Source organism: Bos grunniens, chromosome 4 (genome assembly GCF_055505025.1).
Source record: "Bos grunniens cultivar Pamir isolate PY7600 chromosome 4, Bosgru_T2T1.0, whole genome shotgun sequence".
In the NCBI taxonomy this organism is placed as follows: Eukaryota; Metazoa; Chordata; class Mammalia; order Artiodactyla; family Bovidae; genus Bos; species Bos grunniens.
This window is the reverse complement of record NC_141168.1, coordinates 99930548-100002636: the sequence shown is the minus strand read 5'-3', so window position 1 is coordinate 100002636 and position 72089 is coordinate 99930548. Positions and strand designations below refer to the sequence as shown.

The 72089-nt window shown below is 37.8% G+C and overlaps 1 protein-coding gene and 1 long non-coding RNA gene across 6 annotated transcripts; one reads left to right on the top strand and one right to left on the bottom strand.

Moving 5' to 3' along the window:
- The first annotated feature begins 28699 nt into the window (after nucleotides 1-28699).
- Nucleotides 28700-56199, top strand: TMEM106B (transmembrane protein 106B). 3 transcript variants are annotated; one of them, XM_086397607.1, is made up of 8 exons: nucleotides 28700-28901; nucleotides 31203-31424; nucleotides 34503-34566; nucleotides 39807-39966; nucleotides 47784-47924; nucleotides 48182-48231; nucleotides 49307-49360; nucleotides 50106-56199. In XM_086397607.1, the coding sequence occupies exons 2-8, from the start codon at nucleotides 31205-31207 to the stop codon at nucleotides 50242-50244; spliced, it is 828 nt and encodes a 275-aa protein (XP_086253733.1). In that variant the 5' UTR covers nucleotides 28700-28901; nucleotides 31203-31204; the 3' UTR covers nucleotides 50245-56199. The 3 variants fall into 3 exon arrangements, with proteins under 3 accessions (XP_086253733.1, XP_086253734.1, XP_086253735.1); XM_086397608.1 differs by having other exon boundaries at nucleotides 28700-29043; XM_086397609.1 differs by lacking the exon at nucleotides 28700-28901 and adding an exon at nucleotides 29588-29836.
- On the bottom strand, nucleotides 55815-71881 carry LOC147374588 (uncharacterized). 3 transcript variants are annotated; one of them, XR_015162930.1, is made up of 3 exons: nucleotides 66787-71881; nucleotides 61283-61393; nucleotides 55815-60078 (listed from the first exon to the last, which is right to left on the bottom strand). It is a non-coding gene; the product is annotated as an uncharacterized LOC147374588 (long non-coding RNA). The 3 variants fall into 3 exon arrangements; XR_015162931.1 differs by having other exon boundaries at nucleotides 61309-61393; XR_015162929.1 differs by lacking the exons at nucleotides 55815-60078; nucleotides 61283-61393 and adding exons at nucleotides 63512-63662; nucleotides 65249-65312.
- Between the last annotated feature and the right edge of the window lie 208 nt (nucleotides 71882-72089).

The following is a 72089-nucleotide window of genomic DNA, read 5'->3' as shown; positions in this document are numbered from 1 at the left end:
TAGTAATAATGAAAGGCTAAATAATAATGATGAGTGCAGCTGGCTCGTTTTCTCTATCTCAGGCTTTAGCACCATCTAACTGGATAAAATATATATGGTTCAAATTATAGTAAAGTATTTTTCCTCCCTTGATGTTCCTTTATGCACTCAACAACTATTTACATGCTGCGATTCATGGGGTCGCAAAGAGTCGGACACGATTCAGCGACTGATCTGATCTGTGATATTTCTGGCAACGGTGTCTGAGATAAAATTATTTTTTTAAACGTCGTGATAAAAATTAATTTTAGGTCCCTTGCCTTTTGGACTTATAAAAGATAAGTACCTTCTGACTTCAACTTGTGAAAAAAACTTTTAAAAGGTGAATAAAACACTCTGCCAATGACAAATGCTGCTACAGCAGCTGACCTTCAACTCCCTAAGAAGAGAGTTCACGGTGAGTATCAAGAAGGAGGCATGCCATGCTCTGGGAAAACTGGCAGAACAGATGTTCAGATAGTTAGATAATTTCAGGAACTGATTTTATTAACCCAATCCTTGAATCTTCTCATATCTAGAAAAGTACTAAATCCCTTCATGGTGACATCAGCTCCTTGTCACTAGCAGAAAACCTTGGCAAAGATAAATGCTTGATTGCATGACCAAAATCACATATATATTGACCTTTCTCCCACCCCTACCTCTTCAGTGCAGTCTCTCAGAGCCATCTGAGATGCTGTCTTGCAGGCTGCAGTCCTCATTTTGCCCCAGATAAAACTTGACTTGCAACTCTCACATTGTGCATTTTTTTAAGCTGACAACTCTAACAAAAGAAGAACATCCATATCCCTTAAAATATATGAATAAAATCTTAATTAAAACATTAATTTTGAAAACAGACAGATTTATTCTTACAAGGTTACATTTTTCACTTTGGAAAAACACACTGTCTATCCATTTGCCACACCCAAGAGAGGTCTAGGCTATGTTGTTGTTAGCAATTTCATAGCTCTATAAATCACTTCATGGCAAATAGATGGGGAAACAGTGGAAACAGTGGCTGACTTTATTTTTGGGGGCTCCAAAATCACTGCAGATGGTGATTGAAGCCATGAAATTAAAAGACGCTTACTCCCTGGAAGGAAAGTTTTGACCAACATAGACAGCATATTAAAAAGCAGAGACATTACTTTGTCAACAAAGGTCTGTCTAGTCAAGGCTACGATTTTTCCAGTGGTCATGTATAGATATGAGAGTTGGACTATAAAAAAAGCTGAGTGCTGAAGAATTGATGCTTTTGAACTGTGGTGTTGCAAAGACTCTTGAGAGTCCCTTGGACTGCAAGGAGACCCAGTCAGTCCATCCTAAAGGAGATCAGTCCTGGGTGTTCATTGGAAGGACTGATGTTGAAGCTGAAACTCCAATATTTTGGCCACCTGATGTGAAGAACTGACTCATTGGAAAAGACCCTGATACTGGGAAAGATTGAAGGCAGGAGGAGAAGGGGACAACAGAGGATGAGATGGTTGGATGGCATCACTGACTCAATGGAAATGAGTTTCGGTGAACTCCGGCAGTTGGTGATGGACAGGGAGGCCTGGCGTGTGTGGTTCATGGGGTTGCAAAGAGTAGGACATGACTGAAGGACTGAACTGATAACCACCACAGTGATCAAAAATTCTTTCCTGAGGTAATTTGTGAAAATGAAATTAATTTTTATTTTTGTGAAAAAAATATCAATTGGGAAGTTGTTGTGAATGTATTGTATTTCTCATCTATGTTCTATGTGAGGTTCCCATGTGGAAAAAGGATCAGTGGAAGTTTACAATGATTTGTGTCAAGAAGAAAAGGTCACTTTCACTGTAAAAATTATACAATTAAATATGCCAACAATTATTATCAACCATATCATCTGTTGGCACATGGGTCTTAATAGTTAAGAAGAAATCCCTCAGCAGTTTTTTTTTTTTAATTGTATTTTATTTTTAAACTTTACAAATCATATTAGTTTTGCCAAATATCAAAATGAATCCACCACAGGTATACATGTGCTTAAGACCACTGTTAAGCCCCCTGTTTTCAGACACTGTAGACAAAAATGTTGAGGTTCAACCATCTGTATTACTATGCTTAAAATTACTCATATAAAATCTACATTATCAGTATAAAATAGTTTACAGTGAATATTTAAGAAGCTATTCTTTGGCATTACACAAAAACATATGTATATTTCTGCTCTTTCCAACCTGGATTCTTCTCTTCAAAATCAGAATTCTGTATCCCACCCCACTCCTCTCTTTTGAAGAAACCACTTAACTACCCAAAGAACATGGATATCCCTAAAAATAAAAAAAAAAGAGGTGCAACACATGCTCACATTCTCTCTAAAAAGAAAAACACATTGTACCTGGAAATATAAAACTGGCATTATGTAGTTTATGAAAAAGATAAGAAAGATGTCAACCTTTAAAAAATATAACTATTAAAGACAATTAAACTTTGAAGACTTGGAGTAAGAATTAGAAAAATTTACAAAACAAACAGGAAACATAAGCACAGAGACTTAACAGCATACCCACCATAATTAGAGAACAAAAGAAATGAACCAAAGCTTGATTTAAAAGAAGGTGATGTCTTTTCATACATCAGGATAAATTTTATGGCAATTTCTCAGTGAAAAAGGAATATGGAAATCCACTGTCTGTTACACATAATTATGTTCCCAGTTGACTGAATAGTAAAGTTCATATAGTTATCATCCAATAGTGAGTTCAGTCATTCTAGACAAGCACATAATAATTTAGAGTCCTAATAAAGGAATTATTGCAGCCGTATTTGTAAAAATGACCTCTACATAATTATTCTAGTCAAGTTCTAGTGCCAGGATAGGAAAAGCAAAATAAGTAGAATGTTCTCATAGATGCTGTCTTTAACAGAGCTTATTTTTGGGTGTTCTACTTATTGCATATACATGCCTGATCTCTTGTGAAACACATCCTATAACAATGTCAAGGTTAGAAGTGAGGCTCTGTAATTTTCCATTAGTTATCAGGTACTAGATTCAAGCAGCAGATTGTGTCTTCCAACTGGTTTATTTAGCTGGTGCCAAAGCCTGTTCAAATGTTCCCTGTTTGCTGTTTAGTTTTGTATTTGTGACTCAAAGTATTGCCGCCAAGTATTCTATGAACTCTCCAAAATAATTCAATGAAAACAGGTTGGCAAATGTCATAGGAATGATTATATTAGGGGAAAAGGTCAAATACATCTGTCGGGGAGTTTGGGCAGGGGGAAGTACTTCCATGTAGATCATTAATTCTTAATATAAGGAGAATAATAAAAGTAAGGCACTGATGATATACTAAGTGTTTAACATTAGCTGGAAAATAATGATTAAGCAGTAAAAACATATAAAACTTCAATTGCAAGGTGATGACTACATTAGAAGCAGAGCAGGAATGAAATCAAAGTGACAGGAAGAACACGACAGGAAGAACACGACAGGAAAGGCAGAAGACCAATGACTGACTGCAGACTCCTGGCAGTGTTGACACTTGAATTCCCTTGCAGAAGGCACCAGTATTCTGTTAAATAGCCATCCTATCAAATACTCAAGCCCACACATCTGAGGTCAGACACGGAGGGGCTAAGCTGCTCAAATGTGACTAGATGAACAAAAGGGCACACTGGAGTGGAATTAATGAGCCAATTCTGCAGGACACAGTTCTCATTTCTTTTTTCCAGTATCTGACAACCTTCCCTAACTCTTTCTCTAGTTTAAAGTGCAAATGGCATTTCACTATTATTATCTGATAACAGCTCTTCAAAGCTACTGTCAACTTTGCCTCTTTGGTTGAGAGTATTCAATCTGTATCTATTGTCCATTTCAAAATTCTGAATAGTATTCACTATTTAATTTTAATTATTTAACATGATTTATTATTAATAATCAATACATATAATTAATTGTGCCTATCTTCACTCTCCTCCTGGTCTTTGACCAGAAAAACCTTAAAAATAAAGCATAAAATAATTATTTAATAGCAAATATTGAAAAAAATTTAAGATATATAATACACAATGATTTCCATGACACAATACATGTATTGAATTTTAAAATTTTATCCAAATTATTTATGATCAAATCAGGCTAGATATACTGGAGAAAATACATCTATTCAAATACAATCAAAGCATCAACTCATTTATTGCTCAGTTTCATTATTTTAATTTACTTTTCTTAAAAGTAATTTCTTTCAAATGTACTGTATGCAATGCTAACATTTATTTCAAAACCAGTATATCGTTCCTCCATTTCATGGAACAGCATTATAGAGATAGTGCAATGAATGAAAAAGAAACACAGACACATGAAGGAACTTTAAAGTTTATACAGGTACTAAAGATCAGAAGAGGTAATAAGTTCAAAATCCAGGAAAACAGGTAAGGAAATAAAGCAGCAAAAAGACTGGGCAACACAGGCCAGACAAAGGCACACCCTCTATACAACAGGAATTTAGAGCCCAACTAAATATTAATAAGAGTAACAAGATACAAACATCAAACAGAGCTCCAAAGTAATGAATTGAATATGACCTTATTATCTCATGGGAAAAAAGTATGGAATATTAAGCTTCTGCAATGAAAAGTCAAGACAAACAGAAACCTCCAGGATGGAAGACGAAGTAAGATAAAGAGAAAGAAAAGTACATCTAAGGTATAAATTTGAAATTTTTTTATTGAAGTATAATTTTCATATAATACAAGAGATCTACAGTGTTCAGTTCAAAGAGTTTGGGCAATTGCATGCAACACTGTTTTGTCAAAACTAAAATAAAAGAACATTTATATAATCCCAGAAAGTTTCCTTATGCCACTTTTGTCCATTTCTACCTCTACCCGAGACAATCACTTTCTGACCTCTATAATCATATATTAGCTTTGCCGTTTCTTGAAATTCATGTAAACAGAATTACATTGTATACATTTTTAAAAATCTAGATTATTTTGGCTGGGACTGGGATCTGGGAGCCAGGCTGGCACAGGGTGGCGCAGAGATCAAGCCTTTGGAGTGGGAGCACTGACCCCAAGCCCCTAGACTGCAGGAGAACTAACCCTAGTTAGTATCAAAAAGTGAGAACTCACATAAGGGAAGCTTACTAAATACAAGACCTGGGATCACCCAACCATCAACAGTACCCTGTGCAGGAAGCCTCATCTTAACAAAAAACAAAAATACAAACCCAATTATCAACAGACAGAATTACCACCTCACTCAGCCTTGCCCATCAGAGGAAAAACAAACAAACAAACAAACAAAAACTCAGCACAAATCTCACCCTATATGAAGATTAAACAAACCACAGGACCAACATTAGGAGGGCAGAAATCAAAAGGAAGAAAGAATTCAACCTGAAGACTGGGAAAAGGAGACCTCAAACACAATAAGTTAAAAAAAAAATAATGAAAAGGCAGAGAAATACCACACAAATAAAGGAACAAACTAGAAACACAGAAGTCCAAATAAATGAAGAGGAAATAGGAAAACTACCTGAAAAAGAATTCAGAATAATGATAGTAAAGATGATCAAAAACCTTGAAAATAAAATGGAGAAAACGCAAGTATCAATTAACAAAGACTAGAAGAATTAAGGAATAAACATACAGAGACAAACAGCACAATTACTGAAATTAAAAAATACTCTAGAAGGAATCAATAGCAGAATATCTGAAGCAAAAGAACAAAACAGTGAGCTAGAAGAAAAAATGGGGGAAATAACATCTGAAGAATAGAATAAAGTAAAAAGAATGAAAAGAACTGAGGATAGTCTCAGAGACCACTGGGACAATATCAAATGCACAAACATTCGAATTATAGGGGTCCCAGAAGAAGAGAAAAAGAAAGGGTATGAGAAAATTTTTGAAGAGATTATAGTTGAAAATTTCCCCAACATGGAAAAGGAAATAAGTCAATCAAATCCAGAGGCACAAAGAGTCCCATATAGGATAAACCCAAGGAGAAACACAGCAAGACACATACTAATCAAACTAATAAAGACTAAACACAAAGAAAGAATACTAAAAGCAGCAAGGGAGAAGCAACAAGTAACATACAAGGGAAACTCCATATGCTTAACAGCTGATCTTTCAGCAGAAACTCTGCAGACCAGAAGGGAATGGCAGGATATACTTAAAGTATTGAAAGGAAAAAATCTGCAACTAAGATTACAGTACTTGGCAAGGATCTCATTTAAAATTGATGGAGAAATAAAAAGCTTTTCAGACAAGCAAAAGTTAAGACAACTCAGAACCATCAAACCAGCTTTACAACAAATGTTATAGGGACTTACATAGTCAAGAAATACAAGAGAAGAAGAAGATCTACCCCAAACAATTGAGAAAAATCAACCCCAAACAATTAAGAAAATGGCAATAGGAACATATATATCAATAATTACTTTAAATGTAAATGGATTAAATCATCCAACAAAAGACACAGACTGGCTGAATGGATACAAAACCAAGATCCATTTACATGCTGTCTACAAGAAACCCACTTTAGACCTAAAAACACATATAGACTGAAAGTGAGAGGATGGAAAAATATATTCCATGCAAATGGGAAGCAAAAGAAATCTGGAGTAGCAATCCTTATATCAAGCCAAAGAGACCTTAAAATAAAGAAAATTTCAAGAGATAAGGAAAGACACTACATAATGATCAATCCAAGAGGAAGACATAACAATTGTAAGTATCTATGCACCCAACACAGGAGCACCTCAATACATAAGACAATCACTAACAGACATAAAAGGAGAAATTGACAGTAACACAATAATAGTAAAAGATGATAACACCCCACTCACACCACTGGACAGATAATCAAAACAGAAAATGAATAAGGAAACACAAGTCTTAAATGATACATTAGATGAGGTGGATTTCATTGATATCTTCAGGACATTCCATCCAAATGCAGAAGAATACACCTTCTCCTCAAGTGCACATGGAGCACTGTCCAGGATAGACCACATCTTCAGTCACAAATCAAACCTCAGTCAATTTAGGAAAACTGAAATCATATCAACCATCTTCTGTGACTACAACACTATGAGACTAGATATCAACAACAAGAAAAAAAAAAACGGTAAGAAACACAAGGATATACAGATTAAACAACATGTTTCAAAATAACTAAGCTTACTGAAGAAATCAAAAGGGAAATAAAAAAATTTCTAGAAACAGATGACAATGAAAACGCACAACTCAAAACCTATGTGATGCAGCAAAAGCAGTTCTAAGAGGGAAGTTTATAGCAATATAATCCTACCTCAAGAAATAAGAAAAACATCAAATAGACAACCTAACTTTACATCTAAAACAACTGGAAAAAGAACAAAAAAAACCCCAAAATTAGTAGAAGGAAAGAAAAGATCTGAGGAGAAACAAATGAAAAAGAAATGAAAGAAACAATAGTAAAGATAAATAAAACAAAAAGCTAGTTCTTTGAAAAGGTAAACAATATTGACAAGCCTTTAGCCGGACTCATCCAGAAAAAAGAGAAGAATCAAATCAACAAAATTAGAAATCAAAAAGGAGAGGTTACAACAGACAATGCAGAAATACAAAGGATTATAAGAGACTATTATGAACAACTTTCACTTTTCACTTTCATGCACTGGAGAAGGAAATGGCAACCCACTCCAGTGTTCTTGCCTGGAGAATCCCAGGGGCGGCGGAGCCTGGTCGACTGCCGTCTATGGGGTCGCACAGAGTTGGACACGACTGAAGCGATTTAGCGGCAACAGCAGCAGCATTATGAATAACTATATGGCAATAAAATGGATAACCTGGAAGAAATGGACAGATTCTTAGAAAAATTCAATCTGCCAAGTCTGAACCAGGAAGAACAGAAATTATGAACAACCCAATTACAAGCACTGAAATCGAAGCTGTGATCAAAAATCTCCCAAAAAACAAAAGCCCAGGACCAGACGGCTTCACGGGAGAATTCTATCAAACATTTAGAGAATAGCTAATGCCTATCCTTCTAAAACTCCTTCAAAAAATTGCAGAGGAAGGAACACTTCCAAACTCATACTATGAGACCACCATCACCCTGATACCAAAACCAGACAAAAACAACACAATAAAAGAAAACTACAGGCCAATATCACTGATGAATATAAAAGCAAAAATCCTCAACAAAATTTTAGCAAACAGAATTCAGCAACACATCAAAAAGCTCATACACCATGATCAACTTGGGTTTATTCCAGGAATGAAAGGATTCTTCAATATACACAATCAATCAATGTGATACAACATATTAACAAATTGAAAGATAAAAACCATATGATCATCTCAATAGATGCAGAAAAGGCCTTTGACAAAATTCAGCACCCATTTATGATTAAAACTCTTCAGAAAGTGGTCATAGAAGGAACCTATCTCAACATAGTAATGGCCATATATGATAAGGCTACAGGAAACATCATTCTCAATGGTGAAAAACTGAAAGCGTTCCCCCTAAGATCAGGAACAAGACAGGGGTGTCCACTTTCACCACTGTTATTCAACATAGTTCTGTAAGTCCTAGCTATAGCAATCAGAAAAGAAAAAGAAATAAAAGGCATCCAGATCAGAAAACAAGAAGTAAAGTGCTCACAGTTTGCAGATGACATGAAATTGTACATAGAAAACCCTAAGATAGTATCAGAAAATTACTAGAACTAATCAGTGAATTTAGCAAAGCTGTAGGATACAAAATCAATACACAGAAATCACTTGCATTTCTAAATACTAACTGAAAAATCAGAAACAGGAATTAAGGAATCAATCCCACTCACCATTGCAACAAAAAGAATTAAATATCTAGGAATTAACTTACCTAAGGAGACAAAAGAACTGTACGCAGAAAATTATAAGACACTGCTGAAAGAAATCAAAGATGACATAAAGAGATGGAGAGATAGTCCATGTCCCCGGGTAGGAAGAATCAATATTATGAAAATGACTATACTACCAAACACAATCTACAGATTCAATGCAATCCCTATTAAATTACCGATGGCATTTTTCACAGAACTAAAACAAAAAATTTCACAATTCATTTGGAAACACAAAAGACCCCGAATAGCCAAAGCAGTCTTGAGAAAGAAGAATGGAGCTGGAGGAATCAACCTTCCCAACTTCAGATTATGCTACAAAGCTACAGTCATCAAGACAGTATGGTACTGGCACAAAAACAGAAATATAGACCAATGGAACAAGACAGAAAGCCCAGAAATAAACCCATGTACCTATGGGTACCTTATTTTTGACAAAGGCAGCAAGAATATACAATGGGGGCAAAGACAGCCTCTTTAATAAATGCTGCTGGGAAAGCTAGACAGCTACATGCAAAAGAATGAAATTAGAACACTTCCTAACACCATACAAAAAGATAAACTCAAAATTGATTAAAGACCTAAATGTAAGACCAGAAACTATAAAACTCTTAGAGGAAAACATAGACAGAACAATCGATGACATAAATCAAAGCAAGATCCTCTATGACCCACCTCCTAGAGTAATGTAAATAAAAACAAAAGTAAACAAGTGGGACCTGATTAAACTTAAAAGCTTTTGCACAGCAAAGGACACCATAAGCAATGTGACAAGACAACCTTCAGAGTGAGAGAAAATAATAGCAAGTGAAACAACTGACAAAGGATTAATTTCCAAAATATACAAGCATCTCATACAACTCAATACCGGAAAAACAAACAACCCAATCACAAGGTGGGAAACGACCTAAACAGACATTTCTCCAAAGAAGACACACAGATGATGAACAAGCACATGGAAAGATGCTTAACATCGCTCATTATTAGAGAAATGCAAGTTAAAACTACAATGAGATATCACCTCACACAGGTCACATGGCTATCATCAAAAACTAAAAACAACAGATGCTGGAGAGGGTGTGGAGAAAAGGGAATGTTCTTGCACTGTTGCAAGGGAATGTAAATTGATACAGCCACTATGGAAGATGGTATGGAGACTCCTTAAAAAACTAGCAATAAATGCTGGAGAGGGTGTGGAGAAAAGGGAACCCTCTTACACTGTTGGTGGGAATGCAAACTAGTACAGCCACTATGGAGAACAGTGTGGAGATTCCTTAAAAAACTGGAAATAGAACTGCCTTATGATCCAGCAATCCCACCGCTGGGCATACACACTGAGGAAACCAGAAGGGAAAGAGACAGGTGTACCCCAGTGTTCATCGCAGCACGGATGATAGCCATGTGACCTGTGAGGTGATATCTCATTGTAGTTTTAACTTGCATTTCTCTAATAATGAGCGATGTTAAGCATCTTTATGATTTCTTTCCTTCTACTAATTTTGGGGGTGTTTTGTTCTTCCTCTTCCAGTTGTTTTAGGAGTAAAGTTAGGTTGTCTATTCGATGTTTTTCTTATTTCTTGAGGTAGGATTGTATTGCTATAAATGTCCCTCTTAGGACTCCTTTTGTTGCATCCCAAAAGTTTTGAGTTTTCAAAACAGTGTTTTCACTGTCATCTGTTTCTAGAAATTTTTTGATTTCCCTTTTGATTTATTCAGTATCCTGTTGGTTATGTATAAACCTGTTATTTAATCTCCATGTGTTTGTATCACTTACAGTTTTTTTTTTTTTCTTGTAGTTGATATAAGGCACTTAGAGGGCTCCATTGCCTGGGGTCCTTCTCTGTTGTTCAGCGAGTCAGGCACATAGAGGGGCCCTCTTGGCTGGGGTCCTACTCTGTAGATCAGCCCATCAGGCATTTAAAGGGGCACCCTGGGTGGGGTCCTACTCCGTAGTTCAGTGCATCAGGCATTTGATGGACCAGCCTCTCTATTGTTCAGCTGCTGATGCTGGCATGTGGGGAGAGAGAGGCTATGGGACTGGCTCCACCCCCTACGATGACCCAGAAGTATCACCTTGCTTCCCTGGCTGCCCAGCTTTCCTCCACAGGCATTTCCCATCACAGTCTCCCTCCTCACCTCCCCTCAACCCGTCTCTCCACAGTCAACAGCAGCCCTCACCCTGGGATTGCTTCACAATCCCCAAACTCCAGCTCCCAGATGCTGTGCCTTCTAGCTGATTCGTGTCCCTGTGCCAGGTATGTACGGCTGCAGCAAGGACTGTCTTGATTCTCATTCCATTTAGGCTGCCACAGATCAGCTGTTTCACTCTCAGCCTTAAACATTTCTCCTCTGATTCAGACAATTGCCCCACTGTGGGGCTCGGACCCCTGTTTCAGTTCCCCCACCTGCCAAAGGCAGGTCCAGTCCTACTAACACTCCTGTTTCCCCCCCTAGTTCCTTCCTCCTACTGAGTTTTGCGTGGTTCTGGTCAGGTATTTAGGAGAAGGCAATGGCACCCCACTCCAGTACTCTTGCCTGGAAAATCCCATGGACGGAGGAGCCTGATAGGCTGCAGTCCCTGGGGTCGCTAAGAGTCGGACACGACTGAGCGACTTCACTTTCACTTTTCACTGTCCTGCATTGGAGAAGGAAATGGCAACCCACTCCAGTGTTCTTGCCTGGAGAATCCCAGGGACGGGGGAGCCTGGTGGGCTGCTGTCTATGGGGTCGCACAGAGTTGGACACGACTGAAGCGACTGAGCTGAGCTGAGCTGAGCTTGTCAGGTATTCTTGTCTGCTCTCAGCTCGTTTTCTGAGTCTGAAGGTGTATTCCTGATGTATCCATGGAGAGAGACGTACTCCACGTCCACCTACTCCTCCACCACCTTGTTCTATCTTAGTCAGTAGTCTTTTAAAGGCATGTGTAGCTTTAGAAAAAGAAAATTTCTCTCTATATTTATTTATATATCAAAACTTTCATCTGATGTCATTTCACATTAGCCTAAAGAACTTCTGGAATTTCTGCTGGAAATGTTCTGGAGATGAATTTGCTCAGCTTTTGTCTGTCTGAAAAAAGCTTTGCTTTGTCTGAAATATTTGGGGCTTTTTTTGCTAGACATAAAATTTTAATTGATAAATGTTTTTTATAGTCTTCAGTTCAGTTCAGTTGCTCAGTCGTGTCCAACTCTTTGCGACCCCATGAATCGCAGCACACCAGGCCTCCCTGTCCATTACCAACTCCTGGAGCTCACTCAGACTCAGGTTCATTGAGTCAGTGATGCCATCCAGCCATCTCATCCTCTGTCGTTCCCTTCTCCTCCTGCCCCCAATCCCTCCCAGCATCAGAGTCTTTTCCAATGAGTCAACTCTTGGCATGAGATGGCCAAAGTACTGGAGCTTCAGCTTTAGCATCATTCCTTCCAAAGAAATCCAAGGGTTCATCTCCTTCAGAATGGACTGGTTGGATCTCCTTGCAGTCCAAGGGACTCTCAAGAGTCTTCTCCAACACCACAGTTCAAAAGCATCAATTCTTCGGTGCTCAACTTTCTTCACAGTCCAACTCTCACATCCATACATGACCACAGGAAAAACCATAGCCTTGACTAGATGGACCTTTGTTGGCAAAGTAATGTCTCTGCTTTTCAATATGCTATCTAGGTTGGTCATAACTTTCTTTCCAAGAAGTAAGCGTCTTTTAATTTCATGGCTGCAGTCACCATCTTAAGACACTTCAAAAATTCCACTTCATTTCCATACCCTATGGCATCTGTTCTTTTTGACATAAAAAAATCACTCAGGATGGGGAACACGGGTATACCTGTGGCGGATTCATTTCGACATTTGGCAAAACTAATACAATATTGTAAAATTTAAAAATAAAATAAAATTTAAAAAAATTAAAAAAAAATCACTAATGATTTTTTAAAACATTTTTTTCCCTGCATGTATTGTGTATCATTTTTCTGTGGCTGGTTTAAAGATGTTTTTTTTTGCTATGATCTCTTAAGTTTGCTTTTCTTTCAATTTATGTTTTTTAGGACTCACTGAGCTTTCTGGATTGACATCTTCATTTGTTTTGGAGATTTCTTAGTTTTTCGCTCTTTAAATACTTCTTCTGTCCTCTTTTTTCTTCTCCTTGAATTCTAAGCTACATGTATGCTAGACCATTTAATACTGTCCTGCAAATGTCAGACACTTCCATCTGTCCCCCTCCACCCCATTTTTTTTTTTTTTTGCTTTTTATATTTGTATAATTTCTATTGAACTGTCTCAAATCTATGAATTCTTTTTCTGCTGTATCCAGTTTGCTAATAATCCTACAAAGTGGACTTTTTATGCCTGATATTTTATCTATTTTATTTCTATCATTTTCATTTGCTTTTTTAAACAGTTCCCTTTGCTTCATCATAATATCCTATCTATTCATTCATGTTGTTCACTTTTCCTACATATTCTAACACTTATTATAGTGATTTTAAAGTCCCTTTCCCTTTCAGATAATTACAACATGTGGGCCATTTCTGTGTTTGCCTCTCTTAACTATTTTCTCTTTTGACCACGGCTCACATTTTCTTGTGCCTTCACATATTTCACAAATTTTGTTATGTGCTAGATATTATATAAAACAGAACAATAAGTAATATTTACCCTAAAAAGTATCTTACCACATTTTTTTTACTAGGCTTCTTGTTTGGAAGCCTGCATAAACTGAATCTTTAAATTTGCTGAGTCTGGGCTTTTTGAAATTAATTAGATTCAGCTCACTATGTCCTTTAAAAGTGCTTGGGTGTTAAGCACTGGCAAAACTCTAGAGATTACTTTGTACCTGACAGCCCATCCACTGAATTGTTAACTCTTGGCTCAGAAGCTTAGCTTCCAGTATGTCTGTGGGTTGTTCTCTTTACTACCCGGTCTTGCCTGCCTTTTGCTGCCTGAGCTGAACTTCCTCCATCTTGCTGCCTGCCCCTAATCTTCAGAGCATTGCTGCAGTGCATTTGAAGACAGCCTGGCATCCTTAAAGGGATTTTTCCCAGTAATCCTGCCTTACTCATGGCCTTTCACATATTACTTTTGAGTATTTAGTTCAGGCCTTGGGAAAGAGTTAGAGGGTGGGCACAGACTCCCTTGATGATTGAAGTGCCATGAGATTATAATCTATTATATCACTGCAGCCTACACACAGCCATTAAACATTTGGCTGGTCTCCCTTTACTCCTGTTTTTAGTGCACTCATGTAGTAATCTTTTACTACTTTGTAATTTTTTTAAATAAACTGGCTTTTATTTTTGGCTGCACGAGGCCTTTGATGCTGCACAGGCTTTTCTCTAGCTTTAGTGAGCAGGGGCTACTCTTCAGTGCAGAGCTCAGACTTCTCGTGGTGGCTTCTCTTGCTGTGAAGCATGGACTCTAGGAGCTCGGACTCGAGTAATTGCAGCATGTGGGCTTGGTAGTTGCAGCTCATGGGCTCCAGAGCACAAGTCAGGAGTTGTGGCACATGGGCTCAGTTGCCCCGAGGCATGTGGGATCCTCCTGAACCAGGGTTTAAATCCATGTGCCCTGCATTTACAGGCAGAGTCTCAACCACTGGACCACCAGGGAAGTCCTACTTTGTAACTTGACTGGATTCTGTATTTCTATTTTAGAACACTTTCAAAACACTGCCTCAAGAGTTCTCTTTTCAGCAGGAGTGAGGATCACTAGTAAAAGTGAAATACTTCCTTCTTTCTCTCCTAACCACTTAACTGTACTTGTTCATGTAGTTTAAAGTACTTGATCCCCTTGTGACTGTTATTATCTGACCATGTTTCTCATTCCGAGTCTCTGACTCTGGTTACATTTCCTTCTCTACTTGTGCATTGCTGGACTTCCAATATGTTGAGAACAATTCAGATCTTGGTTTTCTAGATTTTTTTTTTTTTTTTTTGGCTGTGCTGGGTCTTCATTGCTGTGTGGGCTTTTCTCTAGTTGCAGCAAGAGGGGGTTATTCTTCATTGCATTGTGAGGGCTTCTCATTGAAGTGGCTTCTTCTGTTGCGGAGCACAGGCTCTAGGGAGCATGGGCTTCAGTAGCTGAGGCATACAGGCTCAGTAGTCGTGCTCCTGGGCTCTAAAGCACAGACTCAATAGGTGTGGTGCTCAGGCTTAATTGTTCCACTGCATGTGGGATCTTCCCAGATCAGGACTGGCAGGCTGATCCTCTACCACTGAGCCACCAGGGAAGCTATAGACCTTGGTTTACTATTAAGCTATATTCTTAGCTTAGTTTCCACCACAGATGTATCACTGCTCACACATTTTGCCTGAATCATTAATTTGCATTTGTTGGCTCTTTGCTCAGGGTTCTCACACTGTATAAGGATAGCCTTGTCCTGAAAGCTCTTGTTTCTTTAATACTAACCATATTGTCTTAGCCTGGAATGGGAAAGTTCTACTTCCAAGCTGGGCTGACCTTTTGGATTTGGTCAGTTGCCCAACTAAACACATAAAACTTGCCTATCATTCTCTGACTTCACTGATCTCTATAGTTACCAACTCTGAACAGGAAAAAAAAAAAAATCTGTCAGTTTCATTTCCTGCTGTTCAGTTGAACTCCAACCTGAATAGTCTAATTGTCTCCCAAGTCACTTAGCAAATTTGTTGTCTCACATGAGATTGCTCTGATTATTTAATGATTAATCTTAAAATACAAACACAGGAGGTATTAATTATGATATATTATTCCCCTGGAAAGATTTTATTATTCTCCTATAAAGATCTGAATCCCAAATAATCTTCAACTTGCAAAACATATAGGGATGTATTTTGAGTATAGTGTGTGTGTGCTAAGTCACTTCAGTCATGTCCAACTCTTTGCAACCCTACAGATTGAAGCCTGCCAGTCTCCTCTGTCCATGGGATTCTCCAGGAAAGAATATTGGAGTGGGTTGCCATGCCTTCCTCCAGGGGATGTTCCTCACCCAGGAATCGAACCCATGTCTTCTGAGGCTACTGCACTACAGGAGGATTCTTTATATCTCTGAGTCACCAGGGAAGCCCTTGAGTATGTGGTTCCACCTATTCCTTGACTACTAGTGTCCATTACTAAGCTAATGACCGTGTTGATCTACCAGCCATCTCATCAATCCCATTCCACTAGTTCCTCAAAGAACAAAATATATAAAACAAATAATGAAATTTCAAATTGTGCATCCTTGTCTCTTGGCTACACCATTTAGGTCATTTATGCTTAAAAATGTTCTTTCCAATTTCACATTTAACTTCTTCCACAGTCTCATAGGAAATATTCAGTGATAGTCAAATCTTTCTTAGTCTATTTTCCAATTATTTATAGCCATCCACCTTCTCTTTCTTAAAACTTATTTGGCAAAACTAATATAATATTGTAAAGTTTAAAAATAAAATAAAATTTTTTAAAAATTCAGAAAACTAAGGTCATGGCATCTGGTCCCATCACTTCATGGCAAATAGATGGGGAAACAGTGGAAACAGTGACACACTTCATTTGGGGGGGCTCCAAAATCACTACAGATGGTGACTGCAGCCATGAAATTAAAAGACACTGGCTCCTTAGAAGAAAAGTTATGACCAATCTAGATAGCATATTAAAAAACAAAGACATTCCTTTGCCAACAAGTGTCTGTCTAGTCAAACCTGTGGTTTTTCCAGTAGTCATGTATGGATGTGAGAGTTGGACTATAAAGAAAGCTGAGCACCGAAGAATTGATGCTTTCGAGCTGTGGTGTTGGAGAAGACTCTTGAGAGTTCCTTGGACTGCAAAGAGATCCTACCAGTCCATCCTAAAGGAAATCAGTCCTGAATATTCATTGGAAGGACTGATGCTAAAGTTGAATCTCCAATACTTTGGCCACCTGATGCGAAGAATTGAGTCTTTTGAAAAGACCCTAATGCTAGGAAAGATTGAAGGCAGGAGGAGAAGGAGACAAGAGGATGAGATGGTTGGATGGCATCACCGACTCAATGGACATGAGTTTGAATAAACTCTGGGAGTTGGTGATGGACAGGGAGGCCTGGTATGCTGCAGTCCATGGGTTCACAAAGAGTTGGACATGACTGAAGGACTAAACTGAACCTTCTCTGTCCCCCAGGCATCATTACTTTTGTCCTGGGTCCTTCTCACACTTCTTATTTGGTCTCTCAGCCCCCAATATTCATCCCATCCATCCCCATGCATTTTCAGCAATAACTACTGAAAGATCTTTTAAAAATGCACATATGACCATAATTATTAGCATAAAGTCATAACCCCTTAATGCACAGGATCCTTCAATGACTATTTTCTCAGTTTTCAGCCTAATTTCATTTTTGCCTTCATAGGTATACTATGCTCCACTTATACAGATTTCATAGTTAAAATATCATTCTCTTTCACAGACTGTGCCCATGTTCTTATCTTGCCTGCAACTCCATTTCCAGCTTTACTCAACTAGCTCCTCCTCAGGCATCTCCTCCTTCACAAAGTCTTTATTAATCTTAAGTTTGAGTCAAACACCATCTCTTCATTCATCCTATGCAAATCCTTATCATAGGACTTATCACATTATATTGTAATTGTTGATTTACTTAACTCTCTTACCTAATTGGCTTTAGGTAATGTTGATAAATTCAAATTTATCAAAATTAACTTCTGTTCTTTGAAAGACAAAGTTAAAAGAATGAGACTGAAGGGAAAATTTTCTGCACATCATATATCTGATAGATGCTTGTATCCAGAATATATTTTTAAAACCCTCCCAAAACTCAATAAAAAGAAAACAAAATAATAAGAAAAACTGGGCAAAGTCTTGAACAGACACTTCATCAAACAGTCTATGAGAATGGCAAATACGGATTTGAAAAAACGTTTAACATCAGTCACTATTAGGGAAATGCTGATTAAAACCACAGGAGGAAGCCACTACTCATCTATTTAATGGCTAAAATTAAAAAGAATGACCATACCAAGCTTTTTCCCCCATGTGGGTCCATTTATACATTCAGGATTAGGTGTAAAACCATAGAGACAATATAGATTGTGCTACAGGACCCTGACCCACATCCATGGTCCTTATAAGAGAAAACTCCTCAACAATAAAAAGGGATGGACTGTGCATACTTACTAGATGGATGAATCAAGTAGACGAATGAAAAAAAGCCAGACAAAGAAGAGTACATAATGTGTGATTTCATTAATGTAAAATTCTAGAAGATGCAAGCTAATCTATAATGACAAAGTTTATCAGTGGAAGAGTGGCAAGAATGAGGTTACAAAGGGACACAAAGCAATTTTTGTGGGTGTGAATATGTTCATTATTTCTATCACAGTTTTGGTTTTACAAGTATATTCATATGTCCAAATTTCTCAAATTGTGTACTTTAAACATGTATAGCTAATGGTATGCCAATGTATGCTAATGGTAGCCAATATACCACAGGAAAATTTTAATGAAATTAAAAAAAAAAAAATCTACACATTCCTTACTTCTCCAAGGAATCACCATCAATCTTTATTCCCGGATACTAGTAGATAGCATTCTTTTATGCCTACTTCTATCATTCATATACCTTATCATATTTCATTGTTTTCCTTGATTTACCTTTCTACTTCACTAGATTTTAAGCAATATAAAGGGGGATATTATTTTTGAGAGTGATTTCTTAGAGATAAGACACACCCTCTCTGAAAGCACACATTGGTTCTGTTCAAAGTAGAACAGTGACTGGAATGGACATTGCCCTCTACTGATACCTGTTGACTGGAGAAAAATGCACAACCTAAAAGTTGCAAGTTATGTGTTTACTTGGGGATCTTACTGAGGCTTATTGCCTGGGAAACAGCCATAGCTCTGAGAAATAGCTCTGAGCTATTCAGATAGTTGTGAGGAACTGCTCCAAGGAGGTAAAAGAGGAGCCAGGATATACAGAAGTTTTTGCTGGGAAAAAAAATGTAGTCATACATCAAAAGATTACTGCTAATCACAAAATACAGACATCTCAAGTTAATGATTTTTATGCTTCTCTTTGTATGAGAAGATCCAAGAGTCTGGGCTCACTGCAATTATTTCCTAGATATGCATCTTAACTACCTAGGGCCAATACCCTGTTTTTCTCCATCCTGAATGCCCCTCAGAGGCAGCTACACTGGTTAATGGCTTGATGGTGGGGCAACATTCTGTTTACCAAAATGGCAGGCAATAATTTTTGTCCATATGCCAAAGGTCTATGTCTATATACTAATATTTGTTGTTAAAAACCATCATTATGAATTATTAATGACTGAAATTCGAAGACTAATCTGAGAAGAACTGAACATATTCACAGTGATACTTAATACTTTTGAAAAGTTGAAATCAGAAGGTTTAATACATATACTTTAACACACACCATGTAGATATGCCAGCTTCCATTTGGCTCTTCTGTCTTAAATCTAAAACTAACCTGATACTCCTATGTATATCTGTCACTCAGGGGAAACTTCATTAGGGGTTTCATGTTGGGAAACATAAAAGATAATAATGCTAATAGGCTAGGCTGTATCCAACTGCCATAATTTAGGAGTTGGAGTATGGAAGAGCTTTTGAAAGCAAAACAGTGTTTAGGAATGAGAAATGGGATGTTTCCTGCCATATCAGTAAAGAAAGATTATCACAGTCATCAACGATTACACCACAGTCTATGGTGAGCTGATGAGCTCTAAGGGAACTCAGGAGAAAAGAATTCCTGAATTTGAAAACACAGGATACTGGCCCCAGATAGCTAAGGTGCATATCAAAGGAATGATTTCAATGAGCCCAGACTCTTGAGTCTTCCCATACAAAGAAACACACTAAATGTCTAAACTTGACATATCTAGTTTTCTTTAAATAACAATAATCTTTTGAAGTTCAGACTACCTGCCCTTTGTTACAAAACCCCTATTTATCTTGGCCTCTCTCCGCCTACCTCTTGGGAGCAGTTTTCTCAGGGTTACTTGAAATGCTGACTCCTGAGCTTGAAGTCCTAAAAATTCCCACCAAATAAAGCATAACTCTCAACTTTTAGGTTGTGAATATATTTTCTAGTCAACAGTAACAGAGAACAAATATAATGAAAATCAAAATAAAGTTTGGGGATAGCACAAAAGTCTAAATAGGCATTAAGGTGAGAGGTAAATGGGGGTGGGATGAATTGGGAGATTGGGATAGACAAATATATACTATGGATACTATATATAAAATAGATATCTAATGAAAACATACTGTATAGCACAGGGAACTCTACTTAATGACCTGTGGTGACCTGAGTGGGAAGAAAGTCCAAAAGGGAGGGGATACCTGTATATGTATGGCTGGTTCATTTTGCTGTACAGTAGAAACTAACATAACAATGTAAAGCAACTATACTCCAATAAAAATTAATAGAAAAAAAAAAAGAGATGAGAGGCAAGTGGTATTCTTTTCTTCCTTAAACTAAAAATTTCTAGTTATATAATAAAAAAAAAGCAAAAACTAAGAACTCTATTGGTATTTTGTGTTACTGCATGGAACTCTTGTTACTAAAAGAATACATCCTAGACTTCCCTGGTGGTCCAGTGGTTAAGAATCCTCCTGCCAATGCAGGGGACATGAATTTGATCCCTGGTCCAGGAAGATCCCACATGCTTCGCCCCCATGCCTTGCAGTGACTAGGCCCATGTGCCATAACCACTGAGTCTGTGCACTGACAGCCCGTGCTCCATGACAAGAGAAGCCACTGCAATGAGAAGCCCGAGCACCACAAGCCCTGCTCACCGCAGCTAGTGAAGTCCGCACACAACCACAAAGACCCAGCAAAGCCAAAAATAAATAAATAAATAAAATAAAAGAACATGCTTATTTACTTACAAATAGGTAAAATATATTATGTATATAAATATAAATTTATTTATAAACTTACAAAATAAATAAACTAATAGCCTCATATAGCTATTGAGCACCTGAAATGTGGCTACTCTGAATTGAAATGCATCAATTTTTAACTTCATATGAAACATAGTATTTAAAATATCTTATTAATTTTTTATCTTTATATTTTGTTGAAATAATAATGACTTAGACATACTGACTGATCATTAAGATTAATTTCACCCATTTCTTTTTACTTTTTCTAAGACGGCTACTAGAAAATTTTAAATTACATACATGGCTTGCATTTGTTGCTCAATTGTATTTTTGTTGAACAGAACTGTTTATAGAGAATAAACACTTTCATCCAACACCTGAACTGATAACTGGCATTTCACAGGAAGAATTTTCATACCTACACGTTAGTCCTTTTACATTGTAGTCATTCCATTTCAATAAAGGAACAAAAGAAGAAAGGATTTCAAATTTTTAATATAAATGTCACTACACTCTACAAAAGGTGGGAGGACACTGCTGTATTTGAGAACAAACATAAGGGGCCATTTGGGTCATAAAAAAAGAAAAGTCTCAAGGCTAGTCTTAAAACAGACATTAAGGTAAAGGTACAGCCAAACTGGCTTCTATAAGAGGAATTTTCTATTTTCACTGCAATATCTTGAGAAAAGGAGAGTCTGGGCCCCTGGACTGACAGGAAAGCATTTGGGAAAAATCTTGCTGGAGAATTAGAATGGGCTCCTGGGTAACTGATGGACTGGGCTCAGGCACAAGGAGGATCACTACAAAATGACTTGTGGCAGAAAATGAACTTTGAACTTTAATAAAAACCAGTGTTGGATACAGTTTTAAGTTGTTTGCTTTTTGTATGCTTAAACCACTTTAGCTGTTACACATACAGCTTTCTGTTTATGATGACTTGTGGTCTAACAGAAAGGAACCATGTTTAAATGCATGGCAAAAGGATGCAGAGAATGCGATGAAGAATCCAGAAGGAGTGATACGACACCACAAAGTGATCAAGACTTCAGCCAGGAGCAGAGCATGGAAAATAATGACAGTCAACTTTCAGCAAAATGTTGTAAGCCTTCCTTCACAGATATTTTTAGAAAAACTGGGGAGTATATGCCCCAGGCAGGCGGAGAAGGGGCCAGAGGATGAGATGGCTGGATGGCATCACTGACTCAATGGACATGAGCTTGAGTAAACTCCAGGAGATGGTGAAGGACAGGGAAGCTTTCCAGTCCATGGGGTTGCAAAGAGTCGAATACAACAACAACAACAACAACACACAACAACAACAACACATGTCTCTAAAAGAGGGTTCATGGTGTTTTATTTGTCTACTAATGGAAAGGGTGACTCTGGAAGACTGAAGAACCAGGGGGACACAATGAATAATTTATACATATGAAATCTCTATTCAGGTATTTCCAGTTTCTCATCTACTTTCACTTCCTATTTTAGATTTAATATTTAATGAAAAAGAACAATTCATTTAATTACAAGCTCTAACTAGATTTTTAAAACACCACTTTGAGCTTGGGGGATACTAGGTGTCAAAGTGGTAAGATCTCAATATTTAGAAGCTCCCTTAAGACTTTAAAGTTTTAATTAATTTGATTCTTACTAATTCACTCTTAGTTTAAATTTATTATATTTTGAATATTATTTCTATGATTAGGGTATTCATAAAACATGTAACATTTCCTTATGACCAGGCTATTTTAAAATGACAATGCATAAAACAATGAGTCTACTTAGATATTAGTACCACGGTGATCACCGAGGCAAATTTGAAGAACACAAAGCCAGAATCCAGGGTGCCCAAGCTATGTCTCACTTATAAATAAAAACTAAAACTTACCCCTCTTTAAGGTTAAACTGCAATTTAAAGTATGGCAATACTGAAAGTAGAAAAACTGTAAAGAAAAAAAAGAAGAAAGAAAGAAAGATGAATCTTTTCAGGGTATTTTGAAAAGAAATGTAGGGTCACCTAATGCTGATATGCCACAGTGGAATCCTGTCTCTGTAGCTAATTCATAACTACTATTTCCTGAAGCCCCTTTTGAAAATTAGAACAAATAATGGCTAGCAAATATAGCACCACTGTTGTAATGACTGAGGTCTAAATAGAGCCATCTTTATCTAACTGGGTTTTATAATCTATTTTCTTGCCACATTAATCCTTAATGATTTTTACAGCAAGGGTTTTTAATCTGGCCCACATGGCCAGATATCAGGGAAATCTGTGACTCCCTTGAGAATGTACACAAAATGTTTTTGTTTCTTTTCTCCCACCTTGGGAGAGTAGTTTCATATCATATTTCATATTACTAAAGAGATTTATGAAAATAATTTAACAAGCACTGATTTGGAATGTCTTTTAAGTGAACTCTAGGTGATTTCCCTGGTAGTGCAGTGACTAAGAATCCACATTCCCAGTGCAGGGGGCCCAGGTTCAACCCCGGGTCAGGGAACTAGATCCCACATGCCACAATGAAATGATCCCGCATGCCGCAACGAAGATCAAAGATCTTGTGTGCCACAACTAACACACAGCAAGTCAAAGAAACAAATAAACTTTGATTTGATGAATCCTGTTATTTCTTAAAGAAAACCTATTGTGGGGATTGTGGTTAGCACTTGGCATTTTCATGAGGCCCTTGGTTCGATCCATGGTCAGGAAACTAAGATCTTACAAGCTGTACGTGTGGCAAAAACAAAGAAACAAAAACAGAAGAAAATTATCATCTCATATGTAAGTATTAGACTAAGATTTGAAAATACAGAGTAGCAAAGAGTAGTAAAACTATCTATTGGGGAAGAATATCTGAAAAAAATTTATGAGCATATTTAAGATCCTACCTCTATCAGTTCTGTTCAGTCGCTCAGTCATGTCTGACTCTTTGCGACCCCATGGACTGCAGCACGCCAGGCCTCCCTGTCCATCACCAACTCCCAGAGTTTATTCAAACTCACGTCCATTGAGTCGGTGATGCCATCCAAACATCTCATCCTCTGTCGTCCCCTTCTTCTCCCACTTTCAATCCTTCCCAGCATCAGGGTCTTTTCCAATGAGTCAGTTCTTTGCATCACGTGGCCAAAGTATTGGAGTTTCAGCTTCAACATCAGTCCTTCCAATGACTATTCAGGACTAATTTCCTTTAGGATGGACTGGTTGGATCTCCTTGCAGTGCAAGGGCCTCTCAAGAGTCTTCTCCAATACCATAGTTCAAAAGCATCAATTCTTCAGTACTCAGCTTTCTTTATAGTCCAACAAATCTAAAAAAAAATTATTCTTGTTGCTGCTTTCAGCATTCTATTCCATGAAAACCCAGAGCAGTTTCATTCCCTTCACATTCTCTGCTATGAAGTTTAAGAATTACTTTTTATATTAGCATATATTTTTCAGTCTTCATGTATTTTAATCCTTTTTTCCAGACAAAATTCATCTTTAAAATTAAATACAGACACCTCTGCTATGGTGGATAATACTTTAGCCTTTGAAACCAGAATATTTGAGTTCCAGTTCTGCTATTTGCTAGTTCTGTGGCCATGAATAAGTCATAATACTGCAAATCCTCTACTTCCTATGTTTTAAAAAAAGATGTGGGATAATAATAGAACCTATTACATTTAAATGAGGTGATATAAAGAATGCCTGGTACAATAAATTCATTCATTCAGCACAGCTTTCTCAAACTCTTAAAATTATTCTCATTAGAAATTATTACTAAGATCCTGTAAAAAACTCAGGTAATTCAAGTCACTAACTAGTTTTAATTATTCTTACTGTTTTCCAGCTTTACTGACATATAATTGACGTATAACATTGTGTAAGCTTAAGGAGTACAACACGTTGATTTGATACTCTTATATATTGCAAAATGATGCCACCATAGCCTTCATTATCTAAGACCTGCATCATGTCACATAATTACCATTTCTTTTTGCAGTTAGAACATTTACTATCTAGTTTTTCAAGTGTATGATACTGTATTGTTAATTATAGTCACTATGCTATACATTAGAGTCCCCAGAACTTATTAATCTTGTAACTGGAAGTTTGTACAATATTTCCTTTTTCTCCCACTCCTTTTTTAACCACAATCCTAGCTTGTTTTTATGAGGTCAGCTTTGTAAAATTCCATGTATAAACTGTATCATATGGTATTTCTTTCTCTGCTTGACTTTCTTCACTTAGTACTGCTACTGCTAAGTCACTTCAGTCGTGTCCGACTCTGTGCGACCCCATAGACGGCAGCCCACCAGGCTCCCCCGTCCCTGGGATTCTCCAGGCAAGAACACTGGAGTGGGTTGCCATTTCCTTCTCCAGTGCATGAAAGTGAAAAGTGAAAGTGAAGTAGCTCAGTCGTGTCCGACTCTTAGCGACTCCATGGACTGCGGCCTACTAGGCTCCTCCGTCCATGGGATTTTCCAGACAAGAGTACTGGAGTGGGTTGTCATTGCCTTCTCTGTCACTTAGTACAATGCCTTCAAATTCTATCTATGTTGCCACAAACAACTGGATGTCCTTTTTTCACACTGGCAAATAACATTTCTATGTGTTTGTGTATGTGTGTATGTATATACATATGTATATATACATATATATCAATATATACGCACATCTTGTTTATTGATTCATCTACTGACTGTGGTGTTGAAGAAGACTCTTGAGAGTCCCTTGGACTGCAAGGAGATCCAACCAGTCCATCCTAAAGGAGATCAGTCCTGAATGTTCATTGAAAGGACTGATGTTGAAGCTGCAGTTCCAATACTTTGGCCACCTAATGCGAAGAGCTGACTCATTGGAAAAGACCACGATGCTGGGAAAGATTGAAGGCAGGAGGAGAGGGGACAACAGAGGATGAGATGGTAGGATGGCATCATCGACTCGATGGACATGGGTTTGGGTGGACTCCAGGAGTTGGTGATGGACAGGGAGGCCTGGCGTGCTGCGGTTCATGGGCTCACAAAGAGTCAGACACGACTGAGCGACTGAACTGAACTGACTCTTACTTTGTTTCAATATTTTGGCTACTGTGAACCATGCAACAATGAACATGGAAGTGCAGATATCTCAAGACCTCATGTTCATCTCCTTCAGATATATACTATGATAATGCGATTGCTGGGTCATACGGTACTTCTAGTTTTAACTTTTTAAGGAAACTCCATAATGTTTTTCACAGTGGCTGAACTAAGTTACACTCCCGTGAACAGTTGATAGAATAATGACTAAGTATTGCCTTGAGAATTTAAAATAATACCTTTTAACTGAAAAGCAATATATGTTAAAGAAACATTTGCTAATTCAAAAATGAGGGAATTCCCTGGTGGTCCAGAGATTAAGACTCTGCTTCCAATGCAAGGAGGGTCCATTCAATCCCTGGACAGGAAACTAAGATCCCATGTGCCATACAGCACAGCCAATCAAAATAAATAAGCAGATGTCTCACTTCCCCAAATTAAAAAAAAAAAAAAAAGCATAGCCTCAAACTACAAATGACTGCTTACTTTGTATAGTTCTTTCCATTTATACCCATATGTTCTAATGGGAACAGACTGTACAGCCTTTATAATATTTCATAATCTATTGCATATTGCTTTTATTTAGTGGTATATTATCATCACTTTTCATGTAATAAAACATTTAAAACATAATTTTTACAAATTTTATAAGATCTAATTGCATGGCTATTCTATATTTAGGTAACCCTTTAATTCTGTAAGTGTAGAGTCATACAGGTAGGCCATTACAATAGATTTGCAAGTTATTTTTTTTTTTCTCCATGATTTTTATTTCTTTTAGCCATAATATTTATTTTGAAATTTCAAACAATGTTAGTGAAAGATGCTCACCCCTCTCCTCACCTTTGGAAGGCCTGGGCTAAATATGAAGGCTTAAATAATTTAATCAATGCTTCCAAGGGAAGATATGGGCTAAAAGGGGAGGTGAGGAATGATTTAACTAACCTCACGTTGTTGGACATTTAGGTTAAGTGAGGGTTTCCCAGGTGGTGCTCGTGGTAAAGAACCCATCTGCCAATACCAGGTTGGATCTCTGGGTCGGTAAGATACCCTGGAGAAGGGAATAACAACCCACTCCAGCATTCTTGGTCTTCCCTACTAGCTCAGCTGGTAAAGAATCCGCCTGCAATGCAGGAGACCCCGCCTTGATTCCTGAGTGGGGAAGATCCCAAGAAGGGATAGGCTAACCACTCCAGTATTCTTGGGCTTCCCTGGTGACTCAGCTGGTAAAGAATCTGCCTGCAATGAGGGAAACCCGAGTTTTATCCCTGGGTTGGGAAGATCCCCTGGGGAAGGGAAAGGATACCCACTCCAGTATACTGGCCTGGAGAATTCCATACTGCATAGTCCACAGGGTCGCAGAGTTGGACACAACTGAACAACTGTCACTTTGAGGGCTTCCCTCCTAGCTCAGTCGGTAAAGAATCTGCCTGCAATACAGGAGACCTGGATTCGATTACTGGGTTAGAAAGATCCCCTGGAGAAGGAAATGGCAACCCACTCCAGTATTTTTGCCTGGAGAATCCCGTGGGCAGAGGAGCCTGGAGGACATGGGGTCCTCAGAAAGGACATGGACATACAGTCCATGGGGTCGCAAAAAGCCCGACACGGCTGAAGCGACTTAGCATGCATGCACTTTGTACTGAAATCTTATTAGAGTTCTCCTCGAAAGTAAAAGTTGCTCAGCCGTTTCCGATACTTTGCAACCCCATGGACTGAGGCCATAATCTGGAGTGGGTAGCTGTTCCTTCTCCATGGATCTTCCTAACCCAGAGATCGAACCCAGGTCTCCTGCATTGCAGGCTGATTCTTTACCAGCTGAGCCACAATGGAAGACCTTAGGTTTAGGATAAATTCCAAAAGGTGGGTCTGTGGGGCTAAAGGTTGTGAAAATTTAGTTTTAATACTCTTGCTACATATTGTCTAACTGCTTGCCAGGTTATTTATATCTTTACCAACATTATGTGAGCAGGCTCATTATCTTACACGTGTAAATAGGAATTTAAGATATTAAATTGTATGTTTTTTATTTGCATTTCTTACTTTTACGTATCTACATATTCTATTGGCTACCTATCCTGTCAGAACACAAAAATACAATAAATTACTATCACTTACTTCCTTGGTTATGAGGTACCTTGTGACCGTGATTATAAAAGTAGCTTTCATTCATTAAACGTGAAGTTCTCTGCAGGCAATGAGTCCAGTCCGCGGTTGACAGGCATTGCCAATACCTCATTTAACTCTCAAAACAACTCTGTATAGTTATTCTCATTTTTCACATGAGATAACCTACCCTTTGAGATATTGGGGAGAGTAGCCCCAAGTCACAGGGATGAGTTGAAACACGGGGATTTGGGCGGGGATCTCACACTCTTTGTAACTAAGCACTTATGGGGAGGAAGGAGACATAAGGTACAAAAACAAAACCATATCCGGTTCCCACCCACTTACTATTCCTTTCTATAATTAAGAGGTTCTAAATTAAAACAGATGTGACTTCTCAGCTACCAGACACCCGTCTACCAACCGATTTATGTCACTCCCAGCGTCGCGAGTGTCAGGGACCACTTGAAGAGCTTGGACGAGCGGCTGTTTCAGCTCAGGGAGCTGTCACCGTCTTTCCCCTTTGCAAAGGGAAACAGCCTGATGGGGGAAAACGGAGGGAGTACTACTATTTTCAAATCTTCCAGGGCCAGAGCGGTCAAATTTTACCACTAGTTCTTGGGACACGAAGGAAATGAAACTGGGAGACGGCACACAAAAACCGCCGCAGACATTAAGAGCTTTAAGACGGAGGAAGGACGCAGGCTTAGTGCGCGCTTCCGGGCCACAGCACGCGCGCGCGCGCACACACACACACACACACACTGCCCCCACCACCACCACCACCACCACAGCCCCACCAGGAGCGCTCTGCGCAGGCGCGGGCGCAGGTTGCAGCGACAGCGACGGGCCTCAGCTGATGCCGTGGTGGTGCTGCCCCACCCCCACCCCGACCCCGCGGGGACCCAGCGCTGCAGACCCGTCGCTCCCGCCCCAGCACCCGGGACTGCGGACTCCGTGACCCTGCCCTCGGGCCTGTCCGAGCCGGAGTTGCTCGGGACTGCACAGCACCCCGCGTGCCGGTGAGCGACCCGGGACGCGCAGCCCCCAGGTCCCCTTCACCAGCGGGGGCCGAGCGGGCGCCCCGGAAAGAGCCGAGCCGGAGGAGGAGGTGGCGGAGGGGAGGCTGCGGGGCAGAGAGACGCTCCGGGCCGGGCGATGGAGGTGTGTCAGCTCCTCTTCCCCCGGCCCAGCCTTCTGCCAGGGGACTCCGGGCTTCGGTGCAAGCCCGGCGCACGGGGAAGATACCAGGCCCCCACGCCTTGAGCGGCCGGTAGCCCTTAGTTCTGCTCTTTTTCAGTATTCTTGTCCGACTGCCTGTATTTCATCTTTAACCTTTCCAGAGTCGGCAGGCTTACGAAAGGCGCCGACTTTTTTCGTTTAGAAGCTCACGACCTATTTAAATCGGATGGAGTCCTGTACTTTTTCTCCCCCCTTCCATAATGAGCCTAAGATTCGTGTTGCTGTTAAGTAAATGAAGGGATTTTGATTAAAAAAAAAAAATATATATATATATATATATATATATATATTGAGCACAGGGGCCTAGCACCTCTTTATAAGTCTCCAAGAATAAAAGTGGTTAAACTTAGCAGCTCTTTGAGGAAAATCCAGTAGGGAGGGCAGGAATGGGCAGTACCTGACAAAGCCTGGCACTTGTCCATTAACCTTGATGAAACAAACACCAGTCCCACGCCGACTCTAAGGCAGCTGTTACATAAGGATAGAAAACAGACTCCGACTGAGAGCCTCTTGTTGTTTTATTTTTTTGCCTTCTGTGCCTTTTCCCTTTAAGTCATTACAGTGGGAGGTACCCTATACCTCTGTTGTGTTAACTGAGATCCTAAAAGGGTGCGTTTGGCGCCCTGATCCCCGGTCATCTAGTATTCCACATAAGCCCAAGGTCAGAGTGTGTGGGGTCAGTGATGTTAATTCTCCCCTGAACCACCTGTGACTGGCAAGTATTGGTTTGGCTTGCAGTAAATGTCTTTGAGCAAAATCCAGAGAAATATATGCGTTTTTAGAGGTCATAAGTTACTTATGTTTTTGAACTTAATGGGCAGCGTGTACATAGATTTTTTTAAATATTGAAAACAAGCATTTTATTCATCATTCTGAAATTTTAAGTTTGTCCACTAGTTAGGTAATTTTTTATCCTGCTGTTTACCCTGTGTTCGAGTGACCCCAATACATGGATCGCATACAAATTTTAAAAAGTAGAATTTTATTCATAGAATAAGATAAGTTGAATTATTTTGAGGGTCAGTTTTTCTTATTAAAAGCAATGAGCATTTTTAAAGACATATCTTTTTATATGAATGCCTTTAATAATCTGTTTTAGGAAATGATAAAAAATATATGGTCACATTTTGAAACAGAAGTGGATTGTTTTTCAATTGTGCTTTATCCTTTTGTTAATTTGTGCCGAGAATATCAACAGATTAAAATACATGGCTTAAAAAAAATTTTATTTTAATCCTAAAACTTGTGTGACTTCAACTGGTCTTACTGCATTACTTACCTGTGGATGTTCTTTTGATATAGGTACTAGCACTTCCTATTTTTATTTGTCTTTAAATTTTATTTAATTTCCCATCTGCGTTTTTGATACTCTTACCCTAAAAACTTGAAATTAATGTTCTAAATTTTGCTGCTTTGTCTTGGTGAATTATAGTCAATATTTTAGAATATTAATTTATTAATTTTAACTTTCACCAACTGTTGAATGAAAGAAAAAATCTGGAGGTTTGTTTTTTGTATTTTTTTGTTGTTGCAAATGTTTAAAGCTAGAAGTGTGAGTGTGAGAAAGATTGTGGATTTTGTCTATCACATAAGGGCATGAATTTTAAAAGGTTGAAAAATACTACTTTGACATTACCTAGTGAGACCTAGCTGTAATCTGCCCAAAGCAACTTTTGCTTTGCTGCTGTTTTAAAGGTAGAACGTGTTTTTGTTTTATTCTAAGAAAAGTGAAGCACATGTGTTTCTTTTCAGAGAACTCTTAAGAGTTCTCACTTAAGAACTACACTCTTAAGTGTAGACTTCTGTCAAATTTTAATGTTGTTTGAAAGCCCTTTCTCATCACAAGTTTGATATGATATCATTTCATAATATTTTGTTAGAAAAGTACTTTTGGACTCTAGTCAATGGCTGTTTTATTTAAGACATTATTTTGATTGAATATAATTCCAACCCAAATAGTAGTTTGAATACTCCCTTGAGGGTTATTTTAATTAATTTGATGAGTATAAATATCCTGTAATGTTTTTAAGTATACTTTCTTTTAACTGAAGTTTACTGTAAGATTTTTGTCTTTTTCTTAGACATGGGAAAGTCTTTTTCTCATTTGCCTTTACATTCAAATAAAGAAGATGGTTATGATGGCATGACATCAACTGAAAATATAAGGAATGGATTGGTTAATGGTGAAGTCCATAATGAAGACGGAAGAAGTGGCGATGTCTCTCAGTTTCCATATGTGGAATTTACGGGAAGAGACAGTGTCACTTGCCCCACTTGTCAAGGAACAGGAAGAATTCCTAGGGGTATGTGTTACTGCACTGTTTCTCCATTAAAGAATAATTACAGGAACTTTCACAATTACTTTGAAACTCATGGGTCTAAGCACAACCATTTATGTTTTAAAAGACAGAATTAAAGGTAAAACTTCCTATCAGTTATCTTCTGTCAAAAGGACACAAACATAAAGATTTTAATTAGGGATCCTAAAGCAATAATGAAAAGCACCCTTCTACCTCCAATATTTTTTTCTTTCCCACCTGAAATTATAGCAGATATGCAGCGTGTCTTGACTGTAAACTTTTAGTCCTATTTGGTATCAGTAGAGATCAGGTCACGGTTGCTTTGCTGTAGTGGGTGTTAGGTTAAGTAATGTGGTGACCGAATATTTTTAATTTGTTGTTTAAAGAATAATAATAAGCTGGTCATGCGCTAATTAGTTCTTTTTTAAAGGAACTACATGAAGAGGGATGATACATGAAGATGAGCCATATAGGAAAAAAAATCAATTTGTGCCTTGTCATAGGGGAAGTTGATAGGGAGTAATCCCCATGTGCTGTTTGTAGGTTACTTTAGTAGCAGTGGAAGTAAGGAGAAATAATGTAAGAAACCTTGTACTGTTCTCATTTACTTCTTGATTGAAGTCAATATTTGACCCTGGAGAGATGCTGAGGGAAGGCCAGAATGACAATACCTTTGCAGAGGTAGTAGCTATTTGAGAATTAAAGGATTATTGTAGTTTAAGGTATTAGTGCACCAGACTGGGGGCCTGGGGAGGGCTGAAGTCTCATTTTTGCAATCTAGATATATTTTTGAAGTATAGCCAGTAGGTTTTTGGCTGTCTGGATGTGTATTGTGGATAGTAAGGTGAAGGATGATCTTGAAGATATTTTTGTCTGAGCAGCTGGAGGAATGGAGTAGCCACTTATTAATATAGAGAAAAGGTTTGAGTATATGTGTCAGGGGAGAGAGCAGGAGTTCAGTTTTAGATATATAAAACTGGAGATGCACTTTTGACATCTGAGTGGATATGTTCAGTAGGAAGTTAGTTATACTAATGGCTGGGAATTCAAATGCAAGGCCTAGCATGAAGTCATATTGGTGTAGAGATGATACTTAAAGCTGAATTGAATGAGAGCACCAAGGTTGTCAGTGTAAATAGAAAACAGAAGAGACTTTAGCACTGAACCTTGGAGCATTGCAACATTTTGAGGTCAGTGACATGAGAAAGAATTAGCAAAGGACACTAAAAATAGCAGCTAGAGCAGAAACAGGAAATCCCTTTGTCCATGGTATCCTTGAAGGTAAATGAGAAAAATGTACTCCTTGGTGGAGGAGAAGTCCATCAACTATGTTAGGTACTGCTGATTAGATAATGTGAGGACTTAGAACTGACCTTGGGATTTGGTAATTTAGAGGCCAGAGACCTTTTAAAAGAGCAATTTTGGTAGCAAAGGAATGCATAACGTGTGTAGACTGGGATCAGGAGTGCATAGGAGGCGCAAAGTTATATAGTCGGAAAATAGCTTTTCTTTGAGTTTTGCTGTACAGGAGAGGAGAGAAAAGTGATAGCTAGAGGGGACTATAAGGTCAGGAGAAGAATTTTTTGAAGATGGAATGGATAATGTGTTTGCTGATGAGACTGATCCATAGAACACTGATAATGCAGGTGGCAAGGAATATTACAGTGCACAAGCACAACAGGTTCCTCCAGAGGAGCATAGCCAGTTTACTCCTAGCAGGAGGAGGGGAGGTAGAGTGCATGGATGCACAAGCGGGTGGGTGCGTGGATGTGGTGGTAGGAGCTTGGTGGGAATCCTTGTGTCTTTGCCGCATCGTGAACTGAGCGTAAGGACAGGGGAGAAGATATTGGAGGTTTGAAGAGAAAGCTGAAGTTATGAAATTGTAGTTTGGGAGAGTCAGGTTGAGAGTATGAACTCGGGAAATATAGTGTAAGTGTTGGCATTATTAAAGGCCACTTGAAATTAGTGATCTAAAATGAGACTGTTCTTCTCTATCTACTTTTAGCTGTGTAGATACAGACATAGTAGCTAAAGGGTTATTTTTAATCAGTAGCCATTTAAACAGATGAATAGCACCAAATAAGATATGCACACACACACACATACACAGATATATATTTATATGTGAATATGGTAGGGGAAGTATGGATGAGGGGAGACTTGTGGAGGGGGCAGGGAGGTATAACAAAAGTATTATGGAAAGCTTTAAAAGAGAATTTGACTATGGGGCTTTGATAGTTAATATGAAGAACCAAGTTTTCATAAGATTGGAAAATTGGCATTTAGAGGTCCATTTATTCATTAAGTTAAAGTGTTAGCCTCTCAGTCATGTTTGATGCTTTGGTGACCCCTGCCAGACTGGTGTAGCCTGCCAGACTCCTCCGTTCATGGAATTCTCCAGGAAAGAATATTGGAGTGGGTAGCCATTCCCTTCTCCACGGGATAATCCCAAATCAGGGATCGAACCCAGGTCTCCTGCACTAAAGGCACATCCTTTACCATCTGATCCACCAACCCAAGAAAGAAATATTGAATTTTGAAGTAACTTAATATAGAGAGGGGTGTGACCTGAAAGAGTCCTTCCTGGAAGGCTATATATACGTTTGGGGTCTTGAAGCCTGAGAGTTAATATATGTCAGTTTTGGTTTTCAAGGGGAATACTTTAAGAACCTTCCTAGTTATAGGGTTTCAGTACACAGTGGTAACAGTATGCTGCTTCTGCTCTCATTCAGATAACCCAATTGAAATCTTAATGGAAAACTGGGTTAAGGAAAGCCTGGTAAATTCAGATCTGAAAGCCTGGACTTGGTGATTTTTTTTTTCCCCCACTGGAAGAAAGAATTACTCTTTCTCATTCTTCATAGTATTTTGAATAGCTAGAAATTCAGATATGAAAAAAACACAGTGTCTGCTTTGGAACTCAGCTACTACTGGATGATTTTTGAAGATTTTGAGAGAATTTAATAAAGGAATGAGATGAGAGCCAGATGGTATTGTGTTCTTTCCAAACCAGACTTTGATGAGGAGTCATTATACTTTTAATTAATCATGTTAATACATTTCTAAATCTAATTCTTTTAGGACAAGAAAACCAACTGGTGGCATTGATTCCATACAGTGATCAGAGATTAAGGCCAAGAAGAACGTAAGTAATCATAAGAAAATGGCAATTAAAAAAAATTTTTTTGCTTTTCAAATATGTATAAATAGGTATTTTAGTTAAAACTATTAAAAGGAAAAATAGTATCAGGTTAAGTTATGCCATCATATCCATTATGTCATTAGAAAATAAAAATGATTCCTGATTGCATAAGTTCTTAAAGCAGTGTAGTATCGAAATCTTAAATCTGTTAAAACAGGTAGACCTGAAAGAGCAATTAGGTCTCAGTTACACAGAGACAACATTTTCATCAAAAATGGGTGTTAAGGTATTCCCACTAACTTCAGAATAAATATGGTTATTCATACCATGATGACATAAGGACCCAAAAGTGCTTGGCAGCTTTGCGGAAGTTGTGATGAAACGCAGAAGGAGAGTTTCTAAGAGCCCTTGGACAAAGTAAATACTTTATCCCAAGAGAAGAGGCCCCCACTCAGAAGACTTCCAGTGAATTTCCTCTGAGAATATTCTGTTAACATAGAAAATCTAAAAACTCTTTAACTTGGAGAGAATGCACAAAAGTCGACAGAGATACACAGAAGGGCCTTGAGAAAATCTAAAGGAACTGGGCCATCCTAAGTCCTCAAAGACCTTAAGGAAACTCAACAAAAACTCCTACAAAAAGGAAGATACAACCTAAAGAAAAAAATTACTGACAGTAGAATCCAGGTTGTATAGAACAAGAGTAGTGATAAAAGAAGAGGTTCAGAAACCATACAGATAGTCCCAAAACTATAGAAGTGGATATACGTAGAGACCATCTAATACTTTGTGTAACAGAGCATGGAGTCCTTGAACAGTGAAGCTATGAAAGCAATCCTGGCCCATCCTCACCACATAATATGGCAACTTCTCTTAAAAGTACAAAAATGTATCTAAATACGAGCAGTAAAAAAAAACAAAACAGATTACCATCAAGCATCATATGAAAGTTCAGTTCAGTTCAGTCGCTCAGTAGTGTCTGACTCTTTGCGACTCCATGAACCACAGCATGCCGTGCCTCCCTGTCCATGACCAACTCCCGGCGACTACCCACACCCATGTCCATCAAGTCGGTGATGCCATCCAACCATCTCATCCTCTGTTGTACCCTTCTCCTCCTGCCTTCAATCTTTCCCAACATCAGGGTCTTTTCAAATCAGTCAGCTCTTCGCATCAGGTGGCTGAAATACTAGAGTTTCAGCTTCATCATTAGTCCTTCCAATGAACACCCAGGACCAATTTCCCTTAGGATGGACTGGTTGGATCTCCTTGCAGTCCAAGGGACTCTCAAGAGTCCTCAACATCACAGTTCAAAAGCATAAGTTCTTTTGTGCTCAGCCCTCTTTGTAGTCCAACTCTCACATCCATATATGACCACTGGAAAAACCATAGCCTTGACTAGACAGACCTTTGTTGACAAAGTAATGTCTCTGCTTTTCAATATGCTGTCTAGGTTGATCAGAACTTTCCTTCCAAGGAGTAAGCATCTTTCAATTTTATGGCTGCAGTCACTGTCTGCAGTGATTTTGGAGCCCAAAAAAATAAAATCAGCCACTGTTTCCACTGTTTCCCCATCTATTTGCCATGAAGTGATGGGACCAGATGCCATGATCTTCGTTTTCTGAATGTTGAGCTTTAAGCCAACTTTTTCACTCTCCTCTTTCACTTTCATCAAGAGGCTCTTTAGTTCTTCTTCACTTTCTGCCATACAGTTGGTGTCATCTGCATATCTGAGGTTATTGATATTTCCCCCAGCAGTCTTGATGCCAGCTTGTGCTTCATCCAGCCCAGTGTTTCGCATGATGTACTCTGATGTAAGTTAAATAAGCAGGATGACAATATACAGCCTTGACATACTCCTTTTCCTATTTGGAACCAATCTGTTGTTCCATGTCCAGTTCTAACTGTTGCTTCCTGACCTGCATACAGGTAGTAAAACTTATAAAAGAAGAACTGATCAAAATACTAGCAAATGATAAAGCATTATCAGAAGCAGATGAGAACTTTAACTTAATACTTCCGTGTTCTGAAAGAGATTAAAGAAACTATAGAAGCTATGACAGTAAAACAGAAAAGTCAAAAGTTGAGGAGCTCAGAAATACAGTGACTAAACAATAGAAGGATATGAAAAGAGAGTCTACAGGTCCCTGGAAAGAATTAGAGAAAAATAATTTTGAGATGAAGACAAGCAGAAAGAACACAGTACAAAGAAATACCTTGGAAAGTGCACTTAGAAGACAGAGCAGATACAAAGGATGAAGTGAAAACATTCACTCGTGCACACACACAAACAAAAATTAATGAAAAGTACTTGAGAGAAAATGGTACAGAACACAAGCCAAGGAGATCGAGCATAAATGTAACTGGAGCTCTTGAAGAAAATCAAAGGAGGCAAACTGAAGAAAGAGAAAACGTTTAACTCAAGATCACTTCCTTGAAATAAACAAGACATAAATCTACACACTGAAAAGACATACCATAATTTTGGAAATAACCAATCTTAGTGAAATTACTGGACTTCAAAGGTAATAACAAAAAACTCAACAGCCCCTTTGAATGCCCAAGCAAAGGATTGATTAAATTATAAGGGATAGAAAATCAGATTGGCATGTTCCTTCTTGACCACAATGCTTTAAACACATAAGCAGTAAAACAGCATGCCAAGTCTTCATGGAAAGAAAAACGCAACTAGGATTTATAAACAGTCTGACTCTTTATTATATAATTTCTAGACAGTTAAGAATGTCCAAGAAATTAGAGTTAATTTCTTAATAACCTAGAGTGGACCAGCTTTCCTAACTGTTTTAGAATCCAGTAATAGAAGAATTTGGCAATAAGGAGTTCATGATCTGAGCCACAGTCAGCTCCCAGTCTTGTTTTTGCTGACTGTATAGAGCTTCTCCATCTTTGGCTGCAAAGAATATAATCAATCTGATTTCAGTGTTGACCATCTGGTGACCATGTGTAGAGTCTTCTCTTGTGTTGTTCGAAGAGGGTGTTTGCTATGACCAGTGTGTTCTCTTGGCAAAACTCTGTTAGCCTTTGCCCTGCTTCATTCCGTATCCCAAGGCCAAATTTGCCTGTTACTCCAGGTGTTTCTTGACTTCCTACTTTTGCATTCCAGTCCCCTATAATGAAAAGGACATCTTATTTGGGTGTTAGTTCTAAAAGGTCTTATAGGTCTTCATAGAACCATTCAACTTCAGCTTCTTCAGTGTTACTGGTTGGGGCATAGACTTGGATTACTGTGATATTTGCAGATGGTGATTGCAGCCATGAAATTAAAAGACGCTTACTCCTTGGAAGGAAAGTTATGACCAACCTAGATAGCATATTCAAAAGCAGAGACATTACTTTGCCAACAATGGTCCGTTAGTCAAGGCTATGGTTTTTCCAGTGGTCATGTATGGATGTGAGAATTGGACTGTGAAGAAAGCTGAGCACGGAAGAATTGATGCTTTTGAACTGTGGTGTTGGAGAAGACTCTTGAGAGTCCCTTGGACTGCTAGGAGATCCAACCAGTTCATTCTAAAAGAGATCGGTCCCGAGTGTTCTTTGGAAGGAATGATGCTAAAGCTGAAACTCCAGTACTTTGGCCACCTCATGCGAAGAGTTGACTCACTGGAAAAGAGTCTGATGCTGGGAGGGATTGGGGGCAGGAGGAGAAGGGGATGACAGAGGATGAGATGGCTGGATGGCATCACCAACGCGATGGACGTGAGTTTGAGGTGAACTCCGGGAGTTGGTGATGGACAGGGAGGCCTGATGTGCTGCAATTCATGGGGTCGCAAAGAGTCGGACACGACTGAGTGACTGAATTGAACTGAACTGAATAGAAGAATAGATTCATAAATTTGGATAAAATGTAAAAAGTTAATAAAAGTGTAGGTTAACTTTTAAAAGATAAAAGCAAAAACAAGATGCAGATCAAGTCAGGATACAAATAGCAAACTAAGAAGTGGTATTTGCAAATATTATTAGAGGTCCAATATCCTTACTCTAGAGTTTCACAGTTTGAGAAGAAAAAGGCTAACCATACAAAAAGTAAGATCTGTGAACAGCCAGTTTACAAGGAAGAAAAGCAAGTATCTTTTAAACATATGAAAAGATGTTAAATCTCACTCATAGGAGAAATGCAAATTAGAACAATACTGAGGTACCATTTCTTGTGTATCAGATGATCAGAAGTCCAAAATTTTGACCGTGTTATTTTGTTGGCAATACTGTGTGAAAAGAAGCGCACTTGTGCCTTACTACTGAAGGGGAAATTTGGCCTTATCTGTCAAAATTACATACACATTTACCTTTTGGCTCAGGAATTCTACTTTGAAAAGTTTATTCTAAGGATTACTGTCAAATACAGCATTTGCACGCATTATTCACTGTGCTAGTATTTATTTTACCAAAAACTAGAAATAATGTAAGTGGCCACTAGAAAGGGACTAGTAGAAGAAGTTACACTATATCTATATGATAAAATGGAACGAGGAAGAACTGTATTTTACTATAGCATGATATCCAAAGCACATTTCTTTTGAAACTACATACATGCATGCACACAGAGAGAGAGACAATAGAATGATAAACTATAGACCAACAAAATTGATTACCTTCAGAGTTTGGGACCGAACTTTGAAGAGGAAGCAGGTAAGCAAATTAAATATCTGTGTGTACATGGATATATTTCTGTTGTTTAGACTTTAGATCATGTCCTTCTTTTTTTAATATCACTTAAAAGATTGTATCAAAAGTAAAAAAAAAAAAAAAAACCAGTTCCTACAGATTGAAACAAACTGAAACAATTGATTCTAACTATATATCCAGTTGATAAAATAACCACAGATTTTCACACACATGTGAAAATTCTACTTCAGTAAATTCATCAGGGAGTCTTGAAATATATACTTTTATAAAGCTCCGCAGTTTGATTCTAATGAGCAGCCTGCTTTGGGCATCACCACAGTAAATGTTCTATCTATAATAAGCCTGAAATTTGAGTCTCCAAAAAGATAAATATGTCTTTTAAGAAGAATATTTTAATGCTTAATAGATTCAAACCTACTCTATTCAATACTTTTATAATGTAAAAAGATGGTTAAAAAGAAAAAAATCATACATCTTTTCGTGCTGGTATAATAGGGAAAAAATTGAAAATGAAAATGTCTTCTCTGAATGTTTCATTATGTAATTTTTGATGCATCTATGTTTAAATATCTCACTTTCCTTTTTTTTTTTTTTTCCAGCAAACTGTATGTGATGGCTTCTGTGTTTGTCTGTCTGCTCCTTTCTGGACTGGCTGTGTTTTTCCTTTTCCCTCGTTCTATTGACGTGAAATACATTGGCGTCAAATCAGCATACGTTAGTTATGATGTTCAAAAACGCACAATATATTTAAATATCACGGTAAGAACATGTTTATATTAATATTTGACTTCATTCCTTTATTTTTAAAAAATTTTTATTTTGAGGTATTTGCTTTATTGTGCTTGTTTCTGCCATACATCAACATGAAGACATCATTGCTTTATCATGTTAAGCAACACCTTTGTCCTTATTGAGAGAACATGAAAGGTAACACTTTAATACTTAGTTTTCTTTCTTTCTGTCTGATGTATTGACTTTTTCTATCATCTTTGATTCTGCTGAAAATGGCAAATTCTGTGTATTCAGAATCCTTATCATTTGAAGATGCCTTTGAGAGGGTAAAATAAAATAATTACTGGGAGAAAAGTTTTTACAATCTGTTTACTTTTCAACATTAGACCCTCAGTTGCTCCTAGCAAGATGTTAATATAGTTGATTGAATAGATGTTATACATGTAACATTTTCATGTCCTTGTGTTTTGTGAAACACAATTTTTGCCATCTTTAACAGACCATTCCTTTGTTTTCAAAGGTAGTGAACAAGTGATTGACTTCTCTTGTAAATTAGTATGTGTGAAACTCTTTGTTTCTCAGGAAAATAATTTTTAGGATTCCGCAGCCTTCCCACACCTGAAACAAGCAAACAAAAACCTCAGAGAAGGTCTTGTATGTGTTCTACATTTATGTAAGCATGGTTTGCAAATCACTGTATTATTAGTAAGGAAGATACATTGCTTCTGGCTTTAAGGTACATCTGTGTGGCAGCGATTTGTTTGGAAGGGTAATATTGGACCTCATTCGTTTTCCTTGAAGAGTTGATTGGTGTGCTAGAGGTTGAGGTAGATGCGCCTGTGGTGCTGGAGGGGGGTTGAGAGACATAGGGACTGAAAAGGAAATGTGTGTTGGGTAGAATTACTCCTTAGTTACAGGAAGAAAAGAATTCACATGGATTCATTTATTCTTCTTCTTTTTAAAAAAGAAACTTGAATTAGCTATACCCTGTCAACTATTTCCATACCATTTACTTTATATTCACAACTATGTATGTAGCATTTGCACTATATTAGATATTAGAAGTAATTTAGAGATGTTATGTGGAGGATGTGCATAAGTTATATGCAAATATACACCGTTTTATATCAGTGACTTGAGCATCTGTAGATTTTGGTGTGATGGAACCTTGAGTGGATGGGATAGTTGGTCCTGAAACCAATCCCCCATGGATACCAAGAGATGACTAAACATACATGTGCTAACTCTGTATATAAGCATTTCCACGCATATATTTACACATAATACATTTTAAAATGGAATTATGTATAAAGGGTACACACATATACGTGAGTGTATATACATACACGTTTTCACTTAATTGATCTCACTGCATTTTCCCATATTATGTGGTTGCATGTAGTCTTTTACATGGCCATATTACAATTTTTACTCAACCTTCTTAATAGTTGCTTAGTTTTGATATTACAAATATTTATTCCAAAAACATCTTTGTGCTTAAACTTTGTGCTTCCATTTCCGGTTATTTTTTAAGGATAAATTCCTGAAAGTAAATTTGCAGTTAAAGACCATAAGTTTAAGGCCTTTGATAATAAATCATCATTATTCAAAAGCCTATGACTGCAGTCCCTTGCCTTATAAATTAAATGGATTCTCAGTTTTCAGCAGTAAAATTTTTTATTTTTCATACTAAACTTTTTTGTCCTGTCTTATTTTTTGTTGTCTCTCTTGATGTTTATCTTTGTGTTACCTTTTTAGCTACTAATTTATCTTTCTGTAATTCTACAAGTATTTTTGTTTCCAGCCTGTTTTGCATCATCTTTGTGTTATCTTTTTAGCTACCAATTTATCTTTCTGTAATTCTTAAAAGTATTTTTGTTTCCAGCCTGTTTGCATTTTTTTTTTAATTTTAAAAGATAGGCCTTTATTGTTTTAGAAACAGCTAAAAATTAGAAATATGTAGCATCTGCTGCACTATAATTTTCATGATCTGGAGAATGAGAGAGGTCATTTTTTACTAAACCCCCATGACAGGTACAGTCCTCTGAAGACCTTTTAACTTCTGGGAAATAGAAAACTTCTCTATGAGGAATCTACATGTTTCAACCTGCCTCCCTTTACCCAAGCTCCAAAATGACTAACATTCACGGCACCACAGAATACCTTACACGTTTTTTTTCCCCTCAAACCATCTACCCATGCTGATCAGTTCTAAAAGGTACTGATGTCACATGATGCAGTTTCTTCTCTGTGCGGAATATTAACTCAGAGCAAATGGGAAGACAACACAAAATGAGCTGACTACCATGGTGTGGGCTGCCTATGAATTTAAAAAAATATTTTAATATTCTAATGAAAAGTATGGACACCTCATCAGAAAAAATGTGTACCAATATTAAATAGAACTCCAAAATTTTCCTGGATCCCATTCCTTGGTCTATATCAGAGGGTCCATTGACCTTAAATTTGCAATTTTTTACTGTAGTGTCTAGAAATAAATGGAGAAGGACATGGCAGCCCACTCCAGTATTCTTGCCTGGAGAATCCCAGGGACAGAGGAGCTTGGTGGGCTGACGTCTATGGGGTGGCACAGAGTCAGACATGACTGAAGTGACTTAGCAGCAGCAGCAACTAGAAATAAAATGATATTGGTATTAAGACCCAAGTAGGTGAAAATGTTGTATATTTAGAGAAAGGTTATTTCTACTATTTTATAGAATTTTAAAACATTTCTCTACATTTAACAAAATGAATGCATAAATGTGATCATGAAATTACTGGTTGCTAGCACATTCTTTTTTTTGTCATCATTTTTATACTAAGACCATTTTCTGTCTTGTCACTTATCCCATGTTGCCTCATTCCATATCTTTCTCCATATTCATATTAACTTATAAACTCATATGTTCAGTTTTTCTTAAATCATTATTTAGTTCTAAAAATAATATTTTGTACATACTTTTATGCATCTTGGTTTTCTCAGTTGTTAATACTTTGCAGGAATCACTCCTGATTTTCTGCTTAGAGTTCATTCATTCTTTTTAATGGCTGCATATTATTCCATGTAATGACATAATATTATTTTTCAAGCATTCTACTTTATGTTGGACATTCACTTTATTTTCAAGATTTGTGTTTTGTTTTGTTTTTTGCCACTACAAATAACACTGTCATTAACATCCTAATGTTTTTATTTCTGTGGAATAATTGCTCAGAAGTAGAATTGCTAGGTCAGAGGATAATGCATAATTTAAATTTCAATGAATATTGCTGTAATCCTTCATGTATTTTCCAGGAATGCAAAAATACACCCTTTGGCCCATATCCCTGCCAGAAATAGAATCTGTCATTTTCTATAACTTTTACTAGTTTAATGGATATAAAGCAATATTCCACCTTTATTTAAATCAGCTTTTCTCTGACCATAAATTAATTTGACAAATAGTGTTGGCCATTTATATTTGTACTCTGCTGATTTCTTTACTCATATCCTTTGCTCTAATTTTTTTTTTAACAGGAGGCTTTATGTCTTTTTTTCCACTTTGTAAGGCCTCGTAGTATAGGTGACAACCATTACTATCTGCCTTACAAATACTTCTTCAAGATTTATTAGTTAATGTTTTGTGATTTTATTTATGATTTATTTTGTTAGCACTATTTTAGATGTTTTGTTATTTCCTGATTTAACAGTTTTTCTTTTCATTGACTGTTTTCTAAAGTAATTTGAAACAGTTCTTTAAGTTAGAATTGCAGTTCAGCCCAGCTGTTAATTAAGTGTGGAAATGATGCAACTGTATTTCTTTTCATCAAGTCTTGAAACTGTTCCAATTCCTCTTAAAAGTGACCTGTTGGAAACCTCTACTCATGTATGAGATAAAATACCAATTAAAAAAAAAATAGTTTAAAGTTTTGCTTAACATTTTAAAAGGTTGTCTTTGTATTCAGTAGAATCAGAAATAACTTAGCCTGTGAAGACATTTACATATTAACATTTAGAAAAATTTGGATGGAACTTTAGAGTTACTTTTATTGAAAAATAAAAAAGTAATTTTCCTTGGAGACATGGGCACTGCAGCAGTAGCCCTGAGAGGCACAGAATGTTGGCATAAGTCCTCTTGGAGGAGGTAGCCATTAGCCCCACCATAGAGCCTGCATGTGGAGTCATTTAGTTGTGTCTGACTCTTTGTGACCCCACAGACTGTAGACTGCCAGGCTTCTCTGTCCATGGGATTTCCCAGGCAAGAATACTGGAGTGGGTTGCCATTCCCTTTTCCAGGGGTTCTTCCCCACTCTGGGATTAAACTTGGGTCTCCAGCACTGCAGGCAGATTCTTTACCATCTGAGCCACCAGCCCTACCATAGAGCCTGCAGACTCCAGGACTGGGTGCTCAGGCCAAACAACTAACAGGAAGGGAGCACAGCCCCACCCATCAGCAGGAAATTAGATTAAATATTTAGTGAGCAAGGCCCTGCCCACCTGAGCAAGACCTAGCTTTCCCCACAGCCAGTCCTTCCCATCAGGATGCTTGCACAAGGCTCTTATTCTCATCCATCAGAGAACAGACAGAAGAAGCAAGAACTACAGTCCCATGGCCTCCAGAATGAAAACCAGAATCACAGAAAACTAACCAAAATGATCACATGGATCATATTCTTGTGTAAATCAATGAAGCTATGAGCCATGCTGTGCAGGGCCACCCAAGGTGAATGGGTCATGGTGGAAATCTCTGATAAAACGTAGTCCACTGGAGAAGGGAATGGCAAACCACTTCAATGTTCTTGCCTTGAGAAACCCATGAAGAGTATGAAAAGACAAAAAGATATGACACCAGAAGATGAGCTCCCCTGATTGATGTGTCCAACATGCTACTGGGAAAGAGTATAGAAATAGTTCCAGAAAGAATGAGGAGGCAGAGCCAAAGCAGAAATAACATCCAGTTGGTGATGTGTCTGCTGGTGAAAGTAAAGTCCAATGCTGTAAAGATCAATATTGCATAGGAACCTGGAATGTTAGGTCCATAAATGAAGGTAAATTGGAAGTAGTCAGGCAGTAGATGGCAAGAGTGAACATCGATATTTTAGGAATCAGTGAACAAAAATGGAAATGGGCAAATTTAATTCAGATGACCATTATATCTACTACTGTGGGCAAGAATCCCTTAGAAGAAATGGAGTAGCCGTCATAGTTAACAAGAGAGTCCAAAATGCCGTACTTTACGGGTGCAGTCTCAAAAACCACAGAATGGTCTCTGTTCATTTCCAAGGCAAACCATTCAACATCACAGTAATTCAAGTCTGTGTCCCAAAACACTAATGCTGAAGAAGCTGAAGTTGAACGGTTCTACAAAGACCTGTAAGACTTAGAACAAACACCAAAACCAGATGTCCTTTTCATCATAGGGGATTGGAATGCAAAAGCAGAAAGTTAAGAGATACCTGGAGTAATAGGCAAGTTTGGCCTTGGAATACAAAATGAAGCAGGGCAAAAGCTAACCAAGTTTTGCCAAGAGAATGCACTGGTCATAGCAAATACCTCTTCCAACAATGCAAGAGATGACTTTACATGTGGACATCACCAGATGGCCAGTACGAAAATCAGATTGATTATATTCTTTGCAGCCAAAGATGGAGAAGCTCTATACAGTCCGCAAAAACAAGACCTGGAAGTGACTGTGGCTGGGATCATGAGCTCCTTATTGTAAAATTCAGACTCAAGAAAGGAGGGAAAACCACTAGGCCATTCAGATATGAACTAAATAAAATTCCTTACATTTATACAGTGGAAGTTACAAATAGATTCAAGGGATTAGATCTGATAGAGTACCTGAAGAACTATGAATAGAGGTTCATAACACTGTATAGGAGGCAGTGACCAAAACCATTCTCCAAAAAGATGAAAGAAGGCAAAATGGTTGTCTGAGGGGGTCTTACAAATAGGTGAGACAAGAAGAGAAGCATGTAAAGTTTAAAAATAAAATAAAATTAAAAAAAAAAAAAAAGAAAGGGAAGGATATACCCAACTGAATACTGAGTTCCAGAGAATAGCACAGAGAGATAAGAAAACCTTAAGTGAACAATGCAAAGAAATAGAAGAAAACATGGAATGGGAAAGACTAGAGATTTCTTCAAGAAAATTGAAGATACCAAGGGAACATTTCATACAAATATGGGCACAATAAACAACAGAAATGGCAGGGACCTAACAAAAGCAGAAGAGATTAAGAGGTAGCAGGAATACATAGCAGAACTATACAAAAAGGTCTTAATAAACTGGATGACCAATATGTTGTGGTTATCCAAATGTACAATCTGGATTTAGAAAAGGCAGAGGAACAAGAGGTCAAATTGCAGACATCCACTGGATCATAGAAAATGCAAGGAAATTCCAGAAAAACGTCTACTTTTGCATCATTGACCACTCTAAAGCCTTTGTGTAGATCACAACAGACTGTGGTAAATTCTTAAAGAAATGGGAATACCAGACCACTTTACCTGCCTGATGAGAAACCTGTATGAAGGTGAAGAAGCAACAGTTAGAACTGGACATGGAACAATGGACTGGTTCAGAATGGGGAAAGGAGTACATCAAGGCTGTATATTGTCACCCTGCTTATTTAACTTACATGCAGAGTACAGCATATGAAATGCTGAGCTGGATAAATCCCAAGCTGGAATCAAGGTTGCCAGGAGAAATATCAAAAACCTCAGATGTTATCAGACTTTTGGCGGAAAGCAGAGGACTTAAAAGAACTTCTTGATGAAGGTGAAAGAGGAGAGTGAAAAAGCTCACTTAAAACTCAACATTCAAAAAACTAAAGATCATGGCATCTGGTCCCATCACTTCCTGGCAAATAGATGGGGGAATAAATGGAAAAGATAGCAGATTTTATTTTCCTGGGCTCCAAAATCACTGCAGACAGTGACTGCAGCCATGAAATTAAAAGACACTTGTTCCCTTGGAAGAAAAGCTATGACAGACCTAGATAGCATGTTAAAAAGCAGGCACATCATTTTGCCAACAAAAGTCTGAAACCAATACAATATTGTAAAGTTAAAAAATAAAATTTAAAAAAATAATAATTACAAAAAAAAAAAAAAACTATGGTTTTTCCAGTAGTCATGTATGGATGTGAGAGTTGGACCATAAAGAAGGCTGAGCACCGAAGAATTAATGCTTTCAAACTGTGGTGCTATAGAAGACTCTTGAGAGTCCCTTGAACAGCAAAGAGATCAAACCAGTCAGTCCTAAAGGTAATCAACTGAGAATATTCATTGGAAGGACTAATGCTGAAGCTCCAGTACTTTGGTCACCTGATGCCAAGAGCTGACTCATTGGAAAAAACCCTGATTCTGGAAAAGGTTGATGGCAAGAGGAAAAAGGGCCACAGAGGATAAGATGGTAAATGGCATCACTGACTCAATAGACATGAGTTTGAGCAAACTCTGGAAGATAGTGAAGGACAGGGAAGCCTGGCATACTGCAGTCTATGGGGTTGCAATTAGTTGGACCGAACTTAGCAACTGAACAACAACTTTTATTGAATTTTTGCTAAGGCCACAAGTACATTTTATAACATTGATTTTTCTATGTTCTGGTACTATACATTTCCTGAGCCTACTCTTTAAAAGTATATGTTCATTGTATGTGTTTTATATACATAGCACTCATGCAAAACCCAAATAATTGGTTCAATGTTCTTTGATGTTTTGGGGGACAATTTACTTCCTCCTGGTAAATGAAGCATAGCCACAGCTGGAGTCATTTTCTCTCTTTATTTTGAATACTTCTTTATTATGCCTATTCTAAAATAACTTGCACATTTTCTACCTCCTTTCTTTTTCAGAATACACTAAATATAACGAACAATAACTATTATTCTGTTGAAGTTGAAAACATCACTGCACAAGTTCAGTTTTCAAAAACAGTTATTGGAAAGGCACGCTTAAACAACATAACCAGTATCGGTCCACTGGATATGAAACAAGTAAGCTTCGTTCAGAAAATACTTTGGAGGAGTTAAATACATCTCAACTTTGTATATAATATTAACTTTCAGGAGATGGGGGTTTTCCTAAAAAATTAGACTTTGAAATGTATCCCATACATATGTAAAAGAAAGTCATAGAATCAAACCCATAAAAAGAGAGATTTCCAAACTCTTTTAAGTTATGAAATGTGTCTGAAATATTTGATATTTTGATACTATTCTCTGTTGGTTTATTTTCATTTTTTGCCTTTCAGATTGATTATACAGTACCTACTGTCATAGCAGAGGAAATGAGTTATATGTTGTAAGTTCTGATTTTTAATTATTTTCTCTCATTAAATTATAAAGAATAAGTGTGTGTATGTGTGAATATATAGGGTTTTCCTGATAGCTCAGTTGGTAAAGAATCCGCCTGCAATGCAGGAGGCCCCAATTCGATTCCTGGGTCGAGAAGATTCACTGAAGAAGGGATAGGCTACCCACGCCAGTATTCTTGGGCTTTCCTTGTGACTCAGCTGGTAAAGAATCCGCCTGCAATGTGGGAGACCTGGGTTCAATCCTTGGGTTGGGAAGATCCCCTGGAGAAGGGAAAGGCTACCCACTCCAGTTTCTGGCCTTGAGAATTCCATATACAGTCCATGGGGTTATGGGGTCACAAAGAGTCGTATATACATGTGTGAATATATATATTTAATAAATATATATGTTTAATTTTCCATCATTTTAGCAGAGACAAGACTACATTTTTAGAATATTCCTTCTGGCCTTTGATCATCTCTGTTCTCTCTTTTCAAAATGTGTAACATTAATGTACATATACCTGTACATAGTTTTTTTTTCACAATTAGGATTATGCATACCATGTCACTTTTTATTTACTATGTTATAAAAATCATATTCTCATATTTTGTTATTTTTTTGTTTTTGTATAGGAGGACTACAAATGCTAAATGACATTTAATATTCTATTCGGGTTTGAAGTTGTGAAACTTGTAAATTAGATCTAAATGATTATTAACTCTTGTTAAGTAAAAAACTGTGATAATTTTTTAATCCTCTTTTGATATCAGCCTGATACAGAATTTCTGAGTAGATAATAATCTGGTTACTAAAATTTCAAAAGGTGAAAAAAAAATAGAAGTAGTTAGTAGACAACTCTACAGCTGCTGTAGTATGAAAGCATAGAATAAGAAGCCATGAAAATATTAATCATTTGAGATATAGAAAATGCTCCACCATTTAATGGCTATTTATTATATCTTCTTAATAGTATTTCTATTGGCTTTAACATAGGAAGAGGAATTGTAATTAAACTATTTTGTTAATAAATTTCTAATGTCATAGTTTGTGTGTATTTACATTGCTTTTTTCTTTAACAGTGATTTCTGTACACTGTTAACCATCAAGGTACATAACATAGTGCTCATGATGCAGTAAGTATGATTTTTTTTTGAAGTAATTTCTTTGTTTCAACTTTAGATGTGTAACATTAGCTTAGAGTATACACATCTTTATAAATGCTGTCTCATTTGTGTTTTTAAGCCTTACATAAGTGCAGTGAGGTGAAGAAAATAGTTTCCCACTTTACACATGAGGAAATGGGAGCTCAGAGAAGCAGGAAGGACCACATGTCTGCTAAATAGTGAATCTGGACCTTCCAAGAACTCAGGAAAACAGTAGAAATTGATACAGAGAGAAGGATGAGCTCAACAGCCAATTCCTTGCTCCCTGTGGTAAAGGCAGTAACAGTAGTGAAGAGAAATAATGTTATTGGTTTGCAAGCTGGGTGTTTCCCTAAGCCATGAAAACATTGTAGGTTATAGGTTGGGTCTTTAGGCCATTAGCTAACACCTAATTAACCCTTTTTCTCTGATGAGAGAACTGTGTGATTATTTTTAAGAGTGCAATGAACTAAATATATTTTTAGCCAAAGATAGGTGTTTTGAAAAAAATGACATTTTTTTTGCATATAATTATTTGGATAGGGCTTGCTCAGCCAGCATTCCTGTTGTCTGCTGGCGAAATACTCCCTAAGAGACCCATGTCTACAACATTAAGTTATCATTAATCAAATAACCTCTCCCTGAAAAGAATTTTGATATATAAAGTGTTCCCACTTTAGAAAGTTTTTTTTATATATAACTATTCAGTGCTTCTCTCCATTTATTTTATTTTCAGAGTTACTGTAACGACAACTTACTTTGGACATTCCGAACAGATATCCCAGGAAAGGTACCAGTATGTTGATTGTGGAAGAAACACCACGTATCATTTGGGGCAATCTGAATATCTAAATGTACTTCAGCCACAACAGTGAAAACTCAGAGATGCACCTAGAGAAAAAAAATACCTATTGATATTTTCCAAACTTTGAAGGATGAGGTACTTCGTGATAGGAGATCTTAAATTGAACAACCTAAAGTTTACACTTCTGTTTTAAGAGTACATCTAAGAATATGTGGACTTGTAGTTTATTACAATTCTCCACTCTGTGTTTGTGATGTTTATACCAGGATCTTTTATTTGAACCTAAATTTACTGATTGATGTTCTTCACTCCTTTCCCAAAGGGGAAAACTAAGACTTCTCCTTCAGGATAACAGATACTTATTTAAAATTCACAGCTCTAATCACTACTGAAAACATAATTTTGGTGATGAACATAATTTGAGAAACTTTATTTCTGAATGTTTTTATAGAAAATTACAGAGGGCCTATTACTGATGAAGACATTTAAAGAATACCTTTTCTTTTTTCCTGTTTTATAAACTCCCATTGCTACTTGGTAGTATTTAACCTATATGCTATTTTAGCTTTTAGCTAAATATTTTTACTTTTTCATTTTGAAATCCCACTCATTTGCATGGTTTTGTCAGTGTTATTTCAAGCTAGTGTTTGCATAACACTTATAAACCAAAATAATGTTTGCAGAATTCTGTACCTGAAAAATTTTAAAAACCCCTATATAATATGTTTCACATGTCTTTCCATGTTATAGTTGTGTGAAACTTTTGTGTAATATTCAAATATAACCATTTAATGTACAGTATTGTAAATAAATTATGCATGGATTCTAAATAGTTGTAATAAATGTTAAAGTGGTACAGATTTAAAATCTAGTAAGTTGCTCATAAAAATTAAAAAAACAGGAAAATGAAATTCAGAAACCTCTAGAATGTGAATATGTTTCCAAATACATATTTGATCAGGTATAACATAGATTTGAAATAAAATATTTTGGTGATCCACTTTTTTTTAATGTTGCTTTTCATACTAAAGAATTATGAAGATACTTTTCACAACTGTTAGGTACTCAGATCATCAATTTTATGAATGTTTTAATGAGGTGAAATTATTACTTTGGTAAAATTATCCAGGAAATCCTGTTATAAATTATGGTGGCTATAGCAAAATAAAACCTATACTTTTTTTTAATTTAATTACTTTGCACGTCGTGGATATCAGGCCTCTAGGAGTTACATTTTTTAAGTTTTCTACTTTTGGTTTGGATTTTGTTTAAAGTTGTTCTGAAGTGTAAATTATTGACTTACTTTACTATTTTATGTTTTTAATACCATTTTGCATTTGGGCTTTTGGCCTTATCACTTCCCAAGTTCAAAGTACCTTTGAAATACATGATACTGAGCATAGGGGCTGACTATTGATACCAAAAACAGTCATTGGCTTGAGATTAATTTCCTTCAGTTCCTTAGTGATAAATCAGGTTACCCCTCTCTCTACCTGAAAAGTGCCTAACATAGGTCTGAAACATTCTTATTTATAAGTCTGATTCTCTCAACTATAAAACGTGAGCTTTATTTAATTATAAGTAATTAGAGCTAATGAAGCCCTTCTTTCTGCCTTTAAACCTACTCAGGTTTCCCCTTAGCTTTCATATCCTTTTTTTCTAAGTTTTCCTCAATGAACCATTTTAATGATGAAATGTACTAACTTCTTTTTTCGTTTTTAACTACTTAGTCTCCTGTTAATCCACTGCTAACTCATCTATCCTTACTATTAAACTAAAATCACCCCTTTAAATTAATTATGGATTTTGTGGTCCAACCCAATCTTTAATATTTTTTCTGCCATGTTTTTTGATCACCCTTTGTCTCTTTGAAATTGCACACTTCACTACTGTGTGGGTTCTAACTGTATTTTTCACATTGTTCTCATTTCATTTTTCTCACTCTACTATCTTCTGATGTTTTAATGAGTAGTATCCAGACCCTCTTCTGCTTCAAAATTTTTACTTCTTTGTCTTCAACAGTCACCTCCATTAGTGCATCCGGATCTGTTCCTACATCCCTGACCAGTAACCTATCTAGTTTCTCATTTAGTTAATGAGTTAGACATCCCTGGTAGCTCAGACAGTAAAGAATCTGCCTGCAGTGCAGGAGACCAGATTCGATCCCTGGGTCGGGAAGATCCCCTGAAGAACGGAATGGCAACACACCCCAGTATTTTTGCCTGGAAAATTCCATGCACAGAGGAGCCTGGCGGGCTGTAGTCCATGGGGTTATAAAAAGTTGAACATGACTGAATGACTAACAGCTTTTAGAGATAATAGCATTTAAGTGACTGTGTAAAAGCAAAAAATGTTAAAAAAAAATACCGTATTTTGTTTCATCCCATTTCTTCAAAATCATCCTTTCAGATATGCCTTCTTCAAAAATCAATCCTAATTTATTTTCCTACTTTGTATCTTTTAACCTTGGAAAACTGTACAGTGTAAACTAAGTGGACTTTTCTTCTGATGCGTAGCTCTAATATCCTTGTAAAGTGGACACAGAGCATCTGCCGAAGAGTCAGGAAAGTTAGAGAACATTTGCTTTTACTGACTTAGTTCTGAATATTTATTCATTCTTTAAATTAAAAATTCCTTATTATTCCCGCTTTCTTTGGCATTCAAGTCAGAAAGAAACTGAAATTTAAAATAAGTTAAAAAAAGAAAGTAGTAGAGAAATCAAGATCACTTGTGACTATTTTCACAGAGGGTTAAGTAACTGCCAGAGAACCCTAGAGCCAAGTAGGCTGTAAATTAATACAATTACAAAAGCACATTCCGATGATGCAGACTTATAGCCATTAAAATAAAAATCTGGAAGGAACAGATGAGGCTTTAACCTTTCTTAGGTCATTGTCCAATGCAGTTTCTTACGTGGTAATAGGATTTTTAAAAAACTATTTTTAGATCTTATTCAACAAACATGGTAAAGATGTTAATTTTTTTCTCTCTGATATTTCCAAGTATAACTTCCTTGCACCTATAATAGACTGGTCCTTCTAACCAAGCCTACATGTTTTGATATTACATTTATAGAGCACCATGCCCTTTGCAGAACTCTTGTTTTGTTATATCATTTGTCAGAATCCTGTGAGTCAGAAAAGGAGGGTGGTAGGAGCTCCATCTTTTAGAAAATGAAAAAGAGGCATGGAGAAGTTGAGGGTCTTGCTGAATATTTAATAAATACTTTAACTGATGCCAGACCGAATTTTTCTGTCTGCCATTTCTGTGCTTGGTCAATGAAATCACCCACTGGAAAGCCCTGTTGACTCAGGTTAGTACAAGTAAAAATCAGAGAAAGTGTTCACATGGGTAACACAATGACAGTACAGTTAATACTAATGAACTAAGATTTTGGATATCTTGAAATTAGTACCTGAAATATTTTCAAGGGAAATGAACACTTGTAAGATATTTTGGAGCATAATCTATAACTTAATATTTTTAAGTAGCTTAATTTTCTGTTAAATCTGTGATTATTCCAATAAAGATAATAGATAGACTAATTATAAAGAAGCGATTAATGGATTTGAGATTTGAAATAATAGTTTGAAAATATTAGACACCAGATAAACTGCTTGCAATTTCTAAATAGCTATCTTTACTGTACATGTAACATGTAAAGGACCATAGTTTTATTTGTGTGCATTTTTTCTATGCTTTTTTGTTTGTTTAGGCAAATGACATAATTATTTTCTCAAAGAATTCATGAATTATTATTACTCAAAGAATTATTTTCTCAAAGAAAATAAAATTCACTTTGGATCTTCTGACTCGTAGTTTAGGAATAACACAGTGTGGTGTTCAAATAGATAGGAAGTGATTGCCAAAACAAAATGAAAGTGACTTACAAACTTCAAACGTCAGCCTGATGAATCTTTGTGGTTCTTAGCCTTATCATTATTGCAATATAATTCTGGATGTTTAATTGGAGTACGTGTCCCCAACTTTCCCTCATGCCATTTGACTTTCTTTTTTAATTTTAAAATAATTCTTTGTATATTGCTATGTCTTATTTAAGAAAATGATTTGTTAGATATTTGACCCCAAAGTAAGTCACTTCTCAGTATAGCTAATGTTTACTGATTACTTTCTGTGTCACATACTGGACTGTACTAACTTTTCTCATTATCCCTCGGCAGAGTCCTGTAAGGTAGTGACTGTCATTACCCCTCCCCCATTTTATCTCCGAGGAAATCTGGGTTTTAGAGAGGTTAAGAAATATACATAAGCTTTAAAGTGGCAGATTAGAGATTCACACAGGTCGGTTTTACTCAAGCATCATTGTTCTTACAGTAAGCATATTTTCTTTCCAGCCTTTGAAAATGTTTTATTCATAAAAATGTATTGGATGTTGCACATAATATGTAGGACTGAGGCTTTTGATAGTATTTTTAAGAATACTATTAAGATACTTTATTATTTTATAAATCTTTAGTATAAAGTGTTTATCTTTAATTATTAATGCTTATCTGTTAGGGTTTCTTTATAAAAGATATAAAATTTTAAATTAACAAGTACATATGTCTTCCTTGATTGGGCTTCCCAGTTGGTACTAGTGAGATTGTAAGCCAAAGGTTACTCACCATTCTGTGATTTTTTAGTTCATAACATCTGAAAACAGTAACTACTTGGCTCAAATACATCTAAGAATTAATTTCATTTCTTTCTCTTTTTTTGTAATATCAGGTTTTAAATGAGATGTTAAACTATTTTAAGGAAAAAATATGTTTGAGGTGGGATAAAAAGACTGTTAAACATTATTTCTTTAAAAAAATTATTTTTACATGAAAACTAGATATATTTGTGATGTGTTCAATCAAAAAATTCACTACTGTATCCCAGATCTACATATTTCAAAGTAAAAATGTTCACTTGTCAGCTGAAATTTCTGATTAGAACTAATATTTGTATATTTTTGTGCTTAGAATTTAAATTTCACAGTGGATTTTTTTTTTTAAGTTGACCTTTAATTAGGATGAAAGCAAGTGATATATTTATATACTATAGGGATAAAAATGGTAATTTTCATTTTTAAAAAACTACCAGTGTGATTCTGTTTTTAGTTCCTTTTACTCATGTTTAGCATAGGCTTTTAAGTTTAAAAATACACTGTGGTCTGTATTGACCCAAAAAGTATTCCATAAATTAAACAAATATATGGCAAGTTTTTCATAGCTAAATCTAATTCTTCTAGAAGGAAGTTATTGCCTTCTATTTAATTACATTAATTGAAATGTGTTTAAGAGAAATGTTTTCAGCATATTTTGTATACTAAAAAACAAAAGGGGTTAGTATTGGGCCAATGGCCAAGAGGTAATGTTACTACCTTGTAGACTGTTACAGTTCAAATTGTCCCACTCCCCCCAGAATTTTAGAAACTAGAAATCTGGGAGATACTATGTCAGCTGTAGTCAGTTGACTCTTAAATGCTGTAAGCTGTATTCATCTTTTGTTACTGTGTGAGATGGGAAAAATGCCACATTGCAAAAGATGCATAATTTCATTGTATAATGATTTATTTTAGGCATATAATATCAGGAAGCTTTGTCTTGTGTGTTTTGTCTTGTATTTCCTCATAGAACTAAAGTAAGTAAGATTTGGGGAAATGATTTTAAAATGCTTTCTGACTTGACATGCTTGGTCAGAAATTGTTGGCATCGGTGGGTAGGTTCTAACCAGTGATTTTAATTGTGCAATAAATAATAATAGAGTGTGAGACTATGTTTGGGCACTTACTATTTGTTTATATTAGGTATTAGCCTCCATTGTAATATACTTACTAAATTTCCAAGTTGAACAGTTCTGTAGTTAATAACTATTGTTGCTGTACCTGTAACAAAACATACTTACGACAGTAAAATGAATAGAAGTGCCCCCAAATACTATTTTTTAATTCACTTGTAACTGTTCCTCTTGTAATTGTGTATGACAAAATCAAATTTGTAAAAATTTTAGCATGAAAAATAAAATTTGTATCAGTCAAGTGTCTTGGTTATGCTTTTGAAATTGATTTTTTTCATCTGCTTCGCTTCTAATTTGTTGCCTGTCTAGTCTAGTAATATCTCTGAAATCTGTCTCGTAGTTGAAATCTCTGTTGCTATTAGTCCCTAGTTTTTTTACTGAATAAAGCCCTAGTCCCAACTGTGGTGTTGGGAATCTTTTTTTAATCTGGCCACAACCTACAATTCACAGTCTTTATTTCCTGTCATTGCCCCTCCCTTATGTCCCAGGCAAATTGAGATATATCCCATTCCTTGGAAACATTCCTTTCCTCTGTCCACACTTCACTCATTCTTTTTCCCTAGAGCGTTTTAACCATTTCTTTAGTCTCCCAAACTTATCTTCCAACACCCAGCTCAGGTATCCTACCCTGCTCTGCTGCTTTCCTCTGAACTTACTGAAATATTTGGCGACATTTTTCCATTTGTGTTCTTTTAAAAGAATTGCCTAATCACAAAGAATATTTGTTATTTTGTTTTTGAACTCTTTTTGTTTTGAACTGAACTTAAAACGTGTTTTAAACTTTTAATCATTACTCAAATGCATTTTGCTAGCTTAGAATTAGTGTTTTTAAAGGTTTTAAAAATCTTGTATCAAGTTGCATGATCTGCAGTTAGATGAAATGTGATCTGTAGTATCTTGGTGAAAAAAAGATTTATTATGTGCATGTGCATTTCCTAGCCAATTTCTCAAGAAGAACAAATTCATGAGGTGTTTTTTTGTTGGTTTTTTTTTTTTTCCCTGATAGATGTCTGTTTTTTGCTCAGTGACTTTCAGAATTATTTTTTTAGGTTCAGTTCAGTTCAGTCGCTCAGTCATGTCCGACTCTTTGCGACCCCATGAATTGCAGCACGCCAGGCCTCCCTGTACATCATTACAAAACCTATTTTTTATACAAAGTCTTACGTATAACCCCAATACGTGGTAAAACACAGGCACTTTGATGTCATTAGGGGAAGACCCACAATCCCTCACCACCCATCTTCCACAACGGACCCTGAAACCATTGGTCTAGAGTGTGATGTTCAGTCACTTCTTTAATGGTAACAGTGCAGTTTAACAAAGCTGCTCTGGCTAATGACTGAATCATATTTCATAACTAGGCAGATAAAACCTTAAATTTATATTTTATGTTTATATTTTAAAAATAGCTTTGAGAATGACGGGAAAAATATATTTCAAATGGTTAGTCTTCAAAGGAAGCTTTAAAAGTTTGGGAACGGTATCTTAAAGTGATTTTGTAATGAACAGTTGAACATTTATTTTCATTTTATGAGTTTCAGATTCTAATAGAATATATTGATGATAATATTTTTTTAAAAATTTCCACAAAGAGTTTAGAACCACCAAGAATTCTAATAACAAATCTGTTTCAGGTATTTAATTCTTAAATATTAAAGGGTACACTCTAAATAAAACTTTTTTGTCTTAATAATTTGTGAATAACTTCAGAATTAAAACAAATGCTGTCTGTAAAAACCTATAAAAAGTCAAGAATGAGCTTAAAGTCAGATTTTTTTTAAATAAGGTAATCGGTCTGCATTGGGATGATCCCCTAGAGAAGGGAATGGCAACCCACTCCAGTATTCTTGCCTGGAGAATTCCATGGACAGAGGAGCCTGGCCAGCTACAGTCCACGGGGTTGCGAAGAGTCAGACACGCCTCAGTGACTTAACACTTTCATTTTACACTCAAATGTAAGCTTTCATGAATTTGAGATAAAGTCTTTTATTCCAGAAGTTATTTGTTCACATATAAAGTATAATTTTTTAAAAGTGACACTCTTGTTTATATGTTAATTTTAATTTTGTTCTTGTGGATAATTTTGTGTTTTTTGAGTTAAGTAATATGGAATTTCCTAAAATTACATTTTGAATATTCATGTTACTTATCACAATGTTAAAAGCATTGCCTTCTTCAGTATCTTTTCCTTCCTAAAATACTAGCTGACTCTTTGATAAGCTGTGCATAGGTTTAAAAAGGTAGAAGCACTTTCAACACCCTTGAACCATGGAATTCCCATTTTTTTTCTCATGCCTTTTACTTTCTTGCATAGCATCTATCTCTATGTGAAACATTATACATATTTACTGATTTTCTTATTGTCTGTATACGTATAATGAGAAGAGAGATTCTTGCCTATTATATTAACTGCTGTAGTACTCATTCATCTACCACTCCAATTACTTTCCACAACCCCTGAAAGGAGTTCAGGGTGGAGAGCAGAAATGAGGCACTCTGCTTGGGAAAGGGGTGCAGTGGGGACTGACAACAGGTCTTTAGATAGTTAGATTTATTTTTTCAGGAGCTGATTTTATGAGCCTAATTCTTATATTGCCCCATATCTAGAAAAGTACTAAACTCCTTTTCATGGTGACAACTGTTTGTCATTACTTGCAAAAGCTTCATGAGACTAGCAGAAATCTTCTGGAAAAATATGTGCTTGATTGCATGTATTCCCCCATCACCAAAATCTTATATATACTGACCTTCCCCCCTGCTTCTTTGGAGAAGTTTCTCAGAACTATCTGAGATGCTGTCTCCCAGGCTGTAGTTCTCATGCACCCAATAAAACTTAACTCACAACCTGCACATTACGTTTTGTTGATTTTGGCGGGTTTTTTTTTTTCTTTTTTGCTGTGCTGGTCTACGTTTTGTGTGGGCTTTTCTCCAGTTACAGCAAGCGGGAGATCCTCTCTAGTTGTGCTAAGCAGGCTTCTCATTGCCGTGGCTTCTCATGTTGCAGAACACAGACTCTAGAGCTCGCAGGTCAGTGGTTGTGGCACATGGGCTTAGTTGCTCCTTGGCATGTGGGATCTTCCCAGACCAGGGATCAAACTCGCATTGGCAGGTGGATTCCCTGAACCACCAGGGAAGCCCACATTGTGTACTTTTTTAAGTCAAGAGGACCTAGATGGGTAGAGGAAAATTTCTGCCTCCTCAACTTTATTTATGAAGTGAAGTGAAAGTCACTGAGTCATGTCCAATCCTTTGTGACCCCATGGGCTGTACAGTCCATGAAATTCTCTAGGCCGGAATACTGGAGTGAGTAGCCTTTCCCTTCTCTAGGGGATATTCCCAACCCTTCAGATATCTTTCTCTGGTACAATTCTGACTCCTGCTGTGTGAATATCTTTCTTGTTTTAATTATACAATTGATGCTATTTAATTACAGAAAAAAGAACTACACACTTAATTTTATAATTGCTAATGATTACTTTGAGAGCAAATTAAAATGTACCATATAGACAGTCTTTATTATCTTTGCAATAGAGATATTTAATATGTCTCTTAAACTTAGATTCTACATTTTCATTTTATTCAGTGCAATATAGAACATAAAGCATACCTATTATAAAATCTATTTTCTAAATGAAGACAGTTTAATGTTTCGTTTTCCATAGTAGTGAATTTCATGGAGCAAAAATCTTTCTAGATAACTTAAGGTTATGGAAATTAACTTGATACTGTTTAGCCAATCTTTATATGAAGTATGCTTGCTGAAACAAACATGTCACTTATGAATTATATACAAACAGTGTAATGTAGGTGAATCATGCTGACACAGTAGAGGTGATTATAGTATTTAGATTTATGTGTGCTCAAAGAACAGAGCAGCTAAAGTACTAATAAATTAGCTGCCCTTTGTGTGAATGGCTTCCTTATGCATTAGTCATCTATCTACTGGGACTCATGATTCTAATGGCACATTTCCTCACAGAAATAATGTTACTCTCCGCTGTTGGAGACATCTTGTTGCCTCAGAATATCCACTCTCCTCTTTTACAGAGCTCTGAGTTTTAGGTGGGTCCCTTGTCGACAAGTGAGGCTTCCCCAATGTCTCAGTCTGTAAAGAATACGCCTACAATGCAAAAAAACACAAGAGATTTGATCCCTGGGTAGGGAAGATCCCCTGGAGGAGGAGATAGCAACCCATTCCAGTAATCTTGACTGGAAAATCCCATGGACAGAGGAACCTGGCAGGTTACAATCCATGCAGCTGCAAAGAGTTGGACATGACTGAGCACACAAGCTTGCATTTACCAACAAGGAGAAGGCAATGGCAACCCACTCCAGTACTCTTGCCTGGAAAATCCCATGGATGGAAGAGCCTGGTGGGCTACAGTCCATGGGGTCGCTAGGAGTCGGACACGACTGAGCGACTTCACTTTCACTTTTCATTTTCATGCATTGGAGAAGGAAATGGCGACCCACTCCAGTACTCTTGCCTGGAGAATCCCAGGGACGGAGGAGCCTGGTAGGCTGCTGTCTATAGGGTCGCACAGAGTTGGACACAACTGAAGTGACTTAGCAGCAGCAGAACACTGCCTTTACCAGCCTGCCTTGTGCCTAGATGTGGCATATGACTAAATCTCGGCCAATAATGTAAGTGGAAGCACTGTATATGAGATTCATGGGTAGTTTTTTAAGGAAAAGGTCCTCTTCTATCCTCTTTTCTATTGCATGGAACCCAGACTAAATGACAGGAGCTCCAGTGGCTCTTTCAGATTATGAAGTAATCGTGAATTAGAAATCAACACTGAAGGTAATAAACAAGAAATAAAGACTTGCTCAAACAAACAAACACTGAGAGAATTTGTTGCCAATAGGAACTGCCTTGCAAGAAATGTTCAAATGATTTCTTCAAAGAGAAGGTACAGGCCAAAAACTTGGATCTACATAAAGAAAGGAAGAACTTTAGAGATGGATAGATCTTTCATTTGGGGCTTCCCTGGTAGCTCAGATGGTAAACAATCTGTCTGCAATGCAGGAGACCTGGGTTCGATCCCTGGGTCAAGAAGATTCCCTGAAGAAGGACATGGCAACCCACTCCAGTATTTTTGCCACAGAATCCCATGCATTGATAAGCCTAACGGGCTACATTCCATAGGGTTGCAAAGAGTCGGACAAGACTGAGTGAGTAACATACACAAAAGAAGGAAAGGTCATTGAAGATGGTGCTGAGTTGGGAATATCCCTTGGGAATTCACTTGTGAATCCCCGCACCCAGGCCCATTATGCCACAGATCTTCTGTAAGGGTTTCCCAAGAAATGAACACCAATACCTGGAATTAGAAATCTTGAGACTCACAGTTAAGGAAACTGCCAGAGGAAGATCATCTTCAAAGCAGTGCACTTTTTCATCATTTCGTACTCTATCTTCGGCATTAGTATAACTTCATTGGAAAAGAAAAATGGTGAGTTATACAAATGAATACTTTTACATCAGCAAATAAGCAAATAAAAAAACCCAAAACTAAAGCTAGAGTTACCATTCCTTCTTCTCTTCATCCTTCTCCTCTAACTGTCCTTTACACCATAGCCCCCACTTTAAACAAAGCCTGTGAAAATGGTACACGGTAGGTCTCTTGAACTTTAGGCAGTTGCCATCGTTCCCTCTATGAAATAAAGTTCATATTTTATGGCAAGACAAGAAAACTACACATAAAAAATTCTCTCTGCCCTTTGGCCTCCTCTCTCCTATTCTGCATCATGTGCATTAGGCATCAACCGAACCTCCTCATCAGCAGAAATGTCTGCCCACCAAAAAGAGCAACATTCTCCTAACACCATCAAGACAATTCCTTAAAAGATAACATTTCTTCTTGATCTTATGAGGGGCCAAGATGATGCTTAACTCAGATCAGGATTGTGTAAATTGTTGATACAACATTTAATGTAGGGCCCTCTGCCTCAAACGGAGAAGGCAATGGCAACCCACCCCCATACTCTTGCCTGGAAAACCCCATGGACGGAGGAGCCTTGTAGGCCGCAGTCCATGGGGTTGCACAGAATTGGACACAACTGAAGCGACTTAGCAGCAGCAGCAGCAGCCTCTGCCTCAAAAAGTTATTTGACTGTGCCTTAAGGCTATGGTTTTTCCTGTGGTCACATATGGATGTGAGAGTTGGACTGTGAAGAAGTCTGAGCGCCGAAGAATTGATGCTTTTGAACTGCGGTGTTGGAGAAGACTCTTGAGAGTCCCTTGGACTGCAAGGAGATCCAACCAGTCCATTCTGAAGGAGATCAGCCCTGGGATTTCTTTGGCAGGAATGATGCTAAAGCTGAAACTCCAGTACTTTGGCCACCTCATGCAAAGAGCTGACTCACTAGAAAAGACTCTGATGCTGGGAGGGATTGAGGGCAGGAGGAGAAGGGGACAACAGAAGATGAGATGGCTGGATGGCATCACTGACTCGATGGACATGAGTCTGGGTGAACTCCGGGAGTTGGTGATGGACAGGGAGGCCTGGCGTGCTGCGATTCATGGGGTCGCAAAGAGTCAGACACGACTGAGCGACTGAACTGAACTGAACTAACTTCTAATGGGTATAAGCTTCTCAGAGCTTTCTGAGATGCTACCCCTGAGTTATAATCTTCAATTTGTCTCAAATAACATTTTCTGTTTCTTTCTTCAATTGACTGATTAATTTGCTGTTGACACCACTGACCCTCAGCCACAGATTCTATCTGTGCTAGCCTTCTCCTACCCAATAATTTCCATGATATCACAGTTTGGTGGAGAAATCGTATTGTTTTAAAATTATACAGTCATTACATTTAAATCTACCGATGTATAGAGAAACACCGTCCTGTTCCACTGTTCACAAACGTATCACACTTTGGGAAATGGGTTAGGGTGTTGGGCTGGTTGTTAGAAGACCAGAGGTCTAGAACTTACTCTGCCCCTCAAGGAGCTGTGCTTTTGGAAAGTATGTCTGCATGTGTGGTTCAGTTGTGTCTAACTCTGTGACCCTATGGACTGTCTGCCAGTCTCCCCTGTCCATGGGGATTCTCAGTGGGTTCCCAAGATCCAGGGGATCTTCCCAATCCAGGGATCGAACCTGCGTCTCTTACATCTCATGCATTTGCCTGGGGGTTCTTTACCACTAGCACCACCTGGGAAGCCTGGGAAGCCCTAATAAGCTGGGAAGCATAGGTAAATGTTTCCCTGAGCTCTGTGAGCCATTCTAGCAAATTACTAAATTCAGGGAAGCAGTCATGGGAATCCATTTTAAGCCCATGAGTCAGAAGTACAGGTCACAACCAGGATTTCAGTTGGTGTCTAAAGTAGGGGTGGTCTTACAGGACTGAGCCCTAACTTGTGGGATCTGACCTATTGTTACCAAATTAGACAGCCTCTATCTTACAGTACTAGCTGAACTGAAGCCTTCTGGCTTGGTCAGAAAGTTCTTATCTCCTCAGGATCATATTGCCAATAATAAAACAGTTTGGTGCAAGCAAGGCAGCCTTTTATTCGATGACCAGAGAATGGAGAAGGGGAGCTCATGCTCTAAAAGCACCTTCTCCTGAAGGGATGAAAGTGGGAGACTTTTAAGCAGTAAGTGGCAGACAGGTAATCAGGGCTATAGGAAAAGTGTGGAGATTTCCAGGGGCAGCTGCAGGCAGCCCGGGCTTTTGTAGTCTTCCAGGCTCCAGGCATTCCTGTAGAGAAATCAGGGCTGGTTGAGGGTGGTTTACCACTGTATATCTCTGAAAGCACACCTTTCTCAAAGACAAGTGCAAAGCATCTCTGCCAAACACCAGGTACATTTGAAATGAACACAGAGATGAATCAGGGCGTGTCATTCAGTTCTTAGGGGTATAGAGACAGAAAATAAATGAAGGCAAGGGATATGCTGACAAAAAACAAGCAAAAAACCAAAAAGCAACCCACAGATCTGTGGCCCGGGCTGCACAGTACAGGTGATACCATCTCCGGGTGATACTATCTCTATTTCTCTGTTCATGAGACATGGTGGTGGGAAGCAAACCATGCACTGATTACTTTGCATCTCTCAACTGTTTTGTCTCTACCCTGTATCTCTAGAAGGAAGCAAGATGGCCTTTCACCTAGAAGGCTTGCTAAAAGCTGGGTGAGCCTTATTTCTGCTATGCTACTTTCCACTATCCAAAGTGGATAATGGCCAGTAATTCACAAGAGACGATCCTAAGAAAAATGAGCTAATTTTACAAAGCTGAAATGTGAACTCTCAGATACTGAATATTAAAAAGCCGATGCTTTCTGCAGGAGCCATTCAGCGGCACTCCAGGGGACACTTGATTTGTCTGAATAATAATAAACTATAATGATAATAGCCAAGCGCACCTCACAGGAGTACTAAGCTTTAATGATTCAATATTTGTGGAACCCTTTGAGCACCTCCAAAGTTATGTAAGCACAAATGAATAGGTAGGGACACTATATACCATTGTTATTTCTACATTAAATCTCTCGGTAATTTCCTATCTTATAATGTCTTGTAAGGTAGGTACTGTATGAGACTAATATATGAACAAAATTATGGAAGAAATAAAGTATAAAATAATATATAGTAGTGATTTCCAATGAAATTATTATAATTTCATATTAGTGAAAGAGAATGGAGTCATTAATCGAATCTCTAAAAAGTCATTCCTAGGTTGTAAAATAGAAAAATGAAAATCTGGAATAGACCCTTAAGATTTAAATGTCTGAAAAGAGTTTGAAGACACACTTGCTATTTTTTCTTATGAAGGAGACACCTAAGATTTTAGTTGGTTTTTTTTCCACACTGAAGAAATTATAATGATGTTTTCTCTGTTTATTTCCTAGTAGAAATTGTACACATTATTTTCATACATCTGTCTTTTCATCTTCTCCTCCATCACCAGCATAATTTATGCAATGTGATAGTACATTTAATATTCCTAGTTTAAAAAATATATCTTCACAGTTCAGTTATCCTCATATTTTCCAAAATGCACCATTGTGATTTTGATACTGTCCCTAACTTCCATGAGGTAGCTATGTACAAACTGCATTGACCCAAACAGTCTCCAACAAATTTTCCTCTGACACCAGATCTCCACCAACGAAAGACTCATTTCTTCCAGTGAGTACTGCCTATAAAAACTCCTCTCAGAGGACACTGTGAAAGACAGTGCTCTTCCTGTCCTTGCCTTTTCCCTTTCACCTAGCTGACATCACATTCTTTAAGACCCAGGGTGTTTCCAGGGGTGATGAGGAAAGGAAAAAAGAGCAAGGTTACCTCTTTGAGGAGTGTAATTCTGAGTAGGACAACACTGCACCAGGTTTTGAACAGGTTCCTCATCCTGAGAGAGGGAAGAAGGGACAAAGAGAGGTCGCCGCCGCTAAGTCGCTTCAGTCGTGTCCGACTCTGCGCGACCCCATAGATGGCAGCCCACCAGGCTCCCCCGTCCCTGGGATTCTCCAGGCAAGAACACTGGAGTGGGTTGCCATTTCCTTCTCCAATGCATGAAAGTGAAAAGTGAAAGGGAAGTCACTCAGTCGTGTCCGACTCCTAACGACCCCATGGACTGCAGCCTACCAGGCTCCTCCGTCCATGGGCTTTTCCAGGCAAGAGTACTGGAGTGGGGTGCCATTGTCTTCTCCACAAAGACAGGTAGGAGGACATTAATACAAAACCCACATGCTTTGTGTTCTAAGACCATGTGATGGCCTGCAAGCATCGGTCATAGGATTATTTTCCATTCACTGAATATTCTTGTCAATGTTCTGCCTTTTCTTTACAGCACTGATGTTTTGTACACAGTTAATATTTTTACATCCTAATACCCCGTTGAACCTCCTAAGTTTTGTCATTCCAATAGTACTTTTTTAAGATAGCCATTCTCTTATTTATTTATGTGTGCATTTATTTACTGGCCTGGACCGGGTCTTAGTTGCGGCACTCAGGATCTTCTATCTTTGCTGTGGCATGCGGGATCTTCTTAAACTACCTCATGTAGGATGGTTTTAGATGTGGAACGTGGGAGTTTTAGCTGGAGCCTGCGAACTTTTGGTTGCAGCCTGTGAATTCAGTGGCAGCATGTGGGATCTAGTTCCCTGACCAGGGACTGAATCTGGACTCCCTGCACTGGGGGCACGGTCATAGCCACTGGACCACCAGGGAAGTCCCAGTCCAGTAGTACTGGGATCAACACAACTCTTAGACTTGGACAAGAGGGGTGTCTATTCCAGCACATACAGAAGCTGCCATTTTCCATGTCACAGCCTGTAGGACCAAAGGTATGTGACCACTCAGAGACAGTGTTCCACCTTCTAAACCATACCATGGTACCTGGGACTCTGAATTGTCTGTTCTACAATCCCTGAGCCCATTCTTCATCCCTATGGGAGCTCTTTCCTGGAGTCTCTCTTCCTGTTGACCTGCTTACAGTGGGCATCTTCCTCCCTAGACACTAGGGGTAGAGAGACAGCTGTTAGCAAAGATGTCTGTGGATCCTAGTTGTGAGGGTGCCTTGTGGGCACTGGAGACCCCTCAAGTGTGAAGTGATACTGGGGTGGGAAGAGACAAAGAGGAAAAATGGATGGTGGAGTTGGGAGAACTGGAGGCAGGGGACGTGCCATCATCATATTCAGTTGTAGAACACAGAAAATTCTGAAAAGTCTCAATGAAAACCTTGCCTCAGCCTCAGACTTTTTCCAAGAGTTTTTAAAAAGAGTCCTGGAGGTAGGATCTGAACTCATCATGTGGGCAGAAAATTCCAGGAATGTACCAGATAGCATGGGCTTCTCGGGTGGTGCTAGTGGTAAAGAACCCACCTGACAATACAGGAGATACAAGGGATGCAGTTTCGATCCCTGGGTCAGGAAGATCCTCTGGAGGAGGGCACAGCAATTCATTTCAGTTTAGAATTCCATGCACAGAGGAGCCTGGCGGGCTACAATCCACAGGGTAGCAAAGAGTCTGACACGACTGAAGTGACAGCACGCAGACAGCAGGTGGCATAAAGAGAAACCTCATTTCTTTTTCATTTCTTTTTTCTCCTTTCCTGCCTTTCTTCCTCTCTCTCTTTTTTCTTTTCTTCCAGACAAAGGAAAGCTTCCTCTTTTGATCAAACAATGGAAACGCAAGCACCTGCTTTACAATATGTGCTCTCCCTGACAGGCTGCTGCGGGGATCCTTTACAGGGGTCTTGTCAGCAGGGTGATGCCATCCAACCATCTCATCCTCTGTCGTCCCCTTCTCCTCCTGCGCTCAATCTTTCCCAGCATCAGGGTCTTTTCTAATGAGTCGACACTTTGCATCAGGTGGCCAAAGTATTGGAGCTTCAGCTTCAGTCCTTCCAGTGAATATTCAGGGTTGATTTCCTTGAGGATTGACCGCTGTGATCTCCTTGTTAGCAGGGAGGGGCGGAGTTCTTGCAGATTGGCCCAGGTGTGCTGTTGGCTGCCGGAGGCTCCTGGCAGCGCAGGCGCAGCACCTCTGCGCACAGCCCACAGCGGCCATCTTGAACGTCAGGTGTCGCCTTTGCCCTCTGAGAACTCTGGACCGAAGTGCTGGGTGCGAGGCCTCTGTACACGACTTCCTTTGAGCAGATCAAACAAGACTAAGCCAACAGGAAAAGAAAAAAAGGTTAGACTTTATTTTCTCACCCACGTTCTATTTTTATTTTCTGGGTATTATTAATGGGCTGTGCTAGTGACAAATCCCCCTTCTGCCTTTTGCCCTGCCCCTCATTCTTGAGGGGCACTGAGGGGCACAGGTTGTTTTCTGTAAGTGCTTCCTGTTGAGTGTAGACGTTGTCATCACCCCAGTGGAGCAGTGGGACTTTCCCCCAGCTGCCTTCAGATATGTGTGATGATCCCAAGGCCTCAGCCAGAACTCTCTATCCCTGAGCGACCACCTTTTGTCTTACCTTTTGGAAACAAAGGGCATCAGACAATTTAAGATACTTGGCCCAAATAATAACAAGAGAATAATGGTCATATGTCATATTTTCCTTAAAGTGAAGGTATCTATGTCTTTTACCTGTAGGCAAGTGTCCCCTGACATTGAGACTCACTGCTGTGGCCAGAGTATCCCTGGTCACACTTGGGTTTTGTTCTAGAAGAGAAGCTTCAGGTCAGAAAGAGGTTCACATGGATACTCAAGGGGAGTCTGTTGCCCTAGGTTGTTTCGCTGGAGGTTGGGGCTCAGGAGCCTCTTCCCTTGAGTTTGATGACCCCCCAGAGTGATCCCCTGCAACTTTAGGACAGAGTGGGTGGTTAGCATCACCAGGTGGGGGCCTCCTGCCTGGTATCACTTGTGCCAATAGAATAAGACTGAGTGGTTCAAAAGCAAACAAAAGTTCTATGCTTTGATTAGAGAATGGAGAAGTGCAAGCTTGAGCTCTGGAGGACAAGCTTTCCTGACAGGCGCCCAGTCCAGCTGCTTCATATTGTTCCCTTCAGCGGGGACAGGGCCAGAGTTCTGGTGTGTGTGTGTTTGGGGGGGCGGGGGGCGGGGTGCGGTTTGCTGCTCAGTTCCAGGCTGCCTGTCTTCATCATGCTGTTTGTCAAGAAATAAAACTAATTTTGAAATTGTGCTATTAATTTTCCTGTTCCTTTACCCCATGAAAAAATCTTGTTGTAAAGCTATATCTGTTTTTTAACAAAAGTAGAAAATATTTAACAGTTTGTAGTTTTGGTTTTTGTATCTTTTATATTTGGACAAGCTGGATCTAATTATGTAACAGAGCCCTCACCTGTTTCCAGGGTACAGTTTTTTGTATAGGATTGAGAGGAAATTAGGGGGCTTCCCAGATGGCAATAATGGTAAAGAACCCACCTGTCAATGCAGGAGACATAAGAGAGGCAGGTTCGATCCCTAGGTCGGGAAGATCCCCTGGAGATGAGCATGGCAACCCACTCCAGTATTCTTGTCTGGAGAATCCCATGGACAGAGGAACCTGGTAGGCTACAGTCCATGAGTTGGACATGACTGAAGCGACTTAGGAGCAGCAGCAGCAGAGAAGAAATTACTGGTTTAGATGAGTAGTTTTATAACCAGACACAGTGTGCAGCAATGAGCATAATGTAGTCAGTCTCTATGCTAAAGAAAATATAGAATATTTTCATGCTACATATGAAAAAGGGAGAGAGAATGGAGAAATCTAATGCATACTATGATGTGTTCTTTTTCTTTCTTTTATTGGGAATGGGGGAACAGAAAACCACAATTTATTAAAGAGGTTTAAATTTGTTATGTAAGTTGTAACAGTGATCTATGACCACTGTAAGGCTGGATAGCATGCTCCCTAATATTTGGTGGCTTGATACAAGTCTAGGCCTAGGGACATGAAAGAGAAGTAATGAGGATTCCAGAGCTGCACTAGTAGTTTAAAGAGAAGCCCCAGAAGCTATGATGTTTTCTTAAAGTAGGGGGTGCGTGCATGCTCAGTCATGTCCAACTCTTTGTGACCCCATGGACTGTAGCCCAACAAGGCTCTTCTGTGTATGGAATTTTCCATGCAAGAATACTGAAGTGGGTTGCTATTTTCTACTCCAGGGGATCTTCCCAAACCAAGGATCAAACCTGCACCTCTTGCATCTCCTGCATTGGTAGGCGAATTCTTTACCACTGAGCCACTGCCGCATATAGCAAAATGGCTCTCTTTTCCTCATAGTTAGCAAAGAACTCATCTATGCATAAAATGAAAAGCTGATTAAATTTCTAATAAGTGCACCTATGTAAGTGACTGCTATGGAGAAATCATAATATGGTACATTAAGAAGTTATTGTGGAACTTTCTCTAAGCAATAGAATGGAATAACTTTAGAAATAACACTTTACTTTGTATGTAGAAGGAAGTTAAAGAGCACTTCAGCCAGTGCTCTGTAATTAAATAGTGTTGATGCCAGATTCGTAATATGAGGAGCTTTTGCTATAATCACTCCCAAATGGCTGATCCATCTTTATTTTTTTTAATTTTATTTTATTTTTAAACTTTACATAATTGTATTAGTTTTGCCAAATATCAAAATGAATCCATCATTATTAATACAAATCCCAAGATGAAAATTGATATTGTGTACATGTTGTATTTCTGTTAAACTAATGTAAACTTCCCCTTGTTCCATATCTCTAGATTCCTGGTTTGCTACACTATTGCTAAATTGTTTATCTGGAATTGACTGACTAAGCAAATATTCTGCAAACTTAAGGAAAACTATATACAAAGGGTTAACTGGTAGTTATGATCTTTTGTTCTTAATTAAAGGACTTGTCACTAGTCAATGAGGGGACCACCAAATTAGACATTTTAGTTGGAGAACAATATTGCAATGGAAACTTCTATTCAAACTAGAAATGTGTTTGCTGTAAATCTTTGACTAGTGTCACACTGCCACTTCTCAATATTTGACAAAAAAAAAAGAAAAAGTAAATAAATGGAGGAGATGGTTCTGTATAACTTGGCAGGAGGTAGATTCAGTTTTTTACAACATGAACAATCAAAAGGAAGCTTAATGTTATTATTATGAAAAATAATATTAGCATTTAAACTTTAAAGAAAAATATGCTTTATATTTTGAAGATAATATTTCTATTTGGCCTATGCAGCAAGACAAAAAAATTGATTGTTTGAGGAGCAAAGATTTCAACCTTATATTTATTTCAGTTGATTGAAAGTGACAATGTATCTTTTTAAAAAAATTGGGATGTAACTTACCCAATATAAAGTGCTCAAATTGTAAAGATACAGTTGATATATTTTTATACTTTGATTCATTCATGTAACCACTACCCTAATCAAGATACAAAACACTGTAGACTTCCTTGAAGATTCCCTCCTGTCACTAACCAGACAGTACTCCCCACCACACACGCACCACCATCCTGATTTTATCACCATTTTAGTTTCTTTTTGAACTTCCTGTAAATAGGCTCATATATCACATACTCCTGTGTCTGGCTCGACATTAAGTTTCTTAAATTCATACAGGTTGTTGGGTGTATCAGTAATAAGCTGTTTTTCATTGAAATCGGTAGGTTGAAGATTATGTGTGGCATTTGTTGGAAAAGGTAGATATTTTCCCAGATTGCTAATACCAGGAAAAGTTCTATTTGCTCCACACCTTCACCTGTTGTCTTTTGATATTTTTTAATTTACCTATTTTGGTGGATATAGAGTGGTTTTAACTTGTAGTCCTCTGAAAACTAATTTTTTGAGGATCTTTTTATATACATTTATTGGCCACTTTGATATTCTCTCTTTTAGGAAGTATTGTTAATGTCCCATTAACAGTTGAATGACCTCTTCCTCATTTAATAGGAATTCTTCATATGTTCTGGAAATGAGCTTGTTGATACCTATATATTGAGGTTATTTTCTTTCTGTTTTATCTTATCTTTCATTCTCTTAATAATTTATTTTAGTGAACCAAAGTTCTTAATTTTAGCAAATCTCGTTATTTTTAGAGCTACCATGGATATATTTTACTTTGTATTCATGTAGAGGCTTGTTTGTTTTAGCTTTCACATTTAAGTCTGTGACCCATATTGGAGTAATTTTGTATGTGATTTAAAATACAGCTCCAGGTTCTTTTAAATTTAAATATGCATTATTGAGAAGATTGTCATATGAAATTGTAGTAGAGACACATGAAAGAATCGAGTATAGACATAGTATTTCCTTTGGATGAGATTGAATCTCAAAAAAAAAGAAAAAGGTAAAAGGGACATTCTGAGAAATGTCTCTTTATTTGATATTAGGGACATTTTAGATTTGGCTTAAGAGATAAATTCTGAAAAAGACATTAATGTTATAAAATAAAAATATTTATTTAAAGATGTATGCAGATTTCCAGTTTCAACTCTGACATGCAAGGAAATTAGAAGTCATCATTCTTACCCTTATAAGAAAAATGATGGGGAAAAAAATCTGAAAATCAATGACTTATCTTAGGCTTATCAAAGAATTGAGGTTACAGGGCAAAGTGAAAATTGAAAGTGTTAGTTGCTCAGTCATATGCAAATCTGCGACCCCATGGACTGTAGCCTGCCAGGCTCCTCTGTCCATGGGATTTCCCAGGCAAGAATACTAGAGTGGGTTGCCATTTCCTTCTTCAGGGGATCTTCCCAA

Bases quoted from the DNA above. Each gene is read 5' to 3' on its own strand.
- TMEM106B (XM_086397607.1), top strand. From the start codon at position 31,205: ATGGGAAAGTCTTTTTCTCATTTGCCTTTACATTCAAATAAAGAAGAT. The intron at 39,967-47,783 runs GTAAGAACATGT...TTTCTTTTTCAG, and splicing joins CAATATATTTAAATATCACG to AATACACTAAATATAACGAA. The intron at 48,232-49,306 runs GTAAGTTCTGAT...TTTCTTTAACAG, and splicing joins GAGGAAATGAGTTATATGTT to TGATTTCTGTACACTGTTAA.